The 72,089-nt window shown below is 40.1% G+C and overlaps 1 long non-coding RNA gene across 1 annotated transcript; it reads right to left on the bottom strand.

Annotated features, from left to right (window-relative positions):
* Positions 1-14,249: 14,249 nt before the first annotated feature.
* On the bottom strand, positions 14,250-63,907 carry LOC135278008 (uncharacterized). The gene is made up of 7 exons (XR_010345526.1): positions 63,602-63,907; positions 35,650-35,802; positions 33,388-33,596; positions 29,762-29,905; positions 20,055-20,219; positions 17,652-18,036; positions 14,250-14,658 (listed from the first exon to the last, which is right to left on the bottom strand). It is a non-coding gene; the product is annotated as an uncharacterized LOC135278008 (long non-coding RNA).
* Between the last annotated feature and the right edge of the window lie 8,182 nt (positions 63,908-72,089).

Here is a 72,089-nt window from a genome sequence, read left to right as displayed (position 1 = left end):
GAAAATTAAAAATGTGATAGCAGAAAAGAAAAATTAAACGTAAGGATTAAACACAAGCCTTGTAAGATACAGTGGAAGAAATCTCTCAAAAGGTAGGTCAAAAAGGCAAAAGGTGAAAAGTAAAAAGAAAAAATAAAACCACCAGAGAACCAGTTCAGGAAACTCCATGTCCAAATAAGTGTTTCAGGAAAAAGAAAAAAGAAAAAAAAAAGGAGAGAGATAAAACAAAGAGAAAGTCTTATTAATGAACTAATTCAGTAATTTTTTTTCAGAACTGAAAGACATGAGTTTCTTTTTTTTTCTTTTAAAGAAAGAAAGAAAGAAAAAGAATAAAGAAGAAAAGGAAAAAGGAAGAGAAAGAGAGAGAGAGAATGGGAGTATTGCTTTCTTGCCCAGGCTAGAATGCATTTAGTAATGGGTATTGAAAACCTCTTTTATACCAATAATTATACTTGATGTAAACAGGAAGGAATAAGGGAAGAAAATAACAAACGAGCAGCCAACCAATATTTCATTTAAACCTATGAAATGCTATGCAATTACTGAGTGATTTACTTCCAATTATGTAGTCACTTATGGAATAGGTGTGAGGTGGTAATGTATGTTTTGTGTATTTGAAGTGGAGAGTTCTATAAATGTTTATTAAGTTTACTTGTTCCGGGTCTGAGTTCAAGTCCTGGATGTCCTTGTTAATTTTCTGTCTCGTTGATCTATAAAATCGTTAGCTCTTCTTGTTACATCGATCCTTTTGCCATTATGTAATGTCCTTCTTTGCGTCTTTTGCTCTTTGTTGCTTTAAAGTCTACTTTATCAGAGGCGAGAATTGCATCTCTTGCTTTTTATTTATTTGTTTATTTTTACTCTCTGATTGGTTGATGAATCTTCCTCCTTCTCTTTGTTTTGAGTCTTTGTGTATCGTTGCATGTGAGATGGGTCTGGATGCAGCATACCAATGGGTTTTGGCTTTTTTGCCCAGGCTAGAATGCATTTTAGTAATGGGTATTGAAAACCTCTTTTATACCAATAATTATACTTGATGTAAACAGGAAGGAATAAGGGAAGAAAATAACAAACGAGCAACCAACCAATATTTCATTTAAACCTATGAAATGCTATGCGATTACTGAGGAGTGATTTACTTCCAATTATGTAGTCACTTATGGAATAGGTGTGAGGTGGTAATGTATGTTTTATGTATTTGAAGTGGAGAGTTCTATAAATGTTTATTAAGTTTACTTGTTCCGGGTCTGAGTTCAAGTCCTGGATGTCCTTGTTATTTTTGTGTCTCGTTGATCTATAAAATCGTTAGCTCTTCTTATTACATTGATCCTTTTGCCATTATGTAATGTCCTTCTTTGCCTCTTTTGCTCTTTGTTACTTTAAAGTCTACTTTATCAGAGGTGAGAACTGCATCTCCTGCTTTTTATTTGTTTATTTTTAGTCTCTGATTGGTTGATGAATCTTCCTCCTCTTTGTTTTGAGTCTTTGTGTATCGTTGCATGTGAGATGGGTCTGGATGCAGCATAGCAATGGGTTTTGGCTTTTTATCCAATTAGAATATATATAACTTTAATACTAGCATTTGGTGCTAGCTGGCTGTTTTGCCCATTAGTTAGTGTAAATTTTTCATTGTGTTAATGTTCTTTTCTTTTTGATATATTTTTGGAAAGGCTGATATTGATTGTTCCTTTATATGTATAGTGCTTCTTTCAGAAGCTCTTGTAAAGCAGGCCTGGTGGTGGTGAACTCTCTAAGTACTTGCTTGTTCGCAAAGGATTTAATTTTTCCTTCGATTATAAAGCTTAGTTTGGCTGGATAGGAAATTCTGGGTTGAAAGTTCTTTTCTTTAAGGATGTTAAATATTGGTCCCCACTCTTTTCTGGCTTATAGGGTTTCTGCTGAGAGATCTGCTGTAAGTCTGATAGGATTCCCTTTATGGGTAACCTGACCTTTCTCTCTGGCTGCCCTTAGTATTTTCTCCTTCATTTCAACCCTAATAAATCTGGCAATTATGTGCCTTGGGGTTGGTCTTCTTGAAGAATATCTTTGTGGTGTTCTCTCTATTACCTGGAGTTGAATATTACCCTGCCTTGCCAGGTTGGGAAAGTTTTCCTGAATGATATCCTGAAGAGTATTTTCCAACTTGGATTCATTCTGTTCATGACATTCAGGTACACCTATCAAACGTAAATTAGGTCTTTTCACATAGTCCCATATTTCCTGGAGACTTTGCTCATTCCTTTTCATCCTTTTTTCTCCAATCTTGTCTTCTTGTTTCATTTCACTGAGCTGGTTCTCGACTTCTGATATCCTTTCTTCTACTTGATCAATTCGACTGTTTAAACTTGTCCATGCTTCACGAAGTTCTAGTGTTGTGTTTTTCATCTCCATCAATTCACTTATATTCCTCTCTAAATTGTCCATTCTCATTAACATTTCGTCAAACCTTTTTTCAATGTTCTTTGTTTCTTTGCATTGGGTTAGAACAAGTTCTTTTGATTCACAGAAGTTTCTTATCACCCACGTTTTGAAACCTGCTTCTGTTATTGGAACACACTCGTAATCTATTAAGCCTTGTTTCGTTACTGATGAGGAATTGCAATCCCCTGTAGAGGGAGAGGCATTCTGATTTTGAGTATTCTCTGCCTTTTTACGCTGATTTCTTCCCTTCATTATATATTTATCCATCTGTTGTCTTTATAATTACCGACTTTCTAACTAGGTCTCTGAGCAGACGTCCAACTTGTTGATTCCTAGTGCTGACATCTGAGCAATCCACTGCGCTGGCCAAAATAATAGTGTTAATATTGATGGTGCTTTTCTGCCCGGGAATCTCCGGACTCTGTACCAAAAACTGGCACGCTAAGGCACCAGCAAAACCGCCGCACCAGCCACAAGTCGCCCTGGCGACATGTGGGGCTCCTCTGCTGGGAATCTCCTGGTCCGTGAGCCACAAATATTCGTCTGAAAGTGTGGCGTCCTCTCGTTCTCTGCGCTTTCACTGGGAACTACGAGCCTGAGCTGCTAGTGATCAGCCATCTTGGATCTCTCCAGGGTTAATATTGTTATGTGTGAATTTGATACTGCCATTTTGATGCTAGCTGGTTGTTTTGCCCATTGGTTGATGCAGATTCTTCATTGTGTTGATGCTCTTTACCATTTCGTGTGTTTTTGGAGTGGCTGGTACTGGTTGTTCTTTTCTATGTATAGTGCCTCTTTCAGGAGCTCTTATAAAGCAGGTCTGGTGGTGATGAAATCTCTGAGTACTTGCTTTTTCACAAAGGATTTTATTTTTCCTTCACTTATGAAGCTTAGTTTGGCTGGATATGAAATTCTGGGTTGAAAGTTCTTTTCTTTAAGGATGTTGAATGTCAGCCCCCACTCTCTTCTGGCTTGTAGAGTTTCTGCTGAGAGATCTGCTGTGAGTCTGATGGGCTTCCCTTTGTGGGTAACCCGACCTTTCTCTCTGGCTGCGCTTAACATTTTCTCCTTCATTTCAACCCTGGTGAATCTGATGATTATGTGCCTTGGGGTTGCTCTTCTTGAGGAATATCTTTGTGGTGTTCTCTGTATTTCCTGGATTTGAATATTGGCCTGCCCTGCTAGATTGGGGAAGTTTTCCTGGATAATATCCTGAAGAGTATTTTCCAGCTTGGATTCATTCTCTTCGTCACATTTAGGTACACCTATCAAACGTAGATTAGGTCTTTTCACATAGTCCCATATTTGTTATTGACTTTGTTCATTCCTTTTAACCCTGTTTTCTCTAATCTTGCCTTCTTCTTTTATTTCATTGAGTTGATCTTCGCCCTCTGATATCCTTTCTTCTGCTTGGTCAATTTGGCTGTTGAAACTTGTGCATGCTTCGTGAATTTCTCTTGTTGTGTTTTTCAGCTCCATCAATTCACTTATATTCCTCTCTATGTTGTCCATTCTCGTTAGCATTTCATCAAATCTTTTTTCAGGGGTCTTAGTTTCTTTGCATTGGGTTAGAACATGTTCTTTTAGCTCACGGAAGTATCTTATTACCCACTTTCTGAAGCCTGATTCTGTCATTTCATCACACTCATTCTCCATTCAGTCTGGTTCCCTTGCTGGTGAGGAGTTGTGATCCCTTGTAGGACGAGAGGTGTTCTGGTTTCGGGTGTTTTCATCCTTTTTGCGCTGGTTTCTTCCCATCTTTGTGGATTTATCCACCTGTCGGTTTTGTAGTTGTTGACTTTTTGATTGGGTCTCTGAGTAGACGTTCTGTTTGTTGTTGATGAAGTTATTTATGTTTCTTAATTTTCCTTTTAACTGTCTGGCCTCTCTGCTGTAGGACTTCTGAGGTCCACTCCAGGCCCTGCTTGCCTGGCGATCACTTGCAGCAGCTGCCGAACAGTAAAGGTTGCTACCATTTTCTTCTGCTTTTTCCCAGAATGATACCTGCCAAGTGTCAGTCTGAGCTCTCCTTTATGAGGTGACTCTTTGGATATACGGGGGTCGGGAGCTGCTTGAGGAAACAGTCCTTTATATTAGCTCAGGTGCTGAGCTGTGAGCCCCGTTGTTCATTCAGAGCTGCTGGGCTGGTAAATTTCAGTCTGCAGCAACAGAACTCATAAACCGCCCCCCTTTTTTTTTCCCAGGTGTTCTGTCCCAGGGAGTTAGGGCTTTATGAGTTTCCACTGTGCTGCTACCTTTTTTTTTTCTTCAGGGCTGCCCTGCCCACAAGGAGGCAGCCTAGTCACTCTCAGCCTGCAGAGGCTTCACTGAGCTGCTGTGGGCTCCGCCCAGCTGCTGTGTGAACTTCCCTGCAGTCCTGTTTATATGGGTGTAGTTAGAGCTGCTTCTGCATTGTTGGCCTGCCTCTGTAATCACGGACTTTCTCTGTAATGGCGGGTTGCCACAGCAACGGCAGGCTACCTCAGTAATGGCGGACACCCCTCCCCCACAGAGCTGGACCATCCTGGGTTCAGCTGTGCTTGCTGTGAAACTCTCAACCCAGAGTGTTTCCAATTGCTGTTTTTTTGTTTTTGTTTTTGTTTTTGTGGGGATTGGACCAGCCAGTCCTGATCTCCTGGCTCCCTGCCTCAGAGCCTTTTATTTTTTCGTTGAACTGTTGGCCCTCTCCCAGGTGTCCTGGTCACCTGTTGAATAGGCGCTGGGATCTGTGTGATTTCCCATGCGGTGACCCACTGCGCCGCTGAAACCGTGGCTCTGAGATTCATGGTGCTTTTTTTGCCCGGGAATCTCCTGGCCTGGGTCCCTGTTTCAGCTCCCCTTGCTGGCTAAGTGGGAATACAGTCCTGTTTACTCTGCACCGGGAGTCGCTGTGTCAGGGCGCAGGCAAAACAGCCGCGCCAGCCAAAACAGCCGTGCTGGTGACCCGTGGGGCTCCTCCGCCTGCGAATCTCCTGGTCTGTGGGCAATAAAAATCCGTCTGGAAATGCAGCGTCCACTCACCCTCTGCACTTTCACTTGGAGCTGCAATCCTGAGCTGGATCTAACCGACCATCTTGGAACTCCCCCTCTCTATTCTTTACCTAGATATATCTTACTTATCCCTAAATCACAGCTTAAATATTCCTCCTTTGGAGAGGCCTTCCCTGACCACACAATTAGCAGTAGAGCATCCCTGTCTTTCTCTCCCATGATTGTGTACTTTTCTCCTTTGCACAACTTACTATAATTTGTGATTTTTGTATTTATTGCTTTGTTTGCGTTTTCCTTGTCTCCTCCACTAGACTGTAAACTCCATGGGAGTCTTATTCACTCATATGTTCCCATCATCTTGCACAATATGTAGCAGATATAGGAGTTTATTAAATACTTCTTAAATGAATGAATGAATGGATAGGTGAATGTGACACTGATGTCAATTGATCTACAACTCTTAAAAACCCAAAGAACTCAGCACGTCCAGTTGCAAACTGCTTATGACACAACTTTGATCTTAGCAGAAACTAGCCTAGCCCATGCAGTGCCTTTGTGTGAATTAGAAAATGGTGCCCCTCAATTTGGGCAGAATCCTGAGGGAAAGTGGCTTGGTCAGCAGGGCAGAGACTGCATTTCAGGCCCTTTTGCCTCACTCTCCAGCCATGTGGCCATGTGCAGATCATAGAGTGCACAACTGGAAGCCATGGCCCTGACTTTGAAGGAAAATCTGTAAGCAAGGTGAGAGAAGAGTGAAAAGGGAGAGCTACAAAGTCCCAGGAGATACAGTGTCTGCTTCTGGTGGAGACTGGGGTTCTTTTGGAAATGATTTCAAGAAACCATATAAGAAAGAGGAACAAAAAGTGACTGACTCAGTCATCTCAACTGATAACAGCAGTGAAGTGCCAAGAGTGTGTGCTCTGGTATCCTACATGCCTGATTTTGCATTCTGGCTCTGCCTTTTACTAGCTGTGAAACCTTAGAGGAGGAGGATCCAAGATGGCCGAGTAGGAACAGCTCTGGAGTGCAGTTTCCAGCAAGAATAGTGCAGAGGGTGAGTGATCACTGCATTTACAAACAAGTTTTCACTGCCCACAGACCAGAAGATCCCCGGGTTTCAGCCGGTGCCGGGTCAGTGCACAGAAACTCACACAAGTGTGGGTGGCTGTTTTGATTGGTGCCTGGAATGCCTGGGAGACAGAGCCACCCATTCAACCAAAAGGAAGGGGGCTGAGACAGGGAGCCAGGTGATCCGGCTCGGTGGGTACCACCCCCACAAAACAAGCAATCTGAAATGCTCTGGACTGAGAGTTTTGCAGCAAGCACAGTTGGACCCAGGATGGTCCAGCTCAGTGCGGGGAAGGGTGTCCCCCACTACCAAGGCAGTCCGCTGCTACCGAGGTAGTTCACACAGCAGCTGGGAAGAACCTGCAGCAGCTCAGCAACACCTCTGCTGGCAGACTGTTACTAGACTACCTCCTTGCTGGGCAGGGAATCTATGAAAAAAGGCAGCAGCATGACAGGAACTTATAAATAAACCCGACTTTCCTGGGGCAGAGCACCTGGGAAAACAGGTGCTTATGAGTTCAGCTGCAGCAGACCTAAAAGTACCTGGGCAGCAGCTCTGCATGGAACAACAGAGCTCCCAGCACAGCACTTGAGCTCCTATAAGTGACAGACTGTCTCCTCAAGCAGCTCCCGGACCCCCATATACCCAAAGAGATACCTCATAAAGGAGAGCTCAGGCCAACACCTGGCAGGTACCCTTCTGGGACAAGGATAGCAGAGGAAGAAACTGGCGATAACCTTTGTTGCTCTGCAGCCCCAGTGGGTGATCCCCAGGTAAGCAGGGTCTGGAGTGGACCTCCAGTGGTCCTGCAGCAGAGGGACCTGACTGTTAGAAGGAAAACTAAGAAACAGAAAGAAATAGCTTCAACATCAACAAAAGGATGTCCACTCAGAGACCCCATCCATAAGTCACCAACTACAAAGACCACAGGTAGATAAAGCCACTAAGATGGGAAGAAACCAGCGCAAAAAGGATGAAAACACCAAAAACTAGAATGCCTCTCCTCCTCCAAGGGATCACAACTCCTCACCAGCTAGGGATCAAAGATGGATGGAGAATGATGAACTGACAGAAATAGGCTTCAGAAGGTGAGTAATAACAAACTTCTTAGAGCTAAAAGAACTTGTGCTAACACAATGCAAAGAAACTAAGAACCTAGAAAAAAAGGTTAGATGAGATGCTAACTAGAATAAGTAGCTTAGAGAAGAACATAAACGACTTGATGGAACTGAAAAACACAGCATGAGAACTTCGCGAAGCCTACACAAGATTCAATAGCTAAATTGACCAAGCAGAAGAAAGGATATCAGAGATTGAAGATCAACTCAATGAAATAAAACGAGAAGGCAAGAATAGAGAAAAAAGAGTGAAAAGAAATGAACAAAGCCCCTGAGAAATACGGGATTATGTGAAAAGACCTAATCTACATTTGATAGGTGTACTTCAATGTGACAGAAAGAATGAATCCAAGCTGGAAAACACTCTTCAGGATATTACCCAGGAGAACTTCCCCAACCTAGCAAGGCAGGCCACCATTCAAGTCCAGGAAATACAGAGAACAGCACAAAGATATTCCTCAAGAAGAGCAATCCCAAGGCATATAATTGTCAAATTCACCATGGTTAAAATGAAGGAAAAGATGATTATCTCAATAGATGCAGAGAAGGCCTTCGACAAAATTCAACAGCCCTTTATGCTAAAAACTCTCAATAAACTAGATATCAAAGGAACATATATCAAAATAATAAAAGCTATTAACCACAAACCTACAGTCAATATCATACTGAATGGGCAAAAAGTGGAAGCATTCCCTTTGAAATACAGTGCTAGACAAGGATGCCCTCTGTCACCAGTCCTATTCACTATAATATTGGAAGTTCTAGCCAGAGCAATTAGGCAAGAAAAACATAATGGGTATTTAATTAGGAAAAGAGGAAGCCAAATTGTCTCTATTTGCAGACTACATGATTGTATATTTAGAAGACCTATCATCTCAGCCCAAAATCTCCTTAAACTGATAAGCAACTTCAGCAAAGTCTCAGGATACAAAATCAATGTGCAGAAATCACAAGCATTTCTATACACCAATAACAGACTAACAGAGAGCCAAATCATGAGCAAACTCCCATTCACAATTGCTACAAAGAGAATAAAATACCTAGGAATACAACCAACAAAGGATGTAAAGGACCTCTTCAAGGAGAACTACAAACCACTGCTCAAGGAAATAAGAGAGGACACAAACAGATGGAGAAACATTCCATGCTCATGGTTAGGAAGAATCAATATAGTGAAAATGGCCATACTGCCCAAAGTAATGTATAGATTAAATGCTATCCCCATCAAGCTACCAATGACCATCTTCAAATAACTGGAAAAAACCACCTTAAACTTTGTATAGAACCAAAAGAGAGCTGGTATAGCCAAGACAATCCTAAGCAAAAAGAACAAAGCCGTAGGCATCACACTACCTGATTTCAAACTATACTACAAGGCTACAGTAATCAAAACAGCATGGTACTGGTACCAAAACAGAGATATAGACCAATGGAACAGAACAGAGGCCTCAGAGGCAATGCTACACATCTACAACCATCTGATCCTTGACAAACCTGACAAAAACAAGCAATGGGGAAAGGATTCCTTGTTTAATAAATGGGGTTGGAAAAACTGACTAGCAGTGCAGAAAGCTGAAACTGGACCCCATCCTGACACCTTACACTAAAATTAACTTCAGATAGATTCAATACTTAAACATAAGACTTAACACCATAAAAACCCTAGAAGAAAACCTAGGCAAAGCCATTCAGGGCATAGGCATAGGCAAGGACTTCGTGACTGAAATACCGAAAGCATTGGCAACAAAAGCCAAAATAGATGATGGCACCTAATTAAACTCCAGAGCTTCTGTACAGCAAAAGAAACAATCATTAGAGTGAACCAGCAACCAACAGAATGGGAAGAAATTTTTACAATCTACCCATCTGACAAAGGGTTAATATCCAGAATCTACAAAGAACTAAAACAGATATACAAGAAAAAACAAATGAACCCATCCAAAAGTGGGAGAAGGATATGAACAGACACTTTTCAAAAGAAGACATATATGAGGCCAACAAACACATGAAAAAATGCTCATTATCACTGATTATTAGAAAAATGCAAATCAAAACCACATAGAGATACCACCTCATGCCAGTTAGAATGGCGATCATTAAAAAATCTGGAGACAACAGATGCTGGAGAGGATATGGAGAAATAGGAACACTTTCACACTGTTGGTGGGAGTGTAAACTAGTTCAACCATTGTGGAAGACAGTTTGGCACTTCCTCAGGGACCTAGAAATAGAAATTCCATTTAACCCAGCAATCCCATTACTGGGTATATACCCAAAGGATTATAAATCATTCTATCATAAAGACACGTGCACACGTATGTTCATAGCGGCACTGTTTACAATAGCAAAGACTTGTAACCAACACAAATGCCCATCGATGATAGACTGGACAAGGAAAATGTGGCACATATACACCATGGAATACTATGCAGCCATAAAAAGCAATGAGTTTGTGTCCTTTGTAGGGACATGGATGAATCTGGAAAACATCATTCTCAGCAAACTGACCCAAGAACAGAAAATCAAACACGGCATGTTCTCACTCATAGGCGGGTGTTGAACAATGAGAACACGTGGACACAGGGAGGGGAGCATCACACGCTGGGGTCTGTTGAGGGGGGCCAAGGGAGGGACAGTTGTCGGGCGGGGAGATCAGGAATGGATAACATGGGGAGAAATGCCAGATGTAGGTGAAGGGGGGATGGAGGCAGCAAACCATATTACCATGTGTGTACCTATGCAACAATCCTGCATGATCTGCACGTGTACCCCAGAACCTAAAGTACAATAAAAAAAAAGAAACTTTAGAGAAGTGCCTCTGTTTTCTCATATGTAAAATGGCCTATAAGATCATCGTGAATATTAATGAAAATAATGTATACAGTATATGCTTACTACAGTGTCTTCTATATAGCAAGTCTTATTCATTATTAATATTGATATATATTACTTATATAAAATATATAAAAGATTAGATTTCAAAGAAGTCAGAATGGGTTTCAAAAGTAGCTTTGAACAGGCAGCCCCTTCCCCCAGTAGCCAGCCTTGAGTTTGCAGTTTGGGTTTTTATTAAAAGATGAAATTGGAAAGCTTCCCAGATTATACAGCTGGCCAGGTCCTAAGCCAGCTGGGTAACAGTGTAGGGTAATGAGTAAGGCGACTCACTTGTCCCAGTGGAGGCTTCATCTCCTGTGAAACAGCAGGGGTGGGGGTAGGGGTGCTAAACAAAATATAAGTAAGATCCCTGATATGGTTTGGATTTGTGCCCCTACTGAAATCTCATGTTGAATTGCAATCCCCAGTGTTGGAGGAGGGGCCTGTTGGGAGGTGATTGGATCATGGGGGACAGACTTTTCTCTTGCTGTTTTGGGATAGTGAGTTCTCACTAGATCTGGTTGTTTAAAAGTGTGTAGCACGTCCCTCTTCACTCTCTTCCTACTCCTCTGGCCATGTAGGACATGCCTGCTTCCCCTTTGCCTTCCACCATGATTATTAAGTTTTCTAAGGCCTCCCAAGCCATGCTTCTTGTACAGCCTTTGGAACAGTGAGCCAATTAAACTTATTTTCTTTAATTACTCAGTCTCAGGTAATTCTTTATAGCAATGTGGGAACAGACTAACACAGCCCCCAAGTGCCATGACCATGCCAAATACCCAAGTGGTGTAGAAGTGGCTGGCTGCAGGCCTGTTCTCAGGCAGAAGGCACACAGACATCAGGTGTGACTTACCTGTCTTTGTGGGTTCAGGTTTCCACGGCAGCTCTTTGCCAGAAGGAGGCATAGCCCTGGGCCCTGTGTTACTCTGAATGATGTCTAAATGGGAGACTGCATGGGCAGCAAGAGTGGGTTGGGCCTGGAAAAGGCCAAAGACAGGAAGAAGAGAGGGTCCACCCAGCACTTAAGCACCTCTGTATGATACCACTTCATTTCCCACCTCTGAAGACAATAGAACCTAGGGAAAATAGCTCAAATAAACAGCCATAAAGCCAATCTTGAAAAAGAAAGGATGGGGTACCAAGTACCAGGTTTTTTGAGTTTTGACTGGAAAATTATCTCTTTTACACAAGGTCACTCAGATGATAGAAATCTTCAGATCTAAGAAGACCCTACAGTACAATGTGTAATAACAATGTTGTTAACAGTGGCAACAATAGCAAAAGCACTGGCTGAACCCTATGTCATGGCCTGGCCCTGCACTAAGTACCTACACAGGCTACCTTGTTTCATCCTGCCAGCAATTCTCTGAAGTAGGAATCATTACCATCTTTATTTTATAGATCAAGAAACTGAAGTTCAGAGAATGCAAGTAGCTTAAGGCAAACAATGGAACCAGCATTTATACCAAAGTGCCTGTAACACAAAAGTTTCTAACACCCAAGCAGAAGATATACCCTGACATTACACAAACATGTGATTCATCAGACTTCTCCAGGAAAAAAATCCAGGGCCTTTGATCACCCCTTATACAGCCTGAGTCCTGAGCACTGAGAGACCCAGTATTTTCCCTGTTTACTTCTATTATTTACCTCATGTAACTTACTAGCTGTGCAACCTTGAACAAGGGCTTAGCACAGTACCTGGCATGCCATAATGTCAGCTGATATTATTACTGTTAGCCTCCATGAGCCTGTTTCACCTGGATAAAATTGAGATAATAGAGCCCACACTATCTACCTCACAGGCCAATTGGGTGGTCAAATGAGATGATGAATGGAAAGGACTATTAAACTGAGAAGGTCAGTGTGAACGTATTGTGCTGTCATTAATACATTTATTTGTTCCTTCGACAGACTTGTCTTGAATGCTTATTATGGCCTGAGGTAGACATAAAATTGAAAAACAAACAGAAGTCCTGCCTTCAAACCTTCACATTCTCCTTGAATATTTTAATAATTATTTCTTTGTGTACCACAGGGCAGGGATTTTCACCACCATTTCACAGATCAGGTTATGTAATTTATCCCAAATCATATAGTGAGACATAATTAAAAATAACAGGCATCTCTATGATTTTGGGCAAATTACTTAACCTCTCCATGGTGGGCTGAATCATGGCCCCCAAAATATCTAGGTTCTAATCCCTGGACCTATAAATGTTACTGTATATGAAAAAGGGATTTTTATAGATGTAATTAAGTTGAGGATCTTGAGATGGGGGATTATCCTGGATTGGCCCTAAATACCATCATGCATATATATGTAAGAGAGAGGCAGGGGGAGACTGGACACAGACAAAAGAGGAGAAGACAATGTGATCATGGAGTAATCACAGGTTAGAGTGATGTAACCTCAAGCTAAGGAATTCTGGAAGCCACCAAAGATGAAAGTGGCAATGAACGGATTGTCCTCTAGAGCCCTCCAAGGGACTGTGGCCCTACTGACACCTTTATTACTATCTAGTAATAATGATTTTGGACTTCTGGCCTCCAGAACTGTGAAATAATGATTTTTTCTTGTTTCAAGCCAAGAAGTTTGTGGTAATTTGTTACAATAGCCACAGGAGACTAATATACTCTTCATGCTGCCACTTCCTCATTCGGAAAGTAGGGCTAATAATAAGACCCACTGATATGGTTTGGCTGTTTCCCCACCCAAATCTCATCTTGAATTGTAGGTCCCATAATTTCCACTTGTTGTGGGACGGACCCAGTAGGAGATAATTGAATCATGGCGGTTGGTCTTTATGGTGCTATTCTTGTGATAGTGAATAAATCTTATGAGATCTGATGGTTTTATAAAGGGGTGTTTCCCTGCACAAGCTCCTCTTGCCTGCCACCATATCAGACATGCCTTTAACCTTCTGCTCTTAGCCACGTGGAACTGTGAGTCCATTAAACCTCTTTCTTTTGTAAATTGCCCTGTCTCGAGTATGTCTTTATCATCAGCATGAAAATTGACTAATATGCCCACTTACAAAAAAAAAAACTCTTATTTTAAGTTCACGGTATATGTGAAGGTTTGTTATACAGCTAAATTCCTGTCATGGGGGTTTGTCATACAGATTATTTCATCACCTAGGTACTAAGCATAGCACACAATAGTTACTTTTTCTGATCCTCTCCCTCCTCCCACTCTGCACTCTCCAATAGGCCCCAGTGTGTGTCGTTCCTTCTATGTGTCCATGTGTTCTCATCATGTAGCTTCTACTTATAAGGTAGAACATGTGGTATTTGGTTTTCTGTTCCTGCATTAAGTTTGCTAAGGATCATGGCCTCCAGCTCCATCTGTTGTTCCTGCAAAGGCCATCATCTCATTCTTTTTATGGCTGCATAGTATTCCATGGTGTGTGTGTGTGTGTGTGTGTGTGTGTATATATATATATATATATATATACACACACACACATCACATATTCTTTATCCAGTCTATGGACATTTAGGTTGATTCCATGTCTTCACTATTGTGAATAGTGCTGAAATGAATATATGCATGCGTGTAAGACCTACTTTTTAAGATTGCTGTGAAGATTCATAGGGTTAATACATGCAAATGTCTTTCAAAGAGTGTCTCCCATGTTATAGTCACCATATAAGTATTAGCTATTTTATCGTTGCTGTTATTGTTGTTATCATTAGTGAAATGCTTACCATATGCCAGGCCATATACTTAAGCCTTTAGATACATTTCTTCTGGTAAGCAGAAGTGCTAGACCTATAGCTTGAGTTTTATGGATTCTGTTATATATATATACATATATTTGCTTGTAGTTATTATTATCACACAAAGGTTCCATAACAGAAGTTTGTCTCAAGCCTTCATAACAACTCTATTCTATACCCTTTGCTGAACCTGTGATCCCAGAACCCAAGCTTCTTGGGAAGAAGACCTACTTTGGGAGGGCAGGTGATCCTTGATGAGTCATTCTAGCCAACCTTTGGCTCCAAGCTCCCTGCTGGAAATGCTAGAGTGAGGTGGGATGGAATGAAGCTCTATCCTCTCCTAGGATAGAAACACTATCTCCTATTAGTAGGACAAAGGGCATCATCACCTTTCTCATTTCTCCTCTGAGCATCTGCCACATATCAGCATTCCATCAGTATTTGGTAGATCATTAAATATACCTAGGATGAATGAAGAACAAAATACCATTACCAAAATAGAGATTTTGAGACCCACAGAAATTGAGTGTATTCATCAAGGCACAGGCAGGAAAGAGATGGCCTACCCAAAGGTGTAATTTGAGGAGAGTTTAAGGAAAATACTACTTACAAAGGTGTTTGTTGGTTGGGTAAAGGGAACCAATTAGGGATTGTTAAAGACTCTGGAACTAGTCACACTAGGGAGATATTACCACTCCTAACCTAAAGGAGCAAGGGGAAGGAGTAGATATGGAATTCACTGAAAGATGTAGTTGTGGGAAGGAACTGCCACAAGAGATGTAGCTTTAGGTAAAGCAATATAAGCACTGGTAACCTACAGGCTTCCTGCCCAATAAGCTTGTCACCCAGAGAGTAAGGGAGCCAGGAAAATCAATACACCACCTTCTTTCTTGTTCTACCCTTTAATCTTCTGCCACTGCTTCTCATTGACTGAACCCAACTGGATGACAGGACTAGGGAGCCCAGGTGATGGAGTCCACATGGGTCAGCCTCTTGGGGCAAATTATGGTGTAGGGTGGAGAAGAGTGGAAAGCAGATCTAGAGAGACAAAAGCAGCCCATCCAACATGGCAATTGTTCCAAGGTCATCCAGCAAGACCAATGTTAAGTTAAAAGTAGGACTTGTAGTGAGTCTAGGCTCAATCTTTGAGACCTCATACTTTTAAGTAACCTAGTCTCATGATGAGTTTAGTATTTGGCCAAGTGCTTCTTGTCCTCATTTATGCTTATGACTTCTGACATGTTTTTTTTTCTTCCATTGTCAATGTATTTGAAAAGTAAAATCTCTCCAACATTGCTCAATTCTTTTGGTTTTTACAACACCTCTTCCCACAGGCCATAAATGAGTTAATACAGAAGATAAATAAATAAAATTTCTGTTGTATTACTTCAGGCAATACTTACAAACTTATACAAAATTAGTACTAAAGTGTATAGATTTTTCTGAAAGTTTTGGTTGAGTATAAATTAGAATTAGAAATTAGAACATCTCCTCCAGGAGATAGAACTTAGTTGTCTGGAGAAAAGTTGGGTAAATGATGAAAGAATCCTGACATGTCTGCTGCGGGTATTACAGGCATCAAATTCTTGCTTGCAAGGCTGGAAAGGTCTGGCCACTCCACCTCTGGGCCTTCAAGGTGATTGTTCACCAATGTATATTTGTGACACACCAATCAGAAAGATTGGCTGGTGGAAGCTTGGGCTCTGGGGTCAGCCAGAACTGGATTGGTTCTAAACTCTACCACTTCCTTGCTGTGTGGTCTTGGCTGAGTCATTTAAGTTCTCAGAGCCTCAGTTTCCCCTCTGAAAAAGTGGGAGAAATGATGTGCTTACCTTTCAGACTTGTTGAGAGGTTTAAACAAGGTCACACTGTAAACCCCTTAGCGTGCTACTTGGTGAGGAGTTAATACTCCATACAACACTCCAGCACTAAGCAGGAGTTCTGGGCTCAAGAAGCTCCCTCTCTTCCTCCCACCTCTACTGGCTTCCAGATGGCTTGTGTTACCTGCCATCTCCTGGTCCTGTACCCTCTGGACACATTCCTGGCATTTTGGCTCTGGTGTCTCTGATGTCTCTGACTGTTTGAACTGGGACATTGATCTTCTCCTGCTTTCACTGTTCCTGGTTCTCGGGCTTTCAGACTTGGACTGGAACCTAACCATTGACTTTCTGGCTTTTCAATCTTTGAACTACACCACTGACTTTTCTTGGACTCTGGCTTGCAGACAGCACAATCCTATAAACTAATACCTTATAATAAATCTCTTAATATGTACACATATACATGAACATAGACATATAAAGAAAGAACACATAGGAGGTTATAGATGTGGCTTCTGGCTCATAGTCTTTCTGCCCTTGGCTTTTGCCAGAATCTTTGGGGACTTCTGTGTGTCTTTGTGATTTCCCTACAAACACCTGGGCCTCTGAGTTCCTTGACTTTCTTCTCACTTTCATTGACGGTCACCTTTCCCTCTCTTCAGCTGTACCACCACATGAAAGTTTTCTCAGAACTGCTCTCATCACTCCCATGATTCCAAACTCTGATATTTCTCCCTGGTCATTCATGATCCTCTCTTGTCTTCCCACCTCTGCTACTGAAGCTACTCTTGGTGCACATCCCTTCCACTTCCCCACCTTCCCTGGTTCCACCCTGACCCCTGATTTTTCTAGACAACGGATCACACTTCTCCTGGCTTCAGCCATTTCAGCCCCACTGGCCAGGATTCTAGAAACCTTTCTGTCTGAACTTCCAATGGGAGAATCTTGCTTATTCAAACTGATCAACTCTCCTATTGATATTTGCAGGCTGTGGAGTATTGTCAGTGAAAGTCTTGACATGCTAGTGTCTTGAGTGTGTGTGGGTCCCTTGTCACCCAGGCTGCCTGGCTGCACCTCTGCCCCTTGCACAACTGCCCTTCCCTTTCCCTCCTGTGGATCCTGCAGCCCTTTTCCACATGACTTCCACTCTTTACCATTTGCAAACCACTGCACTAGAAAACAGTAGGTAGGTGGAAAGCCACATGCTTAAAACACATAGAAATACCTGGGCTCCAACAGGTCACAGAGGAAGGAAATGTAGGCTGGTCGAATTCATAAATGGATATTTTCTCAATAAGCTCAAAAAAGAAGCTCTCTGAAAATGAACTGTATTGGAGGGAGTGGGGGCATGTGAATAGAAAATGATCAAGGTTATTTTTTTGGATCTAGGTTTTTGTGAGGGAATGTGCTAGAATGGAATTCTGGAATTTCTCTCTCAGAATGATACAAGTTGGTAGCAACATCCCCAATTACCATTTTTCAAGGTCCATCAATTGCTACTACAACAAAACACCTATTAAACCATTAACATTTTATGTTCAAATGAAATGAGAAAATGTACCTTGCAACATATCCATATGTTATAAGGAGTTGTAATTTTTTTTAGCTGCTTTTTTGAGTCAGTAAGCAACTCACCTCCACTTCATGATTTCTTTCTAGTTTTCTTCTCATATTCACTCTTGCTTCCCTGTAGTCCTTTATCCACATGGTGGCCAGAAGAATCTTCAAAGAGCATAGACCAGGGCATGTCTGCTCCTTGTTCTCAATCTTTCAGCAGCTTCTAGCTGTGCTTAAAGTAAAATCCAAAGTTTTACCATGGCCTAGAGGGCACTTCAGGCCCTGGTCTCTGTCCTCCTCTCCTGCCTCATCCCCTCCTGTTCTCTTAGTCATTCGGTATGATCCATCCTCATCCTGGTCATCATTATTTCACACCTCGCTGGCTGCAGTAGCCTCTTCACTGGTCTTCTTGCTTCCACTCTTGCTCCCTGCAGTTCATTCCCCACTCAGCAGTCAGAATGAGCTTTTGAAAACATAAATCAGATCATTTAAACTTTCAACCCTTTAACAGCTTCTCTTTATAACTAGAAAGAAATCCAAACTCTTTGGCAGGCAAGACATACTATGATCCATACTGCCCTTCTATTCTAGGAAGCTATCAATCTTCCCCTAGTGGGTAGATTTTTCTAATTACAAGAGAAGAAGCCAGTTTAAGAGGTTTGGGAAGCCATTGAACTCTTTATTTAGCAAACATTATCTTACATTCCATCTATGTGCCATTATAGGGATCCAAAGTTGAAGCAAGTAATATCTTCACTCAAGGCCTTTCCAGTCTAAGTTACCCCAACAGATGAGGAGGGCCATGTCTTGTTTTAAAGGTGGCAAAGTTTTTTAGGTGACAGTGCAGACTCTTCTGCAGTACTGGTACCTGTCTTCATGTTCCCATTGAAATGTGGAACCTTTCACTTTAAAAAATCTGTGCGTAAGTCTGCATTCAGTCTTCTCTGGAGATGATATGTTGACCTTCTAGAATCACACAGCCCCTTGATAGAATCTATGTAGTGCTAAATTAATTTCACAAGTCTCTTTGCTCAGTATTCTTTCATGAGCTCAGGTCAGAACTCTTGACATTTATCTACCAATGTTCTCTTTGTCCAAGGAAACAAACTTAACAATGGCTCTGAAATAGCTACTCTTATTCAAGTATTTACCAAAAGCAGACTTTTCTTTTTTAATCTGGTGACTCATGACTGTAAGAGTATCTTTTCACAATGTATTGCAGTGGTTCTGAATATACTGATGATGGGGTTGGTGAATCAGAATGACCTTTGGACATTTGGAAAAATAACATGTTTTTGGCACATTTTACATTAAAGGCATATGCCGCTTCTCAGCAGCACCCACTCCAGTTGAGTATCAGAATTTTATTCCTATATATTTTTCTCTATTTTTCCTTTAAAATATTTCCTGAAGAACTATGGTTAGGTATCTACACCATCAATTGCTTTCAACCCCTCACATGTTTTCAGCATATGCTACATCTTGATTATCACTTATATGTGTGGTTCATAGAGGCAACTTTGAAGGGGAAAGATACAGGTAGTCATGAGAGTCATGAAGTCAAGATATCTGAAGTCAGTGCAACTCAAAGCACCACACACGGCCCAGTGGAGATCACAGGCAAAAACATGCATTCTCTGCTCTCACAAACTCTCAATTTAATAGTTCAAAATCCAACTTTGCTCCTAATTTGCTCTATGATCCTGACCAAGTCTGTTGTTATGCTTGTACTTATGTTTCTTCATCTGTTGAGTGAGGGGGCTTAGACAGCTGGCCTCTCAGGCCCTTTGCACTTTTGCTGTAGTGAGACAATGATTCCATGAAACTTTACCTCTTCATCCTGCATCATGGAACTTCCTTGGCCTACTCAGCAGCGGGAAAAACAAGAAACAAAAAACTACACTGACAGCCTCATTCTATAACTATGCTGAACTTCTACTTTATTCTTTTGTCCTGAATATGTCCATTTTCACACTGCTATAAAGAACTGTCCCAAACTGGGTAATTTATAAAGGAAAGAGGTTTAATTGGCTCACAGTTCTACATGGCTTAGGAGGCCTCAGGAAACTTACAATCACCGTGGAAGGTGAAGGGGAAGCAAATATCTTTTTCACAAGGTGGTTGGAAAGAGAGAGTGAGAAAGAGCATGGAAAACTGCCTGAATAAGCCATCAGATGTCATAAGAACTCACTATCACAAGAGCAGCATGGGGGAAACTGGCCCTATTATCCAATCACCTCCCACCTGGTCCCTCCCTCGATACCTGGGGATTATGGGGACTACAATTTGAGATGAGATTTGGATGTGGACACAGAGACAAGTCTCTTAAATTTGCTCCAAAATTCCCTGGATTCTCTTGTGTTCATTCCTTTTCAACCTGTATCCTTAGACTTCAGGAGGATATCAGTAATTAAGGTCTCCTCTGAAGAAAGAGTTCATATATGTGTGTGCATAAGGACTTAAAGATGAATCAATCCTTACCAGAATATTTTTCTCTTGGAAAGGGATGTCCTCTACCACTGCAACCACGAAACAGCCCAGAAGAAAATCACTGCTTATGTACTCCCAAGATGCCATATTACTTTAAAGTAGAAAAAGGTTTCTTCCAGTTTCTCACTCTAAATCAATTCTGATATTCTCTTCTTCCTGTGAGACATTAGAAAATAGTACAATTAAGAAACAGTTTGTTATAGAGATATAACTATTCCTAATAACTGCTCTTGTCTTTTCAACATTAATTGTCATTGAATTTCTCACTGATATTAGAATTATGTATTTTTGGCCAGGCATGGTGGCTCACACCTATAATCCCAGCACTTTGGAAGGCCAAGGAGGGCAGATCACCAGAGGTCAGGAGTTTGAGACCAGCTTGACCAACATGGTGAAACCCAGACTCTACTTAAAAAAAAAAAATTAACTGGGTGTGGTGGCAGGCACCTGTAATCCCCCAGCTACTTGGGAGACTGAGGCAGGAGAATTGCTGGAACCTGGGAGGCAGAGGTTGCAGTGAGCCGAGACCACGCCATTGCACTCCAGCCTGGGTGACAAGAGCAAAACTCTGTCTGAAAAAAAAAAAGAATTATATGTTGTTGAATATGATTAATAATAATAGTAATAATAACCTTTCTAGGCTTTCGTTTTTTGTTCAACTGGGAATTACTTTTATGATGCATTATACTATATATAAACTTTCCTCCAGGAATTTTGGTAACATGTCTCACTTCATCCCTCAAGTTCATATGAATTCCCTGAAATAATGAAAAAGCTGCTGTTAGAAATAAATGGATGAGCATCACACTATCCAATTTGAAAATCTACTAACAGCTACAGTAACCAAAACGGCATGGTACTGGCATAAAAACAGACACATGGACAGATGGAAAAGAATAGAGATCCCAGTAATAAATTTACATACTTAAAGTCACATGACTTTTGACAAAGACATGAAGACACACAGTGAATGAGACAAGAGCACAAAAAGAGTATGGTCTCTTTAATAAATGGTGCTGGAAAACTAGATATCCACATCTAGAAGAATCATGTCACATCATATATAAAAATTAAATTGGGGCTGGGCATGGTGGCTCATGCCTGTAATCCCAGCACTTCGGGAGGCCAAGGTAGGTGGATCACCTGAGGTCAGAAGTTCAAGACCAGCCTGGCCAATATGGTGAAAACTCATCCCTACTGAAAATACAAACGTTAGCTGGGTGTGGTGGTGCTTGCCTGTAGTCCTGGATACTCAGGAGACTGAGGCAGAAGAATCACTTGAACCCAGGAGGCGGAGGTTACAGTGAGCCAACATTGCACCACTGTACTCCACCCTGGGTGACAGAGTCAGACTCTGTCTCAAAAAAAAAAAAATCAAATCAAAATGGATTAAAGACTTAACATAAAATGTGAAACTGTAAAACTACTAGAAGAAAACATAAGGGAAAATGTCCTTGATGTTGGTCTGGGTAATTGATACACAATGGAACACTATTCAGCCTTAAAAAGGAAAGAAGTGCTGTCATTTGCAACAACATGGAGGAAACTGGAGGACATTATATTAGATTGAATAAGCCAGACACAGAAATACAAATACCACATGATCTCCCTTATATGTGGAATGTAAAAATGTTGAACTCATAGAAACAGAGAGTAAAATGGTGGTTGCCAGAGGTTGGGGTGGGGGTGGTGGAGAGTGGAGAGATGCTGGTCAAAGAACATAAAATTTCAGTTAGGAGGAATAAGTTCAGAAAATCTATTGTATATCATGGTGACTACATTTGATGACAATATATTTTATATTTAAAAACTGCTAAAAGAGTACTTTTTGAGTGTTCTCACTATCAAATAAAAATAAGTATGTAAGGTAATGCTTACATTAAGTAGTTTAATGTAGTCATTCTGCAACATATGCATATATCAAAAACATCATGTTGTACACTGTAAATATACACAATTTTTACCTGTATATGAAAAATATGTAGATGAGTGACTACTGAACATGGCCTCCTTTTCTGGTTTTCCACTTGAAGGGGCTGTGTCTTCTTTTATCACCACTGAAACCCCCATCTTGCTGCCCCTGCTAATTCTTTGTTTGTGGATTGAGTAGCTAAATAATATGGTGTCTTTAAAATACCTGGGAAATTTCCCTGGCATATAGTACTTCTTTTTGGTAATTGAAGCATTCATCTACACTACTCCCTTTGCACACTTGCCTTGGGACAATCAAATAATATAGAGCTGAGAAGTGGCCATGTTATAAGAGAACAAAAAATGAGAGGGAAAAGGGAGAAAACACGTAGGAGTAAGTAAAAGCCTAAGGGTCACTCCATTATTCTTCACCAAAACACACACGCACCCACAGAAACAGAAGATGATATGATAGCTTTTATTATGCAAACAAAAGGGGTCTTATTATTTTACCTCATTGACTTTAAAGAAGATCAACTCATGACTAAGAAATAAAACAAATTTTTTACCATTCAAATTGTGTGATAGAAGCAATGAATTTATATCTCAGAACTTGCCCTCAAAGGGATGATGTCTTATTTATATATTTACCATTTAGAATATTTTTTCTAAAGAATTTTGAATTATTTCTTGCTACCCATTCCCCAAACAGCCCCTGAAGTCAGTATAGCAAACTTTGACTGGGTTTTCAGATAAAAAAATACAGTGAGTGGGAACCTGCCAGATGGGTCTTCCCGGAGGCCTGTGAGGTCCCCAGCAGCAGGATGGGCCCCTTCACTCTTCCCTACCATGGCCACTATTCAAAAGTAGAGCTATTGTTTTTAAGCAGTTGTTCAAAACAATAATTGAAATTATGGCTCGGAGGTACTAAATAATTTGGGTGCCTCTGACAGGAACATGGAAAACTTCAATTGGAAGAGTTGATTAAACTTTATAATAGGCAAAATTCAAAGATGACCCCTCTAATTCTTACACTGTGGTAGAATCACCCTTATGTAAATCCTTCTCCTTGCATGTAGGTGGAACCTGTTATCTGCAGCTAAACAACAGAGCATGGCAAAAGTTGTCAGATTTTACAGAAGTAAGATTCCCTAATCAGTCAACTTTGGATCAATCAAAAGGAAGACTATCTTGAGTAGTCTTGACCTAATCAGGTAAGCCATCCAGGCCTGCCCCAAAAGAAGAAACTGGAAGAAGTCACTCTCTCTCCTGCTAGCCTTGAAGAAGAAGCTTCCATGATTTATACTGCTGCAAGGAAACGAATTCTGCCAACAACCACGTGAGCTTGGAAGACTTCTAGCCTTGGAGCCGACCCTGGCCAATATTTTGATTGCAGTCTTGTGAAAACCTCAGCAGAGGATAGCCATAACTGTTTTCAGATTTCGGATCCGTAAAAACTGTAAGATAATCAATTAATGGGGTGTGTGTGTGTGTGTGTGTGTGTGTGTGTGTGTGTGTGTGTGTGTTTGAGACGGCATCTCGTTCTGTTGCCCAGGCGGGAGTGCAGTGCTGAAATCTCAGTACACTGCAACCTCTGACTCCCAGGTTCAAATGATTCTTCTGCCTCAGCCTCCCCAGTAACTGGGACTACAGGCGCCTGCCACCACACCCGGCTAATTTTTGTATTTTTAGTAGAGACCGGATTTCACCATATTGGCCAGGCTGATCTTGAACACTTGACCTCAAGTGATATGCCTGCCTCAGCTTCCCAAAGTGCTGGGATTACAGGCATGAGCCACCACACCCAGTCAATTAATGTTGTTTTAAGCTACTAAGTTTCTGGTAACTTGTTACACAGCGGAAGAAAACTGATATAAAGTTCATGAGCCTTATTCACGTTCTCTAAAAAAAAATGGAAACGCTAACTAGTGATATCTCAATAACAAATTGAAAAGATTCAGTAATAAGTGCCGTAGCTATTTCAGTATTTGGGTGGTGGCTAACAACCTGGGCTTCAGAGTGAGATAGTCTTGGGTTCTGGGACCCGCCCTTACACCTAATGGCTGTTTAAGTTTAGATAAGTCACTGTATTTCTCTGAACCTCTGTTTTCGCACCTTTGATGCCATTTTCCATGGGTGTAATTCTGTTGCCATTTAACAACTGAAGACATGATGTTAAGGAGAGTTTGGCTTTCTTACACAGACAAGCAGGATCTGACAGTGATTAATCAACATACTGAATTCTCCAGGCCAGGCTTTCAATGGGAAAAAGTTTTCATAAAATGAATTTCTGGGCCACTTTTGTTTTAAAGAAAGTAGAAATTGTAAGGATTGGAATTGGCGTATAAACATTTCTTCTGGAATCTAGCCTGGTGTTTGCTGGCTGTGCTTGCTCCCTATTCTGTTGTCCAAAGGCAAATAAATAAACAAGTCATCAAATGTTAGCAATGAGAAGTGCCTCGTCAAAGTCACAGGCCCTACTAGTGTCAGAGTGAAGAACAGAATTCAAGTTCTCTGGCCCTCTATGCTCTGCAACTCTATCATCTTACTGTTCCTGGAATTTCTCCTGATTTGCTGTGAGGCCCCTAGAAAATAATTTCCACACATGGTTTCTTTCCTTGTTTTGCCCAAAGCCCACATCCTTTAACTTGATTACATCTTGTCTTGCTGATAGAAAGTAATTTCAGCAAGTGCTTAGCTGTAATAGTTACCACCCCAGTGTGAAGAGGTCTCTGTTCTCTGAGAGAGCAGAGACCAGTTTCTAGCACCCACTCACAAATTCCACAATGCAATTATCTCCATGATTTTTTTGCTCCCTGCTTGCGCCAAAATGTAGAAGTGGCTCAAATGCCCTTTTGGTTGAAAAGTAAAAGTAGGGGAAAAAAGATGTAGTGAAAAATATACTCATATGGAATTTTTTAAAATGAAAATTGAGTGTAGTGGATTCCTTAGAAAAGCAGTGTTGTTCCTCCTGACAGAATCCCCCTCATCTTTCAGGACCCAGCTTAGCTGACACTTCATCTAGGACTCATTCTCTGTTCCACCCCAGGCAGAGTTTCTCTCTTTCTTCCTCCTCCGTGTTCCCATTGCATTTTGACTAGAATTCTTCTTTGCTATTTATCACAACTTGCCTTGTATTAAAGTTATTCTCCCCAGCAAAGAGGCAGTACACTCTCAGAGAACAGAGACCAAATTTTACTTATCTTTGCATCATCCACCCGTACTGCCATGCCTGGCAAAGAAGAGGCACTCAATCACTGTTTGCTGAGTTGAATCTAAAATCAACTTTATTTTTTTTTACTTTGAAATTTGCTGTAGCGTACTTTAAAGTTGCTTTGGCAATGAATAAAACTGTTTACATTTTTAGAGTTAAATCAGGGGTGGGTTGAGGGTGGGGCTGGGAATGATGAATTTTCCTATTATAGAGTTTTACCAGAATCTCACATGGAGAAACTGGGTTTGTGAATGGAGTTTTGAGTTTTAGTCTCCTCTACTTTCCACTCCATATGGAGGCAGTACATATGTTGGTATATCAGTCATGGTTCAAGGCAACATACTGAAACCATTCAAGGTATAAAAAAACAAAATTGTATAATTATAGAGAATGGTATAAAATTATACCATTCAAGGTATAAATTTATTACTGATAAATTATTATCAGTAATAATTTCTGATAATTACTAATCAGAAATTATTTAATACAGAGAACCCATACTGAAAACTTATTTGAAGGGATGAACATGTGGGCTGTACGCTGAATATCCAAAAATGACTCCTAGAACATGACAGAGATGACCCACTTGAAGAACTACTATCTCTAAGCCCATTGATGGAAACACCAAGTTTTTTTGAGACAGGGTCTCACTGTGTTGCCTGGGCTGGAGTACAGTGGTGTGATCATGGTTCACTGAAGCCTTGATATGCCAGGCTCAAACAATTCTCCCACCTCAGCCTCCTGAGTAGCTAGGACTACAAGCACATGCGACCATGCCTAGCTATTTTTTTTATTTTTGTAGAGATGGGATCTCCCTGTGTTGCCATGCTGGTCTCTAATTCCTAGGCTCAAGCAATCTTCCCACCACTGCCTTGCAAAGTGTTAGGATTACAGGTGTGAGCTACTGTGTTTGACTAAACCACCACATTTAAGAATGCATTGCAATTGCTGTTATCCAGGAATCAGGAAGAAAGAATTAGGAAGCTGCCACTGCCACTATTTCTACTCCAACTGCCTCTTGGCCCCTACAAAGATGATGACTGGGTAATAAGAGATGGGCTCTGTCCAGTGTCTCTGCTACAACTTGCTTATCAACATCCAGGAAACTAGATAATGGACGTGGGGCACCAGTGCAAAAAAACAAACTCATGTCTCTAAGACTTAACTTGCCAGCAGAAAACAACTCAAAGAACAGAGAGATGGCCCTCACTTTCCATCTGCCTTCAAAACTCTAAGCAAGTGCATCTAGTTTGCTTCAGATCTTCAGCTACAGGAGAAACTGGGAAATATAGTTTCTAGCTTTCCAATCTCAGTAGTATAGGAAAGTACATCAAAAGGAAGATGAAGTAGAGACTAAGTGAGATAATACACAATATTTCCACAGGCTAATTCTGGGACAGTCTGCTGGCCTTGCATGGCTGTGGCATTGAGGAGCTTTCTACCCTGTGGTCAGATAGACCCATTGTCTTAAAGACATTATTATACCAAATATGCCAATCATTATTTTCCATGCCACAGCAGGAGAAGCTTAAAGAGAAATTACCTGTCCCATAGCCTTGTGGAATGGTCAGTGGATTATGTGTCCCAGCCTCCTGGCTGTACCCTATGTGATCATGGGTAGGCCTTTGGCCCAGTGGTGGCTCATATGTAGTCTAGCCAGGAACATAAGTGACTTGGATGACCTGGTCTGAAAAAAAGAGTTAAGCCCATAGACTTATGCGCTCATAAATTTAGTATGGTATGCTGTGTACAAGGTGGAACTATCACAAAATCAGATTAGTAGAGAGGTGAATGGAGCAAATAAGCAGGATGAAGCAGAAATACCAAGGAGAAGAGAGAGTATCCCCTGAACGAGCCCCAGAGAAGGTAGCTGTCTCCAGTCTTAGCATCTGTTGAGGCTAGTTTCAATCTAAGCATGCCCTTGCAACACTCTTTTCATTTGCCTTGAGGATAACTTGAGTGGGCCTAACATGTAGCAACAATTTTCCTGATTTTCTCTGTGAACTTGTGCAAATAATTTCACTCAGCCTCAGTTTCTTCATTTTCAAATGGAGATAAGAATCTTTCCTTGTCTGCATCAGAGAGTTCTGGGGCTCAAATGGCCCAATAGAGGTGGAAGAGCTTTGTAAACTATAAGGTATACACGCACACACACACACACACACACACACACACATATGTACAGCTATGTGTATATGTATGTATATAGAAAATAAATCATTAGGAGTCACATATATTCCCTGCAGAACATAAAGCCTTATTTGTCCCACAGCATTTATACATTTATGTTTCCCACTATGAATATTCTTAAATTCTATTTTAGTGCAAGTGAAATTAGCTGGCACCTCTGTTGACAGATGAGGAAGATAAAGAGATAAAGGTAATCTGCATGTCTCAGGATAATTAATGAAGAAGTGGAATGACTGAATCTATTATAGAAAAGCTTGTTTGGATTATGTAAATATTCCACCACCCAAGGTAAACCAAGTGGGTCTAAGTGGCATAGAACATGGAGCTGCCGCTGCAAATTTGGTTACTGCTCAGATTCTGCAATGCCAGCTTACTTACAGGTTACCTCACTCTGCATAACAGTTTAATTCTTATGACTACATGACTACCTGTGTAGACATTCACTCACTTTAAGTGCAAGAGTTACTCATAAATTTATTCACTCATTCATTCATTCCCAGGAAGCGCTTTTCCCATCATTTCATACAACAGGTATTACTTTTTAAAGTGAATGTTTACTCTCTGATTTTGCTAGCAATCAACTTTCATCTATTGAGTGTTTTTCATTGTGTCAAGCCCTGCACCAAAGCACAGTGAGAGACATGATGATGTATAAGGCATGGTCCCTGCTCTCAGAGGACCATAGCTATGCAAGTTAGTCAGGGAAAGCTTCTCAGAAGAGGTGGTGTATTAGTTTTCTGTTACTGCATAACAAATTACCACAAACATGGAGGCTTAAAATCTCACCCATTTATTAGCTCACAATTCTGTTGGATATGGCTCAACTGGCTTCTCTGCTCAGGGTATCACAAGGTTGAATCAAGGTATTGGTGAGGCTGATGTCTCATCTGGAAAGTCCAGGAAGACTTGTTTACAAGCTCACTCAGGATGTTGGTTGAATTCAGCTTATTGAGATTGTAGGACTAAAGTCCTTGTTTCCTTACTGGCTGTAAACCAGAGATTATCTTTGGCTCTAAGGGCTGCCCACATTGCTTGCCATGTGGTCCTCTCCATCTTCAAAGCAGTAATGGTGTGCCAAATCCATTCCAAGCTTTGAATTTCTAACTCCCTCCTTTGCAATCAACTGGAGAAAATTCTCTGCTTTTAAAGGGCTCGCTTGATTAGGTCAGTCCATTCAGGGTAATCATTCCATGCCATATAAGGAAACATAATCATAGGAGTGATATCTCTTTATATTCACAGGTTCTACTCATACTTAAGGGGATTATGCAAGGCATGTATCCAAGGGGGCAGAAATCTTGGAAACCATCTTAGGATCTTGACTGCCATAGGTAAGTGTCAGGATAGTCTTTGAGAATGGTAAGCTATAAATGCTATATAACCATGTTGGAGAGATTTGGAAGGCACAGTTTTCCAGTTTCCAGTCTCCCATATCTGTTCCCTTCATTATTTTCTGATGATGGCTATCCCTTCTTTGGATTACTTAATACCAAAGAAGATCATTTGGACCAGTTAATGTCCACATGTGGCCTTTGGACTCTCAAATGACATCTGGCTTAGGAGTGGCTTTCTCTATGGAAAATTTGAGGAGTGCTTCTCTCTGTAAATTCCTAGAGGGTAGTCATTGCACTTTCCTTCAATACTCCCACCTCCAAACAAAACAAACCAAAACAACAAACTTCTCCTGATCCTTATGTTTCTGACAAATTTCTCTCCCAAACTTTACAGCCAGGTTTGGGAAAGTATCACCTATGTTCTCTTTCTCTGTATCCTTGTTTACAAATGACTCCTCCACCTGCTGCAATCTAGTTGCCATTCTCACCATTCCATTTGATTTGACCCAAAAGAATAGACTCACCTAGATTCAAATACTGGCTTGATCACTATGATGGCTGATTTTATGTATTAGCTTGACTGAGCTAAGAGATGCCCAAATAGTTAGTAAAACATATTTCTGGGTCTGTCTTTGAGGGTGTTTCCAGAAGAGATTAGCATTTCAATCAGTAGACTGAGTAAAGAAGATCTGCTCTCACCAATGTGGGCAGACATCATTCAGTCTTTCCAGGACCCAGATAGAACAAAAAGGCAGAGGAAAGGAGAATTCACTCTCTCTTCTTAAGCTGAGTCATCTATCTTCTCTTGCCCTTAGGCACGGGAGCTCCTGATTCTCCGGCCTTTGGACTCTAGGACTTATATCAGCAGCAGCATATTATGGGACTTCTCTGCCTCCGTAATCATATGAGCCAAATCCCATAATAAATCCTCTCATATAACTGGATTTATTATGGGATTTGGTACACACACACACACACACACACACACACACACACACACACATCTCCTTGATTCCATTTATTTGGAGAACCTCGACAAATGCACTCACCTGATGTGTGACTCTCTCAGCCTTAATTTCCTCTTCTATAAAAAGCAAATGACATTCATGCTGAAGTGTTTTGGTGAAGATTAGTGATAATGCATGTAAAGGACCAACACATTGGCACTCTTCCTCTTCGATGACTCCAAGCATCTTGAGAACAGAAACCGTATTTTAAAGGGTGGCCACCCTTTTGACACTGGCATTTTGATAAAATAGCACCAAAATCTCCCCATGTTCAAATGGGCCTATGAAAGCATTCTTTTTGAGAATTTGCTTCCTTATCTCCCACATTTCCTAGTACAGTGCTTAACACATAATAGAAATTCTGTTGTTTGTTATGATGAATTAGTTTATCTCTTTTCTTCATCTAAATTGTATGCTCATTGAGGGCAGATTTTTTTTCTTATTATGAAGATTCCACATGGTTTGTTCTTCCAAATGGAAATATTAATTTGGTCATAAAATTTTTCAAGGAATAAGCAATACTTGGTTATGGAAAATTCTTTCACTCATCCAAATTCTCAGACTTAGATGAAACTCAAGGGAAGATTGAACTCGTGCATCCCAATAAGAAGATTAGCTCTTTAATGTTTAATAATCATCAGGGAAAAAGAGTTTCCACAACCTTCCCCAGTAACTTTTCTCCAAGTTAGATTAAATAGAAGGAAGACAATAAGGATTATTAAAATTCCTCATGCTCTATGTAAGTCTATTTGCAAATGCTAATGGGTTTCCCAGGATGTCAAGCAACTTCCTTTCTTCCTTTCTCCCCCATCCTTGTGCTCTCTCTCTCTTTCTTTCTCTCTCTCTGTCTCTATCCCGTGTGTGTGTGTGTGTGTGTGTGTGTGTGTTTGTGTGTGTGTAGGTTGTTTGCCTTGCCTGAATTAGGGAAGAAAAATGGGCTCCTCCAGAGAATCTGAATCAGATTTCTTACAGTGGAATGGTTAAGGAATAGAGCTTAGGCTTTCAGAAAGATAAATTCTGTTACATAGTCAAGCTCCACTGTTTGATTTTGGGTAGCAAGTCCTTTAGCCCCACTGAGCCTCAGTTTCTTCAGCAAGAAAATAGACATGAAAATAGTAGTACCTCCCTCAAGGATGATCATTGAAATTAAAAGAGATAATTCACATAAAGCCCTTAGCACATGTTTAGCAGGTAATGATAAATGCTAACTGTTTATATCACAAGTCGAATTCTCTTTTAGCAAGAGTGTTTTAATGTCTAACTTGGCATAATGATCATCATGAAACAATTCCCCATGTCTTTGTGAATAATCTATATAGTACTGCTTTGCTGATGAGTATGAGTACTCCTGTAAGAACCACACATCAAAGACCTTCTTTATTTGGCAGTTATTGGGATATAATTATCATTCTGTGAAGTCAAAGGTAGGTCTGTGTAAGGGCTGCATTTAGACAAAGACTCCATATTAAATATCATGTTAGCCATAACAAAATATGGTGCTTTTCCCTACAGATTAGTAATATTTTGGTTGGGTAGATTGGGAAAATAATTGTAGAAATTGTTTTTGGTTTTGTTTTAGGAATGAGCTGTTCTTTTATATATATATATACACACACACACACACACACACATATAATTGCACTTTAGGTTCTGGGATACACGTGCAGAACATGCAGGATTATTGCATAGGTACATACATGGCAATGTGGTTTGCTGCCTCAATCCCCATCACCTATATCTGGCATTTCTCCCCATGTTATCCCTCCCCAACTCCCTACCCCCCACTGTACCTCCCTTAGTCCCCCCCAACAGACCCCAGTGTGTGATGCTCCCCTCTCTGTGTCCACGTGTTCTCATTGTTCAACACCCGCCTATGAGTGAGAACGTGCAGTGTTTGATTTTCTGTTCTTGTGTCAGTTTGCTGAGAATGATGGTTTCCAGATTCATCCATGTCCCTACAAAGGACACGAACTCATCGCTTTTTATGGCTGCATAGTATTCCATGGTGTATATGAGCCACATTTTCTCTGTCCAGTCTATCATCGATGGGCATTTGGGTTGGTTCCAAGTCTTTGCTATTGTAAACAGTGCTGCAATGAACATACGCATGCATGTGTCTTTATAATAGAACGATTTATAATCCTTTGGGTATATATCCAGTAATGGGATTGCTAGTTCAAACGATGTTTCTATTTCTAGGTCCTTGAAAAATCACCACACTGTTCTTAAAAGACTGAAAGACTCTTGGTCCTGATGGAGTTTATATTTTGAGGCCTGATCCTAGCAATAATGAACCTCCTTTTTCGGGGAAAAGGCAAAATCCAGGGCTGAACGGGTGTTTAGTTCTGGATTATTCTGGGTTATTCAAAGGGTTTAGAACACTAGTTTCTGATTCTGTGGATCTGGAATTCAGCCTGATAATTTGCATTTATAACAAGTTTCCAGTTTATGCTAATACTTCTGGTCCAGGAACACTACTTGGAGGACTACTGCACTAGAAAGAAGTGAGGGAATAATAATCCCTTCTGCCTATGTAGTATTTATTTTGCCTTTGCTAATCCTATTCATATCCACTATCACATTGGAGCCTCATTGATGTCAGGTTAAGACAAGGAAAGTATTGTGAACATCAGTTGTCTGTGAGAAATAAGTTAAATAAAAACTTACAAACATTGGATTCTGCAGTGTAGCATAACTCATATCTTGTAAATAGTTTCCTATCTGGAGGAAAATAACAAACTCTGAGGGCAAACTCTGTAAAGTAGAAGGCAAATGTCAGTCACCTGTGCCTACACTCTCCCTACTGCATTCATAAATGCATTGCCAATCTGTCACAGCAGTCTTGGTCTCAGAACCCTCCTGGCCATGTGCTCAAGGCAGTCACTACCAGTTAATCAGGGTTAGCACATACTGCTATTTTCCATTCATCCTCCAAAGGGAAATGACAATCTACTATGTAGGATGGAACTGGCTTTGTGAGTTACCAAATGTAATTTAAACTAAAGATACAGTCACAAAACACCGTGATTCTAGTGACCTTCCAGGTGCTTCAGCAGCCTGTAAAGTTTTTTTTTTTTTAATAGGAAAATAAAGCTATTCTGGTAAGGCCACCTGTCCAGCAGGTTCCAATAACTGATCAGTATCGAGATGCCATTTATTTATTTATTTATTTATTTATTTATTTATTCATTCATTCATTCATTCAACTATTATTTGTTGGAGCCCATTCTAGTGCCAAGCACTGTGCTTAGACATTTTTGGCTGCAGAGGTGGATCAGACACAGTTCTTGCATGGTCTAGAAGAGAATATAAAACATATGTAAAACTAGCTATACCTTAGGGATAAATGCAGTAAAAGGCTCTAAGAGCAACAAGTAAAGTATAGAGAATGGAGATGTCACTTTCAGTTGTGACCTTAGAGCTTCCTCTGTTGGATCCACTTCTACCTCTAAGTCACAAAGTGACAGAGAGCATTAGATGTTCACTTCCTAAAACCTCTGCCCTTTAATTCTTGACCTCTGTCTGTTTTCTGCTATGTAAAATAGAGGTGATACTCAAACACATCCCATACAGTGGTTAGAAGGATTAATTGCCTCATACGTGATGTGTCCTTGCTCTACGAAAGGCATTGTAATGCTCTCCACTGAAACTTCTCAGGCTCAACTTACCGTGAAGTCACTTCAGAGAATAGGTACACCCAGGTAGTTTGTGGAGATTTCAGATCTTGTCCATTTAAATAGAGCGAATCAGTGTGCTGGCAAAACTGCCATCTTCTCCTCTTAGTTTGGCTTGGTTTGGGAAATTCAGAAAGATAATAACATTCTACTTCACTCCTATCTTTTGGCTGCTCAACAGTCCTGAAACTTCAGAGGAAAGCCTTGTATGCACAGATAAAACAATGAAAGATACATGTATTTGTAGTAAGAATGTCATAGTATACTTTCAACAGTACCTATGAAAGAAAGACTACATAGTCATCACATATATCCCCCCACGAGTTTGTACTTTGGGGTTAGCAAGGCAATTACTTTTTGAATAATACTTCTCTGAAAATAGACAGTACATTTAATATGTGTTTATGTTTCAACTGGATTGGAGAATATCATAATTTGAATGTTTTGATATCTCTTCAGGCTTCTTAAAATATTGATAATTGTTTCTGAAGCAGACATATAGTAATTGGCAAGTGAATATTAGCTCAAATCCACATTTAACATTAGCCAACATTGAGAATAAATAAGATAGTTCTTTGCCATGAGTTTCATGATTTTGCTGCACTCATCTTTGTTTTTAGTAATGAGACATCATAGTCTTAATATTTCCACAATTTAGGTCTGGAATAGAATTTGGGTGTGGGAGGGGATTTTCTGCAGGAATGGAGGAAAATGCCCCTGAAGAAAGAAAGGAGCTCTGGAGGAAATGGACCATTCGTTATTTCTGAAGGCCAAAGGTTAAAAATTTCTTTTTGACAGCCTGGAAAATGGTTTCCTGAAGTAATACTGTAGTAGCAGGTCACATAAAACAAATGGTAAAGGCTTCAGGAGTATTGTCAAAAATTTAATTATTGATAAAGTCCAGCTCCAAACTCTCTCTGTCCATCTGTCTCTCTGTCTCTCTCTCTCACACACACACCCCAACTCAATGTTCATATCTTTTTGTATTTTATTGTATAATGGGGAGAGAGATGCTAGCATTGCTTCTAGAATCATATCAAACAGGATGAGGAATCAAGAAGCCATGGAAACAGCATGTCTGGTTATATGTAACTATGAAAAGCAATTGGATTTTGAAAACTAACAACAAAACACCAACTAGAGTTTTCTTATGAACTCTCTCAGAACTATATTACTGATTCATTTATACTTCATTCCTTAGTTATATATAAAGAGAGTGCTTTATAGATAGATATATCGAGAGTGAGAGAAAGAGAGAAGAGAAAGTTTTATCTCTCTATATAGATCTATTTAGTTATATAGAGATGTGTGTGTGTGTGTGTGTGTGTGTGTATATATATATATATATATATATATATATATATATATATATAAAAATATATATGGCCATATATTCACATATATATGGCCCTCCTAAAATAAACTTTAATAGCTTTTCCCTCAATTCGAGATTTTGTTCTTCTGCAAATTTTGTACATTTTTACGTTAACAATCTTTTACACATATACAGCAAAACTCTTTCACATAGTACATTTGTGAGACAGGTAAAGGCTTCCAGATTCAGATAAGGAAATTGAAGCTCTGAAAGATTAAGTGGCCTATCCAAAGTCACACAGCTACCAGGTGTTGAAACCTGGCCAGTGATCCCCATTCTTTGCCTCTAGAGTTCTTCACACTCTACCACCCAGATGTATGTGTCTGTCTCTGTCCCACTGAGTAAGTGGGACTCCTCCACTGGCCATTCAAACCTATTTTATGTGACCTATCCTTTATCCCTTCCCTGGATGAAAACCAGAGCTAGGACTCTGACTTTTCTGGTTATGCTCAGATAATATAACATTATCTTGTCACTTTGGGTCATTTTCAGTAAAAAGTTTAGTCCACTTATGAGTCAAAATCCCTATCTTCATTTGAAATGAAGTCTTCTTCATTTCCCTAATCAGGAACTGTAGTGAGAAAAGAGTCACCTTATTCTCAAGTTTCATACCTTGCACTTCTACTCTCCTTCCTTACCTGGCTAACTATGGTTTTTTACTTCCTCAGTGGACAAAGCAGGGACGGAGAAAATAGTTAAGGGGGCAAGACCTTGCCTGACTAGTGTGGCTGTGATAATCCAGCATCAGAACTCTGTGGATTAGCCGAGTTATGGTGACTCACACCTGTAAACACTAGAGGTCAGGAGTTTGAGACCAGCCTGGCCAACATAGCAAAACCCTGTCTCTATTAAAAATATAAACAAAACAAAACAAAACCCACCTTAGCCACTAGTGGTGGTGTGCTCCTGTAGTTCCAACTGCTCAGGAGGCTGAAGCACAAGAATGGTTTGAACTTGAGTGGCAGAGGTGGCAGTTGCAGTGAGCTGAGATGGCACCACTACACTCCAGCCTGGAGGAGAAAGTGAGACTCCGTCTAAAAAAAAAAAAAAGAGCTCTGGATTTAGCAGGCGTTTCAAACTCGCTCTTTCCCCTCTGGGTTACTTCATGGATTCCTCTTTTACACCCTCAATGTTGGAAAGGATTAATAATCAGAAGCCAATTTTTAAGACTCTCTTTAGTCTTTGGGTTTCACCAGCAACTGAGATAAAACTAGTTTTGTTGTAACATCCTGTTATGTGTAACTGATTTATTCATTCACAATGTGACTACAGATCAAGAGCTTTGGAGTCAAAGGGACCCAACTATGAATCAAGGTACTGCCACTCACTAGTTCTATGACCTTGAGAAACTTTTTACCATCTCTTAGTCTCAATTTTTTAATCCAGACATTACAATACTTACTTTACAGGCATTGTAAGATTACTTAAGATAATATATGTTAATTGCCTGGTATAAAATAGACACTCCTTAATTGGTAATAGAGTAGCTGTTTTGTCATATAGGCAAGCTGATCCTAATAAACATTTCCCAGTAGACAATATATGCCTTTAGCGTAATACTACACCCTCTTTTGCCTCCCAATGCCCTAAAGTTTACAGGGTTCTTTTCACGTTCTCACTGTGCTTGAAATCCTTCACTAGGTTATCCTACCTAAGTCTGCCAGACTTGCAAATGGACTTTTTTCCAGATTGTAAGGAATAAGTGGGATCATGCATTTAAGATGATTACCCAGAATCTGGCACTGGTAAGTGCTCAGGAAATGGGAGTCACTACTATTATTGGTTGTGTTATTGTTATGATCTTACCATATCCCTGTTTTTTTAAAAATGTCCCTCTTATTCACAATCTCAACTTTCTCATTCTCAAGAAATCAACTCACTGAGAGTGGCCAGATACATATATTTTCTTCTCTAAAGAATCACTTAAGACTCTTCCAAGTGGCACAGTAGATTGGTTTGATTAAGAATGCAGGTTCTATTGTTGAAAACTTGATAAATGAGAAAAAAAGAAAAGTTTTAAAATCAATATAGCTTTACTTCAAGCCACGCTCTGTGCTTTGCTAGTTGTGTGACCTTAAATAAGTCACTTCTTGAACCTCAATTTTCTCATCTGTAAAATGGGGGACAATAATAGCTTGTATCTTGCAGGATTGTTGTGAGGATTAAGTGAGATAATATATGCACAGCACTTGGCATGACTCCTGGAGCATAGTAAATACTCAGTAAATATTGCCTATTATTGCTTTTACTGTTATTCATGACTCATGTGACAATCATTTGTCAACTACCTACCATGGGATCCTTGTTATGCTAGAACTAGGGATAGAGAGAAGAAAAGCAAAAACACAGTTCCAAAACTCACAAAATTTACAGTCTAAAGCAGTGTTTCTCAAACTTGCACATTAGATTCACCTAAGGGGATTTGAAAACTGTCAATATTGCATTCATAGCAATTCAGAACCTTGGTCGTGGTGGTATGATGTTGCAACCTAGCATCAAGCTATTTTTGAGTGGTTTGACTATGTAGCCAGAGTTGAGAACCACTGGTCTAGAGCAGGGATTGGCAAATGTTCTCTGCAAAGGGCCAGAGAGTAAATACTTTAAACTTTGTGGGTCATATGTTCTCTGTCACAACTACTGAACTCTGGGGTTAAAATTCAAAAGCAGCCATAGACAATATATAAGTGAATGGGCATGGCTGTGTTCCAATACAACTTTATTTACAAAAAACAGCAGGCAGGCCAGAGTTTCCTGACTCCTTATGTTCAGTATGGAAGCAAATCAGAGATGACAATACAGCATGGAAGGTGCCATGACATGTCAAGAAGAGCATTGAAGAAGTGGTGAAGCTTAAGCTGAGCCTTGAAGAGCATGTAAGAGCTAGTCAGGAAAAGCAAGACAAAGCAGTGGAGCAGGTGGAGAAAAGATCTTCCAGGGAGAAAGAAAGGGACGGCAATACTGTTAAATGAGCATGGAGAGTTGATGGACTTAAAAAGAGTTGGTATGGCTTGAGTGTACACGAGAAATTTGGGAAGAGGTGCTAGATTAACCTGGAGAGATATGAGCAAATAGACAAGAGCCAGACCATGATAAACTTTGTAAGTCGGGATAAACTTTGTAAGTATGGCTTGAGTGTACAGAGAAATTAAGGAAGAGGTGCTAGATTAACCTGGAGAGATATGAGCAAATACACACGAGCCCGGCCATGATAAACTTTATAAGGATTTTAAACTTATCTTGAAGACCATGGGGCACAGTGGCATTATCAGAGTCACATTTTCAAGAGAATATTCTGGCAGGTAAGGGGGAGGGGCACATTGGTGATGGCAGACTAGTAGCCATTAGGAAATAATTATAGTGATCATGTAAGGAGAAATGAGAGTATGAAGTAAGGCAGTGATAAGAAGTGGAGGAATCCAAGTACACAAGGAAGGAGAACAGACAACAGAGGGTGGACTGATTGAATTGAGAGGGGGTAGTTAGGAAGAGGAGGCCATCAAGAATGGAGCCCAGGTTTCAGGCTTGTGCCACTGAGAACACTTGAGATAAGGAGGACTAGAACAGGGGAACTCATGGAAAGATTAAAGGAAGACCATGAGTGTGGTTTCAAGACATGTGAAGTTTGCAATGCCAGTCGCTCATCCATGTGGATATATCCAATAAGCAGTCTTGAGCGTAAGAGTGCGGTCAGGATAGGTGAGAGAGATGGGTAGTCAATGGCACATAAATTATAGTGAAAGTGGTAGTTTTTTATGAGTTAATATCCAGTGTGGATTTTAAAAAGAAGGGATAAAAATTCATGATTCTAGGGATACACAGATATGTCTTCCATTTATGGAGTACTTGCAGTATGTCAGAAATTGTGCTAAATACTATATACAGATCATCTTATTTCCAAACATCTCCTTGGGTAGGTAATATTACTGTCTCAGTTTCATGCTTCAGGAAACTGATATACAGAGGGTTTAAGTAATTTGCTCCAGAGACACAGAGTTGGGTTGACTCTATGTCTCTCTGACTCATAAGGACATGCTATTAACTACTACACTTTCCTGCCTTCCATAGGAAACCAAGGCTGAAGAGAGTTTCTGGAAGGAGGAATTCTCCAGTGTCAAATGCTTCAGAGACCAAGTAAAGACAAAACTATGCATTATTTAGATGTGTCAGGAGCCAGACTACAGTTGGTTAATGAGAAAATAGGAGGTAAGGAAGGAAAAAAAATGCTTTCGAGGGTATTTGAACCATTGAGATCTTGTCTGTGAAGAGGGGAAGAGGGATAATGAAAGAGGCCATGGAGTCAGGAGAGAAAGTATTTTATTTTGTGTTTTATTCTTGCTTTTAAGATGAGAGAAACCTAAGCATTTTGAAATACTAAATTAGAAGGAAAATGTGGAGAATGAAAGCTTGAAGATAGAAGTAAGAGCTGGGGTGAGTCTTGTTTCTATCTTTCCTAGCACCCCAGTAGTCCTAGAAAGGTCAGGACGAGTGACGGTAAGAGCATGGTACTGGCTCTGTAGAGGTCAAGGGTCACCATTTACATTGAGATAAGAAAGAAAAAAGAAAGGTGGAAGAAATATTCAGGACAAAATTTTAGAAATGGGGGAAAATTCTAACCAATGGTCTTTGTTTTCTCTGCACTAACATGTCTATGCCTGCTGATCTACACTCCACTCTTCCCTACCCTGCTCTGTAGTGGGAGGTCAACCCGTATGGAGCTTCAGGTTGGGTTTGGCCAGTGGGAGGTCCAGCAGGAGGTGGGAGAGGGTGAAGCTAGTGAGGCCTGGGCATTTATTCCCCTAGTTCTCTCCTTACTGGGCTGCCTCAGGTTGACTATTTCTCCCTATCAAAGACCACAGTGCCTGTCAGGCAGCCCTCTCTATACAGTTGCACTCTTCAAGTTCTGGTGACCACTTGCTTTCTAGACTCTGCAAGCCTAGAGATTTAACAATCTCCATTGTTGCTGGCCCCAAGGCCTGTGCTATGTCATGCTAGTTTCACAAAACTCTGCTCCTACCTTTGTAACTGGTCCCTCCATTAAACTCATTTTAATTATCCAATTTGGAAGTGGCATCTGATTCCTACCAGGACCCGGGCTCATGCAGGAGGTAAAGTCACTTTCTGAGAATGAGGAAGGTGATGTGAAGAGGTAGGTTGTTTTCTTTTTTAAATCATCTAGCCTAAAATGTCAGGAGGAGGTAGTATAAGGAGAAAGGAGAAGGTTTGAAATAACTTACATAGGGAAGAAAAGAGGGAACTGACAAGGGTCACAAAGGATTGTGTGGCAGTGCTGAGACAACATTCCAGTGAGGCCAAAAGTTGTCGTTATATAGGATCAGAGCAAACAACTGAGTGGCTTGATCCATGGTCAGAATTTTGCCAAGGACCAAATGAGTTCAGAATATTGGTAAAAAGAATAGTTGAAAAGCAAACAGACTTAGGAACATGATTGGAGAAAGAAGTCATGAAGCTAGCTGGTTGCTGATAGACTGGGGTAAATGGATAATATAGTGATTTCATTTCTCCCTTACAGGTATACAATCAAATAGCCATTTGAAAATGGCTTGTTTAAAGAGTTCAAATCTCTTCACCTATTGATCACCCTGGCAGGGTACAGACTAGGATGAGGCAAGCAAAGTGCCTATGGTGAAAAATGTAAGGATCCTTCAATCTCAGGTGCCAACCCTAGGCAGGGTGCAGTGGCTCATGCCTGTAATGCCAGCACTTTGGGAGGCCAATGCAGAATTGCTTGAGCCCAGGAGTTTGAGACCAGCCTGGGTGACATAGCAAGACCCCGTCTCTACAAAAAAACTAAAATTTAGCTGCATGTGGTGGTGCACACCTGTAGTCCCAACTACTTGGAAGGCTGAGGCAGGAGGATTGCTTGAGCTTGAGAGGCTGAGGCTGTGGTCAACCATGTTCATGTCACTGCACTTCAGCCTGGGCAACAGAGTGAGACCCTGTATCAAAAAAAAAAAAAGTTTAGCTGTCAACCCTGCATGCATATGCATGGCTGTGAGAGTGAAGGCCTCCTTAAACGCTATACCCTGAATACCTCCCTTTCTCCCTCTAGCCCAGGCCCTGCACACAGACTTCTGATCCCAGAGACAACTATTAACATTTTGGCATATTTCCTTACAGTCTCTTATCCTAATAATTTATCTATTTCACTAAGAAATAGTGAAATAGCTTATACAATTTTTTATCCAGCCTTATTTACTTGACAATATAATGAAATTGAATCTTTTTTAGCTCTGCTTTTATTATGTCTTCATTCACTGGTAATGCATATTCACTGCAGCAAAGCCAGACACTATAGATAAGCAAAAAGAACAATAAAAAATATCATCTGTAATCTCACCATCTAGAGACAATGACTGTCGTCACTTTGCTGCATACCGAGATTGATTCGCAATACAAAAAAAAGTATTTCTGAAGTAGAAATATACTGCCAGCTTGTGGAAGGCTGTGCAAAGGCCGTTTGCAGTTAATAAAGTGTGGTAAAGTTGGGAGAAGGGCTTTGGGAAGGAAGAGAAGGCACCAGGGCCACAACCTTGAGAGGAAAACAAGCACACCCGGCCTAAGGACCCTGCATTTTAACCCTGCCTTCTCTGTCATCGAAGAGTCTATTCTCCCATCCAAAGTGAAAAAGCTCAATCTATGGGGGAAATTATGTATTAAAAAGGTAAAAAAGAAAACATCCTCTTAGTGTCAGCTCCTTGTAATAATTATTTGTTAGGCTTCTTAACACTCTGTAAGCTTGATTTTTTTTTTAAAGAAAATGTCCTGTAGTCCTCCAAGTGAAAGATATATGTCACATCTCTAGGTGAGAGACAGAATATCTGGTTATGGCTACACCAAATGTGATATGATCATCCTTAATGTGATCACCATTTATAGAACTATTTTAGATTCTCGTGTTCCATTAGAAAACTTTGATAAATCTTGATGGCTTTTCCATTACCTAGGGAGGGAAAAATCCCTCCCCATAGTCTGGTTGTAGGCTAGTTTTTCAACATTTGCTCTTTTCCCTAATTCCTCCAACACCATCACCACTACCATCATTACCACTGCCACCTTCTTTTCCGCTGCCACCTCCTCTTTCTCTTCACCTATAATTGTAGCCAAATGGGACTACTCTTCCTGCCCCAAATTCATTCCTCCTTTCCAGTTTCTTTGTCTTGTTCTGTTCAGATTGCCTCTAAAGCCTTCCCTTCCCCCAGTCTCCCTGGTGAATTCTGCCTTTCCAAAGATCCAACCCAATGACAATTCTAGCATGAGGTTCTCCCAGATCTAGCCAACAAGAAGTGATTTTGAATTGGATTTCTGGTGCTGGTAAGGTTCTTACTGAAATGGGGGATATAGTTTTGAGCAGAATCAATGAATTTTTCTTGTAAGGTATTTAATATCAAGGTACAAATAGGAAACTCTAGTCAATAAGGTACAGTCTGAGGATATTCTGATAAATGGTGCTGTTTGTATCTGCAATCTAACTGGAGTTTCCATTCTAAGGGTTGATGGGTACTAAGGAAGCAAATATTTCTCATTGGGGTGGGTGATATAAGACCAGTTAAATAAAACATGAAAGTTGGGATTCAAATTTGAGGATGTGGCTGGAGAGATCAAGACTGAGAGATATAAAAAGAGACGATATTCTCTTTTGAGAATATTTGTTATTTGGTTGGGTGGTATAGGACCAGTTAAATAAAACATGACAGTTGGGATTCAAATTTGAGGATGTGGCTGGAGAGATCAAGACTAAGAGATATAAAAAGAGAGGATAATAATGGCTTATATCCCTTCCCTTCATTAATGGTGGGGTATAGTAGCAAGCACATGAGGTTTGGAGGGAAGGAAGCTAAGAGCTGGGTCTGGGTGAGAACCTGTGCTCAGTGCTTTGCAAATACTGTCTCACAAACACACTTTATTGGAATTGGTCAATGTAGACATGAATCATGGCTCTCTCACTCGCAGGCTTTGTTCATTTGGGCAAAAAGTCTCAGCAAACTAGGATTGGAAGGTAACTTCCTCAATCAGATAAAAGTTATTTACCAAAACCCCATAGCTAAAATCATACTTAATGGTGAAAGACTAGATGCTTTTCCCAAAGTTAAAGAAAAAGATAAGGACGTCTGCTCTCAACACTTCTAGTCAACATTTTACCAGAGGTTTTAGCCATTAAAATTTCTCACCTTATTTTAAGGTGAGGAAAACAAAACAAAAGGCACCCAGGTTGGAAAGGAGGAAGTAAAACTACCTCTATTTGCAGATGACATGATCTTGTATATAGAAAATCCTAAGGTATCCACTAAAATTATTAGAAATAATAGAGAAAAACATTTTACAGAATAAATGCAAAACCTACATACTAAAAAGTACAGGACATTACTGGGATAAATTAAAGAAAATCTAAATAAACAGAGATAATTATCTTATCAGTTGAAAGACAATACTGTTGAGATGTAAATTCTGCCAACATGATCTACAGATTCAACACCATCCCAGTCAAAACTCCAGCAGGCTTTTGTTGGAACTGACAATCGGATTCTTCGTTTAATATAAAAGTACAAAAAAATTGGAATAGCCACAAAGAACTTTGAAAAATAACAAAATTGGGGTATTTCAATTTTTTGGTATTGGTATCAAGATAAACAAAACGACAGGAGAGAGAGTTCAGAAATGGATGCATACAAATATGGACAACTGATTTTTGACAAACATGCAAATTACATTCACTTTGAAAGCCTCATCTTTTTCATAAATGGTGTGGAACAATTGGATATCCATGTATAAAAAAGAACTTCAATCCATATCTTGCATTACAAACAAAAATTAATTCAAAATAAATCATAGAGCTAAATGTAAAACCGAAAAGTGTAAAACTTATAAATGAAAACATATGTGAAAACCTTTGCGACCTGGGATTAAGCAAAGTTTTCTTAGACATCACACTGAGAGCATGACCTGTCAAAGAAAATAACTGACAAATTTAACTGCATCAAAACTAAACACTCATGCTCTTCAAAAGACACACATGAAAATAAAAAGGCAAGCCTCAGACTGGGTAAACATTAGCCAAGTACATATATGATAAATAACTTGTATCTTTTTTATGTTGTTAATGTGAATTGTACTGATTGATTTTCAAATAATAAATGAAACTTGCATTATAGGATAAACCCCACTTGGTCATAACATATTTCCTTTTTATGTACTGTTGGGTTTCATTTCTAAAATTTTGTGTGGAATTTTTCCACTTATATTCCTGAAGAAGGATATTGCTATTGGTATTTTTTGTTTGTTTTTTGTTATTCTCACTGTGTTACCCAGGCTGGAGTGCAGTGATGCAATTGTGGCTTACTGCAGTCTCAACCTTCCAGGCTCAAGCAATCCTCCCACCACAGCCTCCTGAGTTGCTAGGACCATAGGTGCATGTCATCATGCCTGGCTAATTTTTTTTTAACTTTTAAAGTTTTTTGTAGAGACAGGGTATCCCTGTGTTGCCCAGGCTGGTCTGGAACACCTGGCCTCAAGTGAGCCTCCCACCACGGCTTCGCAAAGTGCTGAGATTAAAGGCATGAGCCAACGCACCCAGCTGAGGATATTGGTCTGTTGTTTTCTTTCGTTGTTGTTTTTCTTGTAATGTCTTTGTCTGAATTTAGTATCAGGGTAATCTTGGCCTCCTAGAATGAGTTTGGAAGTATTCCCTTCTCTTCTATACTTTTTTTTCATTTAAAAAATATTTTTTTTTCCATAAGTCATTGGAGTACAGGTGGTATTTGGTTACATAAGTAAGTTCTTTCTTGGTGCACCCATTCACCTGAGCAGTATACACTGCACCATATTTGTAGTCTTTTATCCCTTACCCCACTCCCATACTTCCCCCAAGTCCCCAAAGTCTATCGTATCCTTCTTATGCCTTTGTGTCCTCATAGCTTAGCTCCCGCATATCAGTAAGAACATACAATGTTTGGTTTTCCATTCCTGAGTTTCTCCAATTTCATCCTAGTTCCTGCAAATGCTGTTAATTCATTCCTTTTCATGGCTGAGTGGTATTCCTTCGTATATATGTATATCTTTTTTATATATGATATTCCTTCATATATATGTAGTTCTTTTTTATATATGGATATCCAATTGTTCCACACCATTTATTAAAAAGATGAGCCTTTCAGATATATATATATATATGTATATATATATATATTATATCTATACTACAGTTTCTTTATCCACTCGTTGATTGATGGTTATTTGGGTTGGTTCCATGGTTTTGCAATTGTGAATTGTGCTGCTATAAACATGTGTGTGCAAATATCTTTTTCTTTTTTATTTTTCTTTTTTTTTTTGTCAGTGTCATGAAGGAATAGATGTGAAAAATATTTGAATGGAGAATATTGTTTGGGAAAAAAGTTGAAAAGTAAGTTTGAGGTGAAATTTTAGAGACCCTCAAGTGCCCAGCTAAGAAGGTTAGACCTTGTAAAACTTACTAAGACCCTCCTTAGCTTTTCTTACATCATACAACTGATGCCCATTAAGAGCTTGTATTAGTCTGTTCAGGCTACCATAACAAAATAGTACAGACTGATATGGTTTGGCTCTGTGTCCCCATCCAAATCTCATGTTGAACTGTAATCCCCAGTGTTGGGGGAAAGATCTGGTAGGAGGTGACTGGATCATGGGAATGTATTTCCCCTTTGCTGTTTTCATGATAGTGAGTGAGTTCTCATAAGATCTGATTGTTTGAAAGTGAGTGGCACTTCCTCACCCGCTCTCTCTCACTCTCCTGCTGTATCATGGGAAGGTGTACCTTGCTTCCCCATAGCCTTCTGCCAAATTGTAAATTTCCTGAGGTCTCCCTAGCCATGCAGAACTATGAGTCAATTAAACCTCTTTTCTTCATAAACTACTCAGTCTCAGGTAGTCCTTTATAGCAACGTGAGAACAGAGTAATATAGACTTGGTGGCTTAAAAAACAGAAATTTGTTTTCTCACAGTTCTGGAGGCTGGAAGTTCAGGATCTGGGTGCCAGCATGGTCAGTTTATGGTGAGGGCTTGCTTCTTGGCTTGCAGATGCCCAGCTTCACCTGGTCTTTCATTTGTGTGCACATAACCCCTGGTATTTCTTCCTCTTCTTATAAGGACACCAGTGCTGTTGGATTAAACCCATACCCTTATGGCCCCTCATTTAACGTCAGTTTCTTCATAAACTATTTATCTCCAATATAGTCACATTTGGGATTAAGGTTTCAACATAAGAATTTTGCAGGGACACAAACATTCAGTCCATAGCAGAGTGATTTCTAGAAATATTGCTAAAAAGGATTATGAAATGCTTTTATGGCAAAGAATTATGTTCATGATCGATAATGATGATTATAACCTCTGTTAACATGGATTATTGCTATTCCAAAATCTTTTCTAGTTATGGAGAGGTGTGCTAAATAAAATAACCTGTCTACAAATTTAGGAAGTAGTTTAGCATCAGTATCATATTTCAGACCCTGAGACAGTAAACATAATAGAATCCATTGATTGCATTCCTTACTCAGATTTTGTGTTTTTGAGATAGAAGAATTGTGCTTGATCAGTAATTCAGTCCTTAATGTGTTCATGACTTCAGAAAACCATTGAATTATTTCCAAAGTAAAATCTTTCACTGATGTGGCTAATGCTGCAGGAATCAAATTCATTGGAAGTGGACATTATCTGATGACTGACCTCCTTAATGTATTAAATAGCTTTTACTTTACATGGAGACATCGTGAGCTCTGATTTGAGCTATTATTCTATAATATCAGCTTCATTGGAAATTAGTGCCTAATTATGAGACATTTGAGGCTAATACCACATTGTCATTAACTGGTGAATTCTTGGAGAAAAAAGATTGATGTGCATGCGTTTCTCACATACAGCCCTCAGCCTTCCATTCATCTCAGCCACCTGACGTTTCCTCTAGCACTTTAAAAAGGCTGTTGCCCTGACATTCTCCCAGAATCTCTTCTACCTCACTACAGTGCTCCAAATGCTGACTCTGGGTACTTCTGGGATTATACACACCTGACTGAAACCAAGTTTTCTTGAGGACTCTGAGCAAGTGACTTCTAAGTCGTTCCCATTGGTTCTGCTCATTAAGTTGCTTCTTGTTAATTTCTTGGCCCAAAAGCAACCTGAACCCAGTTTTCTCTCCTCCCACCCCAGTCTTCAGTGGCAAAGACAATGTCAAGTGCTGACTCCTGACCTTACAGACCAGGAGCTGAGAAACTAACTCCAGGCCCTTAGCCAGGTGGGTGCTTTCTGAATTATTTTTTATAGTTACTCTGTGAGGCCTTGAGAAGGAGAATGCCTGAAACAAAAGAGGAGCAAGAAAATAAGGCAGCTACTGCAGCTGAGGGGGTGGAGACAAGATTAGAGGTGCAGTCAGCAGATACATGAAGAATGGCCACAGGGATTTGGTTATTGGCTGTGTTGTCACCTCCGGCAACTCCTAAGACAATGCAGATCCTATAAAGAGTGTTTGAGGAATGGTTGAGATCTAATACTAAGGGCTTAAATCTCGAGACTTGTCTCTGTCTTTTTATTTGCTGAAGGACATTTGACTTCACCGTCCTGCTTCCTTCCCCTTCAACTCCCTCCGCAACATAGACCATACCTTCATGGTGCACTGGGGGCAGTATGTTCTGGAACATTTCTGAGATCTGGAATCCCACCATCTGCTGTACCTTTGGTCCACACTCAAAGTAATTTATATACAGAGGTCTATGGGCCTCACTGTCTCTCTATGTATAATAGAATTATATCACAGAAGAATCTCCTGGAGCCAAGGAGTGTCTATCAGTATAGATGTATATGAAAATTTACACATGCGTTGGTGTCCTTGAAGTTGAGTGATACATGCCCCATCAGAATTTTCATTGTTTATTGTTTGGGGTTTTCTTTTATTTTAGTTGAATGAGAAAAAGAGGAAATTTCTTGAGCATGTTTTCATTATATGCAGGTCAACTCATGTTACATGATTAATGAATTTTAAAAATCAGGAATACTGCTTCCACATAAAGAAAGGATGTGGAAAATAGGAGAGTGCTTGGGAACATTAAGCCACGAGGAGAAGAACACTAGCATATTTTCCAGCACTTGTTATGTGCCTGGCACTCAACGCACATTATTTCCTTTAACTCTGTCATCAACTCTGGGAGGTAGGAGCTGCTATTTCCCCCATTTTACACTGAGGAAACTGAAGCCTGAGATAGGTTAAATAATATAGCCAAGATCACACTGCTAGTAAGTGTCTGAGCAGGGACTAGGGCGTCTAGAAGATTCCAAGGTTATTACACCATGCAGCCTCCAGAAAACCTGTTTTCTCTCTTTAACAACCTGTTAATTTCTTCTGTGAACATGCTTGCTGCTTGAGGAAGCTAAATTTGAAGTTTTAGCTCTGTTGACACCTCTGGTGTAATGAACTGAAGTCACTGCAGGCTTAGGGTATCTGGGAAAATCTGCCAGGCCAATAGAGAAGTTCTCAGAGGCCCAGGCCATCTCAATGGGCCTGGGATAGCAGCCATGTGACTGCCAGACAGTGACTGGGTCTGATGGAGAGAGGTAAAGAGAAACTGAGTCAGAGTACCTGAAAGAACAGGACTCCAAACCACAGGGGAACTATCAAGGGTGAGAGATTTCCCAGCGTAAGTGGTAGCTAAGATGCAGGGGACTCAAGGACAGAGTAGACAGACGACTGGGGTGAATATTGCCCTCTGTAGACCTCTTTGGTGCTAAAATGTGGGTGTGTGGGAGTGGCACAGAAAGTGAAACCCAGATGGAGGAAACAAAGGAGACAGAGACAGAGGATACATAAGCAGAGACAGACAGAGGTAATATATCCAGGTAGCACTTCTGCAGCCCAATTAGGGCAGTACAAATATCACAGAGCATATCAACAGTTCCGGAAATGCCATAGCCCTCACTCTGAGAACTACTTCTCCATTGCCGACACATAGAATTTTCAGATCGCTCTAATCACTCAAGTAGACTGTTCTGACTTTCCTTTCACCATTTCTAGCCAAAAAGCCTGAACAGCAATGGCAATAAACTTCTCAATTACAGATGCTTAGATGAGACATGAAATTTTGTCTCGCCACAAAAATGTCCTAGCTGAGCTCTTGTTTACCCAACTATCTAATTTTGCCGCCTTCCAAAATAGCATCTCACAACACCTGGTGTGGAAGAATCTGCATACATGTGCGTGCGTGTGTGCATGCGTGCGTGCATGTGTGTGTGTTAGGGTGGGAGACAAGAAGAAGGTGGAGAGATGTGATGCACATTTGTATAGCTGACATCTCCCCTTAATAATTTCCCTCCATTGTCAGCACAGTGCCCTTGCAACCGGAGAAGAGCAGAAGGACATGCAATTTACTCTACATTGTTTTCCTTCTTTGGATCTCATCAGCAGGAGACCGGATGTTGCTAAAGAAGGAAACAGGCACTGCCAAGCGTGAAAGGCAGCTAGTGCTGGTATAAGATCCCCACTCTCCCTCTCAAATAGCTGGTAAGACAGAGCCTGTTCCTCTCCCAAAGCTGCTTTCCACTTGGGCTTTTGCTTTATTCGGGGGGGGCTTATGTTTTAAAACATGTCTCCAGTCATCAGTTGACGATTACCTCAGAAATGGATGATTTGGGTTTCCCTGGTTTGGGAACAAGGCCCCAAATTCCCCCCAAACCTGGGCCTTTATGAAGTACAGTGTTTCCCCACCTGCTCTTTACTTTCCCTAATGGCAGAATCTTAAGCCAGGTGCTGGGTTTTCTTGGTGGTCAGATTTAACATTGCTTTGTAACAAATGTTGAGAAAACTTCCTCCTACTCCTTGGAATCAGAAATTCTTATTTGCCAACTCATAAATGAACGTAAACTCTCCCCAAATTTCAAAAGCCCAGAACTCAGCAGAGTTCTCTCCTTGTCAAAATATATTTGCCAGTTCCCTCTCCCAAAGGTGTGAGAGGCTTAATGGGCATTTTTGTGCTCTGCTCCTCCACGTACAATTATCTTTAATAATAATAATGCTTGAATGGAAACATAATGCGTTAGCCTGGAACACTAGAGTGGGTGTTTAATTGGCCCTGCCATTCTCAACACCTGAGATAAAAATAAGACTGCTTAAGAGGGCCCTTTCCAGCTGGGCACTGGAAGAAGCTGGTGTGCTGCCAACTGCTAAGCAGCATTATGTGCCTATCTGCCAATCCTTAAATTAGCCCATTCTAAGCCCTTAGCTTCCTGAAGTGATTCAGTTCGTAGAGGGCTATTCTTTTACGCCAATTCTATTTTTTGTGATGGCCTGGCAGCTCTGAAATGTTTTTCCTTTTGAAAAAGCCTGGCACATTTTTGTTTTTCTTTGATACAGATGCGCCCTTAATGTAATGTTTGCAGCTGGCAGGAAAACTCTGGAACGGTGGTTCTCAAAGTGGGATTGGAGGAACCTTGGGCGTTCCTGAGATGCTTTGTTTTTCCGACTCCATGTGTGTCTGTGACTGGTTTTCTTCATAGAACATATCCCTAACCACATAGCCGCAGACTGAATGCAGGAGCAGATGTGAGAATCCAGCTGTCCTTTATTAGGGCAGACATTAAAGAGATTTGTAAAAGTGTTACACGATGCCACTCTTCTCACTGAATATTCTTTTGTTTTGGAAAATAAAGTTATTTTCCATCAAAATATTTTGTGGGCCATATGTATTGTCATGTACCGTATTTGTCACGTAATTAATGAATAAATATTTTTACAGTTCTGTTTTAATTTCTAATATGGTACATAGAAATAGATATGACTCACAAGAACAAAAACTCTTTGGAAGTTATCTCAATTTCTTAAGAGTATAAAGGGATGCTCAGGCATGGTGGCTCACACCTGTAATCCCAGCACTTTGGAAGGCCAAGGTGGGTGGATCAGGAGGTCAGGAGATCGAGACCATCCTGGCTAACACAGTGAAACCCCATCTCTACTAAAAATACAAACAATTAGCCGGGTGTGGCTGCATGTGCCTGTAGTCCCAGCTTTTCAAGGAGAATCACTTGAACCCGGGAGGTGGAGATTGCAGTGAGCCAAGATTGCACCGCTACACTCCAGCCTGGCAATGAAGTGAGACTTCAACTCAAAAGAAAAAAAAAGAGTGTAAAGTGGTCCTGAGACAAAAATACGTGACAGCCTCAATCCTAACAAGACATCAACATGATGCTGAGGTGATACTCGGTGATACAGAGGTGCAGCCCTTCAGCAGACAGACAGGCGTCCCTGTGTCCTTCCTTGGCTCCTGCCTCCAACCTTCTGGGCACTACAATTTTCTCTCTTCTGCTGGATATGTCTGGAGCACAGGGACATTTAGAACATGTATCAGAGAGACTATGAAAAGACAACATGTACCCAACGTAAAGCATAACATTTTTTAGCATAGTGGCTATGAGCTCAGATTTTGTTCAAAATCCTATCTTTACGATTTATTAGCTAAGTGACGGTGAACATGTTACCTAATCTCTCTGAGCCTAGTTATTTCTTTATGTATAAAGTTGGGATGTCTATTTCAAAAGATTTTTATGAGAGTTAAAGGAAATGATGCATATGCAAAGTGCCTGGCACATAGTGGGTGCTCAGCAGATGGTAGCTACTGCCATTATTATTCCAATAGTATCTTAGAAGGGGACTGCAGCTTGCGGTGACATGTAAATACAAGCAACTCATGGTCCCCCAGAGCTCTTCCTTTAGGCTCTTCTTACCATCTGCCACCCTCTACATCTGTGCACACTTGTGTATTTGCACATGCATGCACACACACAAATTTACTGGAAAAATATTTACTGAACACCTACTATAGGACAGGCACTATTGGGAGTGAGAATAGCACAGTGAGCATGACAGACACGGTCCTTCACCTCAAGAAGCTTTTCAGTCGAGATGGGGAGCCAGAGACATGAACATGCAATTGCAGCATGGTGCTAGGAAAGAGGTAAGATAGTTGACTATGGGAAGCTGTGAAGGGCACCTACCCAAGCCGGGAACAGCTCTCAAACCCAGATTTGTCAGCCATGTCAGAGAGAATCTAACTGACGTAAAATACAGGTTATAAAGATTCCCTCCCCTCAAAGAGCAGAAGACCTTCTAGTTTCTCTATGAAATTACAGCCCACTGGGGGCAGAAGTGCTTTGTTGTGGACATCACATCAAGCAGAAAAATGTTCTCTGGACATACAAGTCAGCCCAGTCCATACCAGGCATTCTTATCTATGGTTATCCTTCGATGAGAATCATCTCCAAGCTCCCCAGGCTTTTTCCTTAAGACTATGCATCAAAGGTAGGCAAGGCAATTGAAAAATGAGCAAATAGGCACATCTCCAAAGAAGATGTACAAATGGCCAGTAAGCACATGAAAAGATACTCATCATTAGTTGTTAGGAAAATGCAAATCAAAACCACAGAGAGATACCACTACACACCCAATAGAATGGCTATAAGCAAAAACACAGGAAATAACAAGTGTTAGGGAAGATGTGAAGAAATTGGAACCTTTGTGCATTGCGGGTGGAAATGTAAAATGATGCAGCCACTGTGTAAAATGTTTTGATGGTTTCCCAAAAAGTTAAACATGGAATTACTATGTGACCCAACATTTCCACTCCTATGTGTATATAGGGCCCTGTGTATATGCTGGCTCCACATCTGCAAATTCAACTAACCATGGATCACAACTATGGTATTCACAGAATCCAGAACCCTCAGGTATGGAAGGCTGAAGTTTCCTATCCATGGGCTTCATGGGGCTGATTACAGAACTTGAACATCTGTGGATTTTGGAATTTACTGTGGGGCCTGGAATTAATCCTTTGCTGATACGGAGGGACAACTGTATATCCAAAAGCAAGGACTAAAATACACATTTGTACCCCAATATTCATAGCAGCATAATTCACAACAGCCAAAAGGTGGAAACAATTCAAGCGTCCATCAGCAGGTGAATGAGTAAACAAAATGAGATATGTATATCCATACAATGAAATAGTATTCAGCCATAAAAGGAATGACATTTAGATATATACTATAACATGAGTGGACTTTAAAAACAATATGCAAAAGGAAATAAGCCAGATGCCAAAGGACAAATGTTGTAATTCCAGTTATATGAGGTGCCCATATGAGAAAGTAAAACAGAAGCTACCAGAGGCTGAAGGGAAGAAGGAATGACGAGCCGTCATTTAATGGGCACAGAGCTTTTGCTGGGGATGATGAAAACATTTTAGCAAGAGATAGTGGTAACGGCTACACAACACAGTGAATGTATTTAATGTATTCACTGAATGTATTCATTTAAATTGTAGATTTATGAATGGTTAAAATGATAATATTATGTTACATATATTTTTGCCAGAATTTAAAACAAAAAGGTAGGCAGAGAACATGACTTTTGAAAGCAGTGAGATCTGCATTCGAGTCTCATCTCTGCTGTTTAATAAGCTGTGTGGATTCGTCACTCCACACCCGAGTTGCTCCTCAGCAAAATGGAAAGAACGTTGCAGCTTACCTCCTAAGGCGGTTGTGGGGTTTAAAGATGACGTGTGACCAGTGCTTTGTACCGTGCCTGGCACACAGTAGAGCTCACAGCTGTTAGCTTGTATTGTTATCTGCCCAGAGCCTCCAGAGTGCTCCTTTCAAAACGTGAATCAGATCATGTTCCCCTAACCCCATCCCTTCTGCTGAAGTTCCTCTACAGTTCTCTTTACCCCTAAAATATGAGGTAAGATACCTGTACTAGCAAGGAAATCAGAGCTAAAAGAGAAGGTAATTCCAACAGGGACTTGCTTCACTTCCCTACTGAAGATTCTACAGGAAGACAGACTCTTGAGCAACAGGCAAACCAGAAGAATGAACTGGAATCAAGGCTTAAAAATCAGGTTCAGTCTACTATGGCCTTCAACAACAGGGCTGCTTAATGGTTTCAAGGACAGCGGGAAATATATTTGATTAAGTTTTCCTCAGCCTGATTTTCCAACTAATCTATGAATCTGTTATGAGGCAATGAGAAACCAAGACATTTTCTTACGTTCAGGGCTCATAGCTGTAGCTATGAGCTGTCTATGAACTGCCTTCTGTTCAGGGCTCATTTGTTTTGCCCAAAGAACGTATTTAACTCATCTTCAATTTCCTCGTATTTGTTTTCAAAAAACAAACCCGAGAACTTTTAATTGCAATCTGGGGATGAATAGGCAATGTTTGTGTATGCCCTGCTCTTCTGATGTGGCCCCTGACTACCTCTCCATCTTCATTTTGCATCTCTCTCCCTGTTACTCTGCATAACAACGTCATTGGTCTCTTTTCAATTCTTCAAATGCACGAGGCTCTTTCTGGCCGTGGGGCCTTTGCACAAGCTTCCTCTGTCAGCAGTATTCTTCCCCTCCACCTTTGCCTGGTTGAGGCCTATTCATTCTCAGATCTCAGCTTAAGCATTGCTCCCTGATGGAAGGCTTCCTTCCTTGATCCCCTGGCCTTAACCAGATCTCATAAAGTCATGTGTTGTTTCCTGTCAGAGCACTGATCTCAGTGCATGACTATATTCATATGAGGCTTGACTGAGGTCTGTTTTCCCCAGAGGACTGTAAGCTCCATGAGGACAGAAACTATGTGTCATTTTGTTTGGAGCTGCCCATGACAGTGCCTCATACGTAATAGCTGCTCAATAAAAATGAGTTCAGTGGCAGAGTGAGTATACAAATGTTCTTGCTTAACAGTTTATTCTCTCAGGCTAGGCCACTTCCACTCTGTACCAGAGAAACCCAAGCTCATACTCACTGCTGCATTTCCTCTTACTTCCCTGCCTGTCTGAAATGCCTGTTTTCCTTCCTCTGTCTAGTGGCTTCAGACCTGCAGGGCCCGACTCAGAAAATACTTGCCTATTAAATGAATGAGCAAAACCATCCCCAATCTTCTAGGCTTAGGCTCTCCCTGACTAACCCTTGTCTCTCCCAATTCAACTTATGTGCTACTGTATATTATTGAAGATTGTCTTTTCATAAACCAGTCTTGTTTCCTCTGAGAAGAGAAGGAGGCCTATTCCATATATTTAGTGTCGTGACTAAGTGTCTGACTTTGAACTTGGGCTCAAGTCCTGGCTTTGTTACTTAGTAGTTGTGCAGCCTTGAGAGGTCACTTTCCTGCTCTGGGCCTCAGACACCTCATTTGCAATATTAGGGTGTTGGGCAACATGACATTTTAGTTTATTTCCCACTTTAAAGATTCTAGACGCTGTATGAGATGCTAGACAACCAGTGCTACTTGAATGCTGTGGAGTCTTTGTTAAAACAGCTTTACTGGAATATCATTTACATATACAAATTGTTTCTATTTAAGGAGTATAACCTGATTGATCTTTTGGTGTACGTATACTGTGAAATGATTGCCACAATCAAGCTAATTAACATACCCATCACTTCTACATAGTTACCATTGTATATATGTGTATGTGTGTGTGTGGTAAGATTTAGGATCTATGCTCTTAGCAAATTACAATTGCATTGTTAACTATTATCATCTTGCTGTACATTAGATCTCGAGAAATAGTTCATCTTGCATAACTGAAAGTTTGTACCCTTTGACCAACACCCCCCAAATTCCCCAACTCCCCGGCCTCTGGCAACCACCATCCTACCCTCTGCTTTGCTGTGGAGTCTTAATATGCTGCTCTACCAGAAAGGGAAAAGTGAGGAAAGACAGATCCAGTCCAATGGGCCCAATCCAACGGACCACCAAAATCACGGGAAAATAAGGCTATCCTAAAATAAATAATATACATAAAATAAAGGGTGGTATTTCTGTATGGGATTACAGATGACTTTTATATTTCATACATTTTCTGAGGTTGGCTCTCCACTCAGTGGTTTCTTGCCGCTCCTTCTTACACTTATTAAAATCAAATCCCAAACCCAATCCTATTGCCTATTTTTCAATCCTAAATGCATTTTGGGTCTGTTTGTAGTCTAACAAGGAGATATGTAAACAGCAATGCTCTGAGCTTGCATTGCAGGCAAGACCCTGTGTGGGTTTTGGAAGAGTGGGAATGAGAGAGCAGTGTACTTCCCCAGGGCAGAAATGACCGAACTGCTCCATTCAGAACAAAGGTTTTACACTTGTTCTGATACAACATGTCCAAACGCTGCTGCTTGACTGCGGAATGGGCATCTCTCCACATAGGACCAAGGCATTTGCCTTTTTGTTTTTAAATGGGGGTGTTTTCCCCCTTTTCTGAATTTGGTCTGCTTTTCCCCTGCCCTGCTTCCCTCTGCGGTGGGCTTTCTTCTCTTCTCTTCCTTTTTTCTTTCTTTTATTTTTCAGTCCCAACAAAGCAAAGAACAGCCAAAAGAAATGATTTCTCACTGGCTTTACAGATCTGGTCTGGCCCCCATAACATTATTCTCTACCACTGAGGAACTGGAAGCCTGAAATGAACTTGAACTCCTATATTGTGCTACTCGCTTTCCATGAAGTGTTATGAATAAAAATAAGCTGCTATTGTTGAGATGAACCAACTTCCAGCATACCGTGGGTGCTCATTAAGTGTTAAATAATAATGTTTGGTGATGCAGTTAGCTTGATTCATACTCATTATTATTATGTTTGCTTTCTTTCTAATCCATGGAGTTGGATCGTGTGGGTTGGGCCAGCCCATTGTTAGGGGAAATTAGTGACGGCTGCACACATTTCTCTCCACCTAGCACACCACAATGACAATTTACCTGTCAGCCTTCCTGACACTAATCTTTGCCTGTGGCTCTTTCTGGTCTGACTTTCTAAATCCCCTTGTAGTTATTTAAATCTTTGAAGGCTGGCTCTTTAGGGAGATTGAGAAATGATGGTCATGGGCAATATATTATTTCAGGGGTGGAAAAAAACAGCCTTTTCAGAGCTTTCTCTCACTTCCACCAGAGCTTGAACTATATTGTGCTTCTCCCAGGTATCAGCAAATATGTGGGTGGTTGCATGGAGGCCGCTTTATAGAGTGTGTGTAATTGCTTGGTCACGCCTGTCAATCAGCCAAGGGCTGTACTTGAATTTCTCTGATTAGCTACAGACATTTTGGGGAAACAATCAACTTGTGACCAAGTTTTCAAGACACACACTTTCTCTAGAAGCTTATCTCCACATCTCAAAACATAACAATTAGCAAAGGACCTATTTGATGATTTTTATCTGCTTAAATTGTCTAACTGTGGAGACTAAACGGAGAAAGCAAAATCTTTATACCTTAAAAAAAAAAACAGCTTTTGAGTAGATGAGTTGGATTTGGTGCCTTCCATTGGGTGAGCTCTCTCTGGGTCTCTTGACTCCACAGTCTATGGATTTCAGACTGCTTTCCCTCTCCCCTGCTTCATACAGCTATACCACAGTGTTGGCAACAGGTTTCTGCAGTCAATTAATTGGGCTGTCATTGAATCTAGATGAGACCAAACATGAGCTCTTCAGGACAAAGACAGGGCCCCATCTTATCTCTCTCCTCTCCCCACATGATACCACAGGCTGACTGTCCAGCTCACAAGAGAAGACAACTGATCAGGACTGGTAGACTGGATTTTACAGATCCTAAATTAGAGCATATCAGTTCAATGGGCATTTTTGTGGACAAGGACAGTAAGTCTGTGGGTAAGAAGAAATTAGGACATATCAGCCTGAGAGGCATAAATATGTAAGGAAGGACCAACAAGATGGTATAAAACAAGGATCAGCATGGAAGTTCTAAGCCATTGGGATCACCATATGCTCAGGCCAGTGACCTCCTAGTATTGTAATGCTCTGTTATCTTGAGAACAGATATGAATCTATCAAATCAACATTTGTATATAAAATCATGGATCAGGAGACTACAAGAGTCTGCCAAATGAGTTTTGGGGTCAGCTAGATCCAGATTCACATGCTGGATCTGTTGCTTACTAAATGGGTAACCCTGGACAGGGGATAATCTCAGAGCCTCTTAACTGTAAATGACAGTCACAACTTACTTTAGAATTATTGTGAGGATCAAATGAAATGATATGGGTAATGCATGCAAAACAGTGTCTAACTCACAGAAAGGGCTAAGTAAACATAAGCTATTATTCAAACTATTCAATCATATTATCTTTTAAAAAAAAAAATCAAACAATCTGTGTCCACACAAGTGCTTCTGGTGAGATAAGTAGAGAGAAAATTAGAAAAAGCATTGCCTTACCAAAAGCTAACAGACTCTCAGGAGTCAAGGTATCAAGTCAGTGCACAAAAGAGAGTTACATTTTGAGACCGGGAAGATACAGGAGCCTGTTTGGTCTTAGCCTTTTTCTCAGGCTGTCCCCAACAATTCCCATCCAGCCATGCCACACAGGGTCTTCTGATATGTGTCTTGATATTGCAGATTAGAGAAGTGCTGGTCCACGCTAACAGATATGTCACTCTTGTTGACACCATTCAGGGAAATTAATTTTGAAACTGGTGGCCTTTTTTTAGACATAAATATAAGTGAGATATTTCTATAATGTCTACATAGATCAAAACATCATACTGTAACCCACAAATATACATGATTATGATTTGTCAATTAAAAATAAATAAGAAAAATAATTGAAGGTGATGGCCTAATGTATTGAAAATGCCTGCAAGTGAGGGAGATTTTTCAGGGTGTGATCAGTATTAGTTTAGCCCCAAGACAAATTTGTGGTTGAATAAAAATTCACTTTTAACTTATTAAAAGGGGATATTTACCAATAGTCTAATATTGTCATTACATTTAAATTAATATACAACACATTTTTGCTAGTCATCTTAAGGCTATCATTTAAAAAACAGAAAATGCAAAAAGGAAGGTGTTTATAGCAAGACCCATGCCCATGCTAGACACTTTTGGATTGTTAGGCTGTCCATGTTTTAAATCTGAAAAGCTGGGCATTCTAGTCTTAAAATTAGGCTCTGATTCTGGGCTGAGAACTTCCACTACTATGTTCCCTGTGCTTTATGACACTGGCTTTCATCTTTCTTCTGCCCTTAATGTAGCCTTACCCTTTCATGTCCAGCTTCCAGTCTTCTCAAAGTCAGTGTTTTCCATCTCTGCACTTAAGTGTTCTCCAGCATAAAATGAGATCATTTGGCTGGGAGGGACCCAAGAGCCATCTCCATGCTGGCACTCAGATATGAACCCTGGGCTTCAGACACTGAATTTGTTTTTGTTTGGCCTCTAGGGACAGAAGGGAAGAGGGAAAAGATCTAGTATCCAAGCATTCTAGGATGAAAGTTGGATGCTAAAGGTGTCCTTGAAAAAAAAATACAAAGAAATAAAAAGAAGTATAGGCATCTGCAGGCTTAAGGTGCATCAGCTTCAACATCTGAAATGCCACCGTAGTTGTGTTGAAGTGTGTTAACTTTTAAAATGAGCACGTAACCTTTCAGGGCTTTGTCATGAGAGCATTTAATACAAATTTGTATTTCAGTTGCACAATCAGAGTCCATTTCTCAGATATTTGTGGCCCAAGTCAAATACTTGCAGCACTATTTGAGATTTTAGGTTTGCCGGATGGCTGAATCTAAGAAGATCTTCATTAAAGTCAATGGAGAAGAAAATTAAGTCATTTAAATTGCTGTTTCTGGAGTTGTGGAACTTGAAAGTGTCCAAACAAGAAATATTCCATTATTTATTATGGTGACCTGATTTGTGCCTATTGAAGTACTTAACTAGTGCTCTTCCATCTTTCCTACATGGTCTGTGCTGGTAGCATGTCCAAGGAAGGGAAACGTGGTACATAAAATGGACAGTATCTCTGGGGCCCAGTACTAATTCTTGTTAGTTAGTGCAAAGTGCAGAGTGATGTAAAGAGTTAAATGACTGATCACGACCTGAAATTCTGAAACCATCTCTTGCCCAACAGGGGAGAAGACTTGTCTAGGGTGTCTTTCTTTGTTTCTTCTTCGTTATTAGAATAGCCCTTTGGACCTAGGAGGATTGCACTAGTGATGATACTGTTACTTTGTTGGAAACTGGGAGTTGTTTGGTAATAAAATGGCTGCTTGAAATTGACAGGGCCCAGGTACTGATAAGAAGGTTTAACTAGCTTCTGCTCTTTTCACTCAGTATTTGTCAATTACACCTCAATAAAACATGAAAACAACTGCTGAGGTAAACACTGGAAAACTACTATCTCTTAAGATTTGGAATTCCCAGCTCATCTTTGTGATATCAGTTCTAGTCTAACCTACATCCTGGCTAGCAAGAGGTTCTTAATCTGAGTTTAAGGAGGTCTGTAAATCCCTGGAAATTACATGAAGGCTTTTGTAGGTATACATCTGCTTCTTTCCTGGTAGAACATATAGCTTTCATTGGATTTCCACAAGGGTCTATGGCCTCAAACGGACTAACAGTAATTTCTCTGTCTGCAGAAATTCGAACTAACCTGTCATGTTTCTTTTCTGTTTCAATCGCATTGCCTTAATCCAGGATGAATGCTACATAAACCATTTCTTCAGTTCTCAAAAACTCTTTGTTTCTGAGAGCATGTCTCCTTCCACCTCCCCTGTTTGTATTCCTTTCCTGGAGCAGTCCAGGCCAACTGCTTTGCGCCTTTCGATCCTTGCTTATGTGCTCTGCTCTCCATGCCCAGACCTCACCTCTGGTCGTCTCTGGTACTGCTGGAGTTGAAAACTCAAGCTCCGCCTCTGGCAACTGGAAGTGAGACGGGGAGACCTGTCATGATGGCAAGCTTCCTTGTGACTCACACTCAATAAAGAGAAGATGAGGGCCTTTTCCTCCCCTTCTGTGCATCTCATCATTCCATGGGAAGCAGTGAGGTTGGCTTCCTGCCTCTGCCTAAATGCTTCTGCTGGCCCATCTGCTCAAACTCCTGTCTGTCCTAAGTTCAGTAAGTATGTAAGGGAAAGGAATATGATCTTTCTTCTTCTCTAGTTACCTGCCCCTATACCTTACACCTGCTGCCCAGAGCAACAGCCGCTCTGGTTTTAAACAGCTGCTTTAGGTCCCAGGGTGGGGGTGGCTTTTCTAGGGAAGATAAGTGATCAGTAATTAATAGCATTTTTATTTTTAGAGAGAGAAGGTCTCACGCTGTTGCCCAGGTTGTTGTAGTGCAGTGGTGCAATCATAGCTCACTGCAGCCCTGACATCCTGGGCTTGGTAATATAATTTTTAAAAACTGCTACAAGTAATGGCTACCATATATTGAGTGCTTACTATGTGCCAGGTACTGTGCTGAGATCTTTACATGAATCCTCCCCTGGAATCCCCAAAACAATCTTATGAAGCATAGACTGCCTTTGCAGCCAGAACAGCTCATGTTCAGAGATGACAAGCACAACGGCTGAGATTCAGACCCAAACTCCAGAACTGATGGTTCTATTCTCTACACTCCTCACTGCCCTCCCTGTGAATCTAAAGTCTAAATGTGCTTCCAGAAATAAAATGGCAGCTGCTCCCTATGTGGCTAAAATCAGTCTCTAATGCTCCTCTGCTAATGGATTTGTTGCCATCAGTCTCCACTTTCCGAGCTGATGCTGAAGTCTTAACTGTGGTTACTTTGTTCATTTCCATTTAAATTCTTTTTCCAGAGTCAATACTGATAGTCACAAAGGTTTCCCCTACTAGATCTCGAGTGAGTGACTCATCCAAACACAATTATTATGCCATCCTATTTGCCCATCATAATTAGCTATCCATTTTAAACCTCCAAAATGCCTGTTCCAGTAGTTAATAGCAATGGAAAAATAAATTAAGACATATATGCCAGTGTGTATGTGTGGTCATTACCGCCCTATTATGTGCATCAGCTCTATTGTCCACCTCAGAGCTGTAATCGCAGACGAGCTTCCCCTTCTCCCCAGCACACTCCAGCAGCCGCCTGCTCCTGCTGTTCAGCCAGTGTGTGCTTACTGAATGCAAATTAATATTAATATCAATCAGCCTAAGCCCAATCAGCCTCTCCTAAGTAGGGAGGTGAATCTGCATAAAATCAAATGAGATAATGTATGTGAAAGTACTCTGAAAATTATAAAGCACTATACAAATCAAGGTATTTTTATAATAAAATCATAATGTATTATAAAACCAAATATGAATTATTTCTTAAAATGGTCTGCTATTTTAGATTAGCTGCACCATTAGCAAGTGCTCAATAAATATTTGTTCAATTATATTGCTGAATTGAGATAATCAAGAGTTGACTGTACATGAAAACAAAGAATTCCATGAAAGATTTAACTACAATAGGTTAGAGAGCATATAAAAATGAAATTTAAAAGAAAAATGACTTCAAATACAAAAAAAATTAATTTATGTTTTCATTCGAGAATAGAAGACTCTCTTGAAATCACCTCCTTTTTAAGACAAGGTGATTACAGTTTACTTTGTTGTAAAAAAATATTTCACCAGTTACAAGTTCTTCACTGCATTTAAATTTGAAGCAAACTATGCAATTCTAATTAAATAATTTTTATTGCTATCCAAGATGAAAAGGATGTCAGCTGATGTCAAAATACTTTGGTGGCGTAAGTCTAGTTTGTGGTGAAGTTTTTTGATGTCTCATCAATTTCTGTAATCTTCCATCATTTACTAATTTTGAAACATCATCTATAATTTTTAAACATGCTTAAAGAGAATTCTGGTTTTTCCCAACACATACTGTTTGTGACAATGTTGATTTTGATTTATTTAAATACAACCAGTTACTTTCACAGCTAAATAGCATCCATGAGAAATAAAGTGTAAATACATTATTGATTAAGGCACCAATTTTCTTTGTTTTACGGTGTGTTTGCCCACCTTTTAAAAGGAAGACTGAAGATACCTGGATAATTGACTGAAATTCATCAGTGGGTAAACAGAACCTTGTACCTGGCATTTGGAAAAGTGGAGTAGGTTGGTCTGTAGATGAGTCTTAAGAATTTGATTCCATAAATGAATTCTGAAATTTCTGAGATCTTATCACTTGGAAGCTATAAATGAAATCTGCTAACATTTGGAACGTTTAAGTTAGGCTTAAAGAAGCAAGCTAGGCAGGCTAGTGGAAAATGGTAACAACAGAAATAGATGAAAATTGCAAAACCCTTCCTGAGGCTTTATTTACTAAGCGGATAAACCAGTAGCTTACCAAACTTATGAACAAAGGAAATCCGAAGAGCGATTTCATGAGCTTCTGGAAATAAATTTTCTAATAATACTTTTAAGATGAATCTTGAAAAATAATGGCCATGGGGAATTAATCTTATGCCTTCTTTTTAAGATTGAGCATGCATTTTCTATACATTTCTTTGATATTAATGTACAACTAGTGTCAAACAGAAAATTTGATGCTAAGATAAGGATCCTATTCTTTCTCAACACAGCTAGATAATCACATTAGTATATGAGTATAACCAAAGGCTTTAAAATAATTATATGTTTCCAGTACTACCTTGAATTAGACCATTTTCACTTACAATGGAATGTTGAAAGAACTAATGTAACTCAATTATGGACACACACACGCACACATGCACACACCCCAAACCAAGTATCATTTGTGTTCCCGAATTGCAAATTAATGCCAAATATAATGTTAATTTTAAAATCAGTTTCCTACCAAGTTACAAAGAAAAGAAATGTGAAATGTTTAAAAGCTCGTCTCCCCTCCCAATTCCCCCAAGTTCTGGTATTGCCTAGTGTTAAGAAGACGTTTTATTTCTTTCTTATGCCAATTTATATTGCTTCAACCTCAGTAGACTCCAGAATTATGCTTGCGACCAGTTGGTGCTTCTGTTCCCTAAAGAATATGACACTTTGTTTACATATGAAAGACTGTGTCCTACCTGCAACACAGGAGCAAGTAGGTCAACCAGAGGCTGTCGTAGATCCCTTTTCTGGGTCTGGTGGTCTCTCTGCTGCTTGACAAGTGTGTAGAGACCACTTTTCTATATAATGCTTCCACAAGCTTTTGATTGCTCAAATCCCTCTCTCCTAAAACACTCTCTTCTCTTGGCGTTGAGGACATACTCCTACTTCTCTGCCCCTTTTTTCTCTTCCTACTTCAACTTGTGTGTGAATGGTCCTTGAGGTTCACTCCTTGAACACCTATCTCTTCATCTCTTTACTTTCTGTTTCAAAGTTCTCACCCACTCTTACGGTTCAAACTATCACCTCTTTAAAAAGGACTTCCTTAAACTCTCTCTCCAGCCCTGACTTCTGGTGTTAATGTCACTTTCCTGTTTTCAGATGCCTAGTACATGATGCAACTCAAATATCCAGCCATATCTCTAGGCAAGTTGACATGCCTAAAACTGGACACATCTTGTTCCCAGACTACTCTCTTCTGCCCAGTCCTGGCTCAACTTCCATATTTTTGTCAAGGTTTGGCCTGTTCTCCTGATCTTGACATCTTGGATTCAAACCCTTAAGAAAGAACCTTATCATTTATTGAGAACTTACTTTGTATCAAAAACCATACATGATCTCATTTAATCTTTGTTTTTCTTTTCAGCTTTTATTTTAGGTTCATTTAATCTTTTCAACACTTCTATGAGATAGGTATTCCAGTTATTTTACAGAATAGGACATAGAAACTGTCAGTGATAATTCTGGATCCATGTAACACGAAAGTCTGAGCACTTAACTATACTGCAGGGGTGAAAAACTCAAGTAGTGTAAATAAGTGAAGAACAAATTCAAGAAAAAAAAAACAAACAGTGCAATCTGTCCTGTTGAGGAAACACCAGGAATGTTGGGTGATGTAGTGCACCATTCAGTCCCAGTCATGAGAGAAACCCATCTTGACAGATCTTGTATCTTTTAAAGAGAAGTCACAGGTAGACTTTCATGGTAAATTTTCTAATTTTTAAATGTCGACAACCTACCAAATTTTCCACCTTGGTTTCATTTCCATTTTATTAAAAAGCATTTCAAACACATATAGAAAAGTAGAAAGACTTTGATGTTGACCGCTCATATACTCATTACCTAGATTCTACTGTTAACATGTTGTTATTCTTGTTTTATCACATATGTATCCCTTAATTCATCTTTTAGATGCATTTCGAAGTCAGTTGCAGACATCAGGATCTTCCCCACTAAAAACTTCATCACATGTACCATCTGAGTTAAATGTGTTTGTTCACAGTATTTTGTTCTTGTTACTGAGGTAAATTTCACAAACAATGCAATTCAAAAATATTAAATGTACCATTTGATGCATTTTGACAAATGTATGCACATGTATAACCCAAATCCTTATCAAGATGTAAAACATTTCCATTACTTTTTAAGGAAAGTTTTTTTGTGCGCCTTTTTAGTCAAAGCCTACCTCTTTCCATCCAGGGTAACCACTTATCTGATCTGACTTTTTCCCACCAAAGATTAATTTTTAGGTTCTAGAATTTTGCATACATAGAATTGGACAGCGTCTATTCTTTTGTATTAGGTTTCTTTCACTCAGCAAAATTCTGTGGAGAGTCATCCATGTTATTGGGCAATCAATCAAATTTTAAAAATTATTGAATAAACAAAAAAATTAAAACCCACATTTGCAATCCATGAGATGCCAGGATGTACCCTCCATACTGCAATTGAAGGCCTGTTCTCTCTCCTCATACCCAAATGCTGTAAAATTCATGTTCCTTTGAAACATCTTCTCTCTCTTCCATTTACATTGCTACAATTCTCTCATCATTCTGTGATATTTATGTTCTAGCAGGGAATTTGACGAAAGTTCATTTGACATCTAAGAGAACAAGATCATGATAGAAGGGCTGCATATATTTTAGTTAGCTACACCTACCACCGGTAGGGTGGCTATAACCAGAGTATAGAGTATTGGTGCCGATACCAGGTTATTGCTGACAACCTGGAGGGGACTCTCTATGGAAATACAAAAGAGCTCTCTTCTTCATCTTGCACTGTTCAACTTCTTTTTCTCATGACTTAGATGAAAATAGTCATGCTTTTCGAGTTTGTAAATGAAACAAAGATAGCAGAGAAAGTAAATATAGGGGATGATAGAACTAAGTTTCAAAATCTTGATATGCTATAAGGACAAGTCAAAACCAAGAAGATGAAATTTTCAAGGATAAAGTGAAAGAACTGAATTTGGGTTTTATAAAAGTCAATTGTCAAAGTACATCGTGAGGAATAGTTGTCCTGACAACACTCCAAGTGGAAAATATCTCAAGTACTGTATGAGTCACCAGTATTTTGATAAGAACAAAAATAAATAGACTGAAGAAAAACTAATAATGCAGTCACAGCCCACATTAATAGAAGTGTACCAGGAAATAGCTCTAATTTAATACAGAGGTATGGGTCTTAGAGTTAGAAAATGCTGTTTTGCCACATTAAGTTAAATATGCCTATTAGACCTCCAGCTGGAGATGTGGAGTAGGTGGTTAGCTGTAAGAAATGGTCCAGCTATAGATACAAATTTAGGTCTTGTCAGCAAATAGATAGTATTTAGAATCAAGGGACTAGATGAAATCAGAAAACCAGTGAGTATAGATAAAACAGAGAAGAGGTCTATGACTCTGCTGGGTCTGCTATAACAAAATCCCACAGACTGGGGGCCATAAACAACAGAAATAAATGTTCTCACAGTTCTTGAGGGTGGAAGTCCAAGATCAAGGTGTTGACAGAGTTGGTTTCTTCTGAGACCACTCTCCCTGGCTTGCAGATTCCCAGTTTCTCTCTGTGTCATCACATGGTCTTTCCTCTGTTCATGTGACCCTTGTGTCCCTCTGTGGACCCACATTTCCTCTTCTTATGAGAACATCAGTGAGATTGGATTTGGGCCCATTCTAAAGGCCTCATTTTAACATAATCACCTCTTTTAACAGCCCTATGTCTAAATACAATCACATTCAGAGGTACTCGGAGTTAGGGCTTCAACATAAGAATTGGGCAGAACACAATTCAACCCATAATAGTGTCCAAGAATTGAGCCTTGGTCCTCCAAAATTTAGAAATCAGGCAAAGGGAAAAGAAATGCCAGCAAAACAGACAGAAGACAGAAGTGACCGAATAACAGAAAAGCCAGGAGAACATGTAGTTTTGGAGGCCTAAAGAAGAAAAAGGTTTCAGAAACAGAGAGTAATCATGCCACATACTGCTGAGAGATAAAGGAAGATAAGAACTGATAATTACCAAAGGATGTGGCAAAGATATAGGTCGTTGTTAGCCTTGACAATAGCCATTTGGGTTGAGTGGTGGAACTGGGAGCCTGCGACAAAAGGAAGTGTGGTGAGGAAGTGAAGACAGCAACTAGAGACAACTATTCTGAAAAGCTTTGCTGTGAATAGGGAGAAACTGATGAGAGGCAAGAAATATGAAAATCGCAGGAACAAGGTTTTTAAAAGGGGTGAGATGGTATGGGATTTAGTCTTTGGAGTAAAAGAAAATATATTAACTTTTGCAACAAGAAGGAAAGCAGATTAAGTGTATCTATCTGAGTTGGTGGAGCTGGTGTTGAAAGGATGAGGTAGTTCTGCTCTGATGGCAGATCTTGTCACAACTGTATCTTTTCTTGCTGCTGTAACTTCTGTCTCATACTCTCCCTCCCTAACCAAATCTTCTCTACCCATCCAGGCTTAGCTTCTTTGCTTTGGAAAAAGGACTACACCCGGAACCAGAAAACCTAGATTAAAGTCCTAGCTCTCCTAATTATAAGATGCATGACTTCAAATAAGTCACCTTCTCTGGCACCCATTTCCTCATCCATACAGTTGGAACACAAATCTCTCTACATACAATCTATTATGTATACATTATTTTTAAATGCAAAGATGAAAATGAAATGTGTTGCTGGAGAGGATGTGGAGAAATAGGAACACTTTTACACTGTTGGTAGGAGTGTAAATTAGTTCAACCATTGTGGAAGACAGTGTGACGATTCCTCAAGGACCTAGAAACAGAAATTCCATTTGACCCAGCAATCCCATTACTGGGTATATATCCAAAGGATTATAAATCGTTCTACTATAAGGACACATGCACACGAATGTTCATTGCAGCACTGTTTACAATAGCAAAGACCTGGAACCAACCCAAATGCCCATCAATGATAGACTGGACAGGGAATATGTGGCACATATACACCATGGAATATTATGCAGCCATCAAAAACGATGAGTTAGCGTCCTTTGTAGGGACATGGATGAACCTGGAAACCATCATTCTCAGCAAACTGACACAGGAACACAAAATCAAACACCACGTGTTCTCACTCATAGACCGGTGATGAACAATGAGAACACATGGACACAGGGAGGGGAGCACCACACACTGGGGTCTGTTGGGGGGAAATAAGGGAGGGACAGCAGGGGTTGGGGAGTTGGGGAGAGATAGCATGGGGAGAAATGCCAGATATAGGTGAAGGGGAGGAAGGCAGCAAATCACACTGCCACGTGTGTACCTATACAACAATCTTGCATGTTCTTCACATGTACCCCAAAACCTAAAATGCAATTTAAAAAAAAGAAAAGAAACTTAAATGTGTTCTAGTAAAGCCTACCTCCTCTAAGAAGCTTCTGTATCCACGTTAGTCTTTTTAGAAGCTCTTTGGATTTTTACCACTCATCTGCTGTCTGACACTGTCACCTAATTGTTCTCAAGTGTATTTCTGTTGATTCAATCACTCAATTATACATTTTTGAAGAGCAGGAAATGACTTTTCCAAGTATTATGCTGGGGGAGTGGGTGGGAAGAGGAATGGACTAATTTATTTAGCATCTGCTACTTGCTAGGGGATTGAGGTACATTATCTAATTTGGTTCTTTCAACAATCTGCAGAAATAGACATTATTTTATAGGTGAATAAACTGAGGTCTGGAGAGATTCAGCAGCCTCCCCAAGTCACAGAGCTAATATGTGGTGAAACCGTAATTTGAATTCTAAACTCCAAACTCTGAATATGCCCTCTTTTCACTACTGCATCCCATACACTCTCATGCCAGGAAATTTTGGCTGCATTTGGATTTCTTGCCAAGGCTTTAATTACTGAGAGGAAATGACATTTTGATTAGCCCATGTTTTTGTAGTTATAATGTCAAACAAACAGCTTCTGCTTTTCTCAGAAATTTATGATAATACTGGTTCACGTCTAACTCTGAAAATTTCTCTGAAAATTGGTTATCTTGCTACCAAGAAGACTTTTTTTTTTTTTGAGAAGGAGCTTTGCTCTTATTGCCCAAGCTGGAATGCAGTGGTGCAATATCAGGTCACTGCAACCTCCGCTTTCTGGGTTCAAGCGATTCTCCTGCCTCAGCCTCCCAAGTAGCTGAGATTACAGGTATGCATCACCATGCCTGGCTAATTTCATATTTTTAGTAGAGATGTGGTTTTGCTAGGTTGCACAGGCTGGTCTTGAACTCCTCACCTCAAGTGATCCACCCACCTAGGCTTCCCAAAATGCTGGTATTATAGGCATGAGTCACCGTGCCTGGCCTAATAAGACTATTTTCATTTCATTTGCTTTTCTTGTACCAGTATCATAAGGAAATCAGAAATGATGATGAATCATAAACTGTTGACATGCAAAAGGGTCTTAGAGACCCTCTCTCCCAAGCCCTTTTTATGGATGAGGACATTGGGGCTCAGAGTGAGCAGTTGGTTGACCTGTTGAAGAGCACACAGTGGAAAGTGGCAGAGCCAATATTGGCTCTTCTTCCTTCCCCATCTGACTGTCTTTCATTCTATTCACTCCAGTTTATAAGCTAGCCCTTCATCCCTAAAGCAGCAGCCCTGACATCTCATGGATTTTCTCGGTTTTTGCATAAAGTTTGAAGGGCAAAGCCTCAAAGCATACCTTGCTGGGAATGTCTCAAAAGGCTGAGAAAAGGAGTGACAGGGAATTCAGGCAAATCCACGCTTTGACATTTACTTGTTTTGTTTCATTTTTTAAAAAACTCTTTTATGCTTCTAAGCAGTAAAATTTAAGTAATACACAAAGTCTTTGAAACCACGTAACCATTCCTTGTTTTAAGGTTTCATCAATGAGTTTTTCTTCTCAATACAGCCCTGAAAAATGGGCAGCCAAAGGTAGATTTTAAGGTTATTTTAAATCCAACTTTCCTTCTTGGAATATGTGAACAGTTCCCCTGATCAATTGTCTTGCTTTCAAATTTACAAATGATGCTCAGGAAACGTCTTCACGGAAGACTAAATCAAGAGGACATCTAGGTGAAGAATGGATGATGCCAAAGGGCTCAGTTGCTGTTTCCATCTGTCTCAAGAGATGAGCTTCTCCTGGACCACTTTCAGCCCTTGAATGAAGACCGATTAGTATGGGTTGAAGAGGTTTCCTTCCTTGGTTAGGACTTCCTATGGCTTTGCTGGCTCTATAGCTAGACAGTGTGTGTGACCCAGGGGTGAGGAACGGTGGGGATGAGGACTTCTATAACATAATGAACTGTCAAAATGCACACCACTGCTTTTCCAAAACCATATTATGACCCTGGGTTAATTATCCCACACATTATTGTTGAAATGGAAGGATTTCATGTCTGCAGCCAAGGACAACATACCATCCACAGATCTGCTTGGAGCCACAATTGCCCAATGTGTGGAGAGAAAAACCAGTAACTGAAAAGAGCAGATAAAAAATACTTGCAAACCTGTTTCATTCAAAGAGCCTCATAAAAGAGTATATAGCTTCATTATGTCCTTTTTAATGTTTCTTAAGTTCTTCCAAAAGGAAGGGTCTGGTGCTTCAAACCTTGGTGGTGTGAACCCAAACTACCCACTGGCCATTGACTTAGCAAACAATCATCAAGCACCTCACATATGCTATGATCTGTGCTTGGCAATGAGAGACTGTAAAACAGGGGCCAGGGAACAAACAGAAGGGCAAATCTGAGACAATGCACAACCATTAGATAATGAATCTGAAACCTAGCCATTGATTGTCATTTGTGACCTGTGCAAACCTTGGATAAATCCAGCAACCAAGTGTTGCCTTCGGGTTTATGAGAAACTTGTATTCAAATCCATTCCAAAGAGCCTTACTCAGCCTTACTTAAATATCGACCAACATCCAAATATCAAGAACTACAGCACAAACACATTTTCTTATTTTGTAAAGATATTTTTTCTGGGGTTATTGAAAGTTATTTCAAAACTCCACTTAGCTTTTTCCCAATAATGGATGTAGCAAGTAACCAGTGCCTAAAGCAGCCAGTGAACTCATGTCTATTCGATCATTTTCTGTGCAGAGACGCTGTTCCGTGCCCCTCTATCGATCTGCTTCCATTTGCCTGAATATGCCCATTATGTAGTAGCATACCCAGACAGAGCTACTTTAAGGGACAGAAGATTTTTTCTCTTTTTATCTTTTTCTTTTTAATGAATAAGCTTTGCAAGAGAAAATCAAGATGACTTCCAGTCTGACTTTTGTTTCTACGTCTTATTGAAGAAAAACCTTTGATTCAACTGTGTGGAACATTTCATTTCCGTGAAGATCTTAGAGGCTGGAAGCCATTAAAAGGGCACTAGATTAGGAGTCAGGAAGCTAGGGTGATAGCCTTGACTCTGTCGCTAGGTAGCTGTACAACTTAAAACACAGCTTATCATCTCTGGACCTCAGTTTCTCTTTCTTTAGAATTAGGGAAACAGGACAACACAAAAGTTAACAGGTAACACTTCCACCTACCAGTTGTGTGGATTTGAGAAAGTCACTTAACCCCTCTGGGCCTCAGTTTCCTCACTTGGAAAATGGAGTGGAGATAGTATCTACCTCATCGTGTTTTCCAAAGATTAAATAAGAAAATACATGTGGATGGTTAGTACGGTGACTAGCATAGAGTGATCGAGAAATACAAACAATTCTTAGTATTCTGGGTTAAAAGAAATCATGATGGTCTCTTTTGATTCCAAATTTCTGTGAACCTTTAAGGTCTGTAAACGTTTTAGCATCATTTTAAGTCAAAATATTTTTTCTTCATTTTGATTAATATAATATTTATTAACTAGCCAGAGCATGTTAAACAGTCACTACAGGTTGATTGGTAAGAAAGGTCATCAGTAGTAACTTCTTTTCTTTATTTCATAGAATTGTTTCTGACAAAAATTCTTCTTTCTGTAACTCAAAGAATAAAGAAGCAAAGATTTGATATTTTATGTCTACAGAAGAAATACCAGAAGACAGAGACCACTGATTCTTACATAAACTTGTGCTTTAGCCCACATGAATGAAAAGAGTAAAGGATTTATTGCGTTTGTGAGAAATCTAAATATTTTTTTCTGTAATTTTTGTAAATGTAAGATTGTAGAAATAAGCTTTGAATTGTGGTTATGTTTTATCAGGATTCAGTGACCAACACG

This window comes from Aotus nancymaae, unplaced genomic scaffold (assembly GCF_030222135.1).
Source record: "Aotus nancymaae isolate 86718 unplaced genomic scaffold, 86718_ANA_hifiasm-v0.15.2.pri h1tg000004l, whole genome shotgun sequence".
Taxonomy (NCBI): domain Eukaryota; kingdom Metazoa; phylum Chordata; class Mammalia; order Primates; family Aotidae; genus Aotus; species Aotus nancymaae.
This window is presented reverse-complemented; position numbering and strand designations above follow the sequence as displayed.